Source organism: Rhododendron vialii, chromosome 10a (genome assembly GCF_030253575.1).
Source record: "Rhododendron vialii isolate Sample 1 chromosome 10a, ASM3025357v1".
Classification (NCBI taxonomy): Eukaryota; Viridiplantae; Streptophyta; class Magnoliopsida; order Ericales; family Ericaceae; genus Rhododendron; species Rhododendron vialii.
Genome location: NC_080566.1, coordinates 6,471,576 through 6,542,878, shown reverse-complemented (window position 1 = coordinate 6,542,878; position 71,303 = coordinate 6,471,576). Strand labels below are relative to the sequence as shown.

The 71,303-nt window shown below is 39.8% G+C and overlaps 7 protein-coding genes across 7 annotated transcripts; all 7 read left to right on the top strand.

The window, feature by feature from the left end:
- Positions 1-16,061: 16,061 nt before the first annotated feature.
- On the top strand, positions 16,062-17,420 carry LOC131304537 (putative F-box/kelch-repeat protein At1g12870). Its single transcript, XM_058331789.1, has one exon. It carries the CDS (start codon positions 16,136-16,138, stop codon positions 17,237-17,239), a length of 1,104 nt encoding a protein of 367 aa, XP_058187772.1. The 5' UTR covers positions 16,062-16,135; the 3' UTR covers positions 17,240-17,420.
- A 7,180-nt stretch (positions 17,421-24,600) lies between these two features.
- Positions 24,601-25,059, top strand: LOC131302806 (uncharacterized). The gene has a single exon (XM_058329600.1). The coding sequence runs from the start codon at positions 24,601-24,603 to the stop codon at positions 25,057-25,059; it is 459 nt and encodes a 152-aa protein (XP_058185583.1).
- A 2,929-nt stretch (positions 25,060-27,988) lies between these two features.
- On the top strand, positions 27,989-31,866 carry LOC131302805 (F-box protein At5g49610-like). The gene is made up of 4 exons (XM_058329599.1): positions 27,989-29,038; positions 29,193-29,203; positions 31,126-31,246; positions 31,705-31,866. Exons 1-4 carry the CDS (start codon positions 27,989-27,991, stop codon positions 31,864-31,866), a joined length of 1,344 nt encoding a protein of 447 aa, XP_058185582.1.
- A 5,378-nt stretch (positions 31,867-37,244) lies between these two features.
- Positions 37,245-38,506, top strand: LOC131304535 (F-box protein At1g11270-like). Its single transcript, XM_058331786.1, has one exon. It carries the CDS (start codon positions 37,313-37,315, stop codon positions 38,489-38,491), a length of 1,179 nt encoding a protein of 392 aa, XP_058187769.1. The 5' UTR covers positions 37,245-37,312; the 3' UTR covers positions 38,492-38,506.
- A 5,213-nt stretch (positions 38,507-43,719) lies between these two features.
- On the top strand, positions 43,720-45,939 carry LOC131302804 (cytosolic sulfotransferase 5-like). The gene is made up of 4 exons (XM_058329598.1): positions 43,720-44,664; positions 45,549-45,640; positions 45,722-45,818; positions 45,913-45,939. Exons 1-4 carry the CDS (start codon positions 43,720-43,722, stop codon positions 45,937-45,939), a joined length of 1,161 nt encoding a protein of 386 aa, XP_058185581.1.
- A 14,394-nt stretch (positions 45,940-60,333) lies between these two features.
- On the top strand, positions 60,334-70,627 carry LOC131304533 (cytosolic sulfotransferase 17-like). Its single transcript, XM_058331782.1, has 2 exons — positions 60,334-60,355; positions 69,322-70,627. The coding sequence occupies exon 2, from the start codon at positions 69,387-69,389 to the stop codon at positions 70,326-70,328; it is 942 nt and encodes a 313-aa protein (XP_058187765.1). The 5' UTR covers positions 60,334-60,355; positions 69,322-69,386; the 3' UTR covers positions 70,329-70,627.
- Positions 60,419-61,363, top strand: LOC131302803 (cytosolic sulfotransferase 5-like). The gene has a single exon (XM_058329597.1). The coding sequence runs from the start codon at positions 60,419-60,421 to the stop codon at positions 61,361-61,363; it is 945 nt and encodes a 314-aa protein (XP_058185580.1).
- Positions 70,628-71,303: the final 676 nt, after the last annotated feature.

The window sequence follows — 71,303 nt, the reverse complement described above, 5'->3', positions numbered from 1 at the left end:
TTTTTCAGCAAAAAAAATTTATAAATTTTTGAAAAAGATTACAAAATTTAACGGATCACGGACATATATACCGGCAAAACGACACCCGAGAACCAAACCCAAAGGAAGACAAGGAACCGACCATAACACCAAAGAGAAAACCAAATTAAACATAAACAACCTCTAGAACAACCCAAACAAGCAAAAACCTAAGCCCAAAAAACATAATCCGAAACTCAAGATAGCAAACCTATAGGATAAAGCGGAAACCAAGAAGCAACCCAAACTTATTGGCGGTAGATTTTAGATTATACCTTCCATTTGCACCTTTGCTTGCTAATGAAAAATTCCCGATCTCACATATTAACAAGAAACTCTCCGTTTTGCTGAAATGCTAACCTGAAGTGATATCCTCCATAGAAGTGTCCGATACTGTATCTCTTAGTCCAAGACTCCTTAACGCCAAATTCAACCATTACCCATATGTCAAATCAGCAACGGTAACTTCCATTGTTCGCGTACGTGCCAAAGGCCATCATCACAAGAACAAAGGCCAGAGAACCGTTCAGAAACACATAATTTACAGAGACTAGTTGCAGAATGCGAGCGACAATAATTCCACCACTGGTATTGGAAACGGATGTTCTGTCGAACACCTCATCCCTCCTACGAAGCGCGACAATTGAATGGTTATTAACTTAATAGACTTAGAATCCTGAGGAAGTGCAAAAATCACTGTGAGGCCATAGTACTAGACCTTTGGCATAGAGGCGTGGACTTCTTTCTGTGTGGCCTGTGATCCTCGATCTCCTCCTCCGTTGGTGGCTTGATGGTTGAGTCTTCTCCTAGCCTGCACAGTGAGCGCACGACTAAAGACTAGGTCGGGGGTTGTCCCGGCAAGGCCCTCCGGCGTGAGGATGAGTAATGTGCAGAGAGAGTAGGCAGAAGATTACGAGAGTGAGTATGTAGTAGCATGTACCTCTTTAGGGTTTCCACCGCTAGGTATTTATAGAGCTCCTTCACTTGCTCTCCAAGCACCAGCACGTGCCTTGCGCGGGTCAGGCTGTGTCATCATGATGTCACCAAATAGATCTGGTAACCGTTTTTAGGGCTGAGCTGGCACACCCATGTGCGCCCATGATCATCTTCTGTTATAACCGCTTTTACATGTGATAAGACACGCAAATCAGCGGTTAGCCATGGTTGGCAGCGGCCATGCTCTGCAGGTGGCCGAACATGACTTTGCTGATCGGGCACGTGACCGACGGGAGAAGATGCGCCAAAAGGGAAACACAGAGGAAGGTGGCCGAGGACGAGCTGATCAGCTGACGTGCCTGTGGCAAACGAAATGGTCGACGAACAAAGACGGGGGCCGAGCTCAAGGTTCAAGCTCGGCATGGTGTGGGCTCGGTCGTACCTCAGCGAACTTTCATGTTCGGCCGGCTACAATAGCCCCTCAATCATTGCCGATGCCGAACGCGAGGTAGGGATTGATATCGAGCCTTGGGCCGAACTCATCGAATGCCAAACGCGAGGTAGGGTTTGAAATCGAGCCTCGGCCAAACTTATCGAATGCCGAACGCGTGGTAGGGTTTGAAATCGAGCCTCGGCCAAACTTATCGAATGCTGAACGTGGTTTTGTGTTGTAGGCGAATTTTGACCAAGCTTGACTAATCTTCTCTTTTGAAGTGACATCAGCCGTTAGTGAAGATCTTTTAGTGGAGGAGTGCCAGGCGTCGCTCTGTGGCTGCGTACGGCTGGTGAGAGGACGACTGGCAAACTCCGCAGGTTGTCCTTTATTTGCCACGTGTTGAGCGTTTATTAGCTGCCGGTTCGGCGGTGTCATGATGGGCGGGAGTTTCAAATCTCAAACCCTAGCCCTATATAAAGAATGACGCGAGGAGAGAGAAGGACCCCGTTCTCTTTCTCTCTCTAGGACTCCATTGTTGGAGCTTTCTCCGTCGATTGTTCATCTTCTGTCTTTGATTGTCAACAGTTTCACCACCAAATCTCACCACAAATCTCAGGTATGAACTCGCTTTCTGCTTCTCTTCACTTTTTTTGCAATTCTCTTGGACTTTTTCCCGTCTTTCTGGGTGTTTGAGGTCTTTTTAGTTTTAAGTGAATAGTGCATTACTGGAGATGGGCGAACTGTTCGTCTCCTGCTTCAATGTGTTCATCCGAGCCCCAACCTAGATGCTAGTGATCTGGGTCGACGGCGAGACTGGCCGAGCCCCAATCTTTGAGGTTGATAGGCTTGGCCGACAATGGGTTTGGCCGAGCCTGTTGACCTTAGTAAGTATTTTCCGAACTTGGATCTGTGGAATGTGATAAATGGGTGGGCCAATTGTAGGTAGCCGAGTCGTAATGAGGTCCTTGCCTTGGTAGCCAACGACGAGGGTTCTCATCGTTTTACTCTTGCCTTTGTTAGGTCTGGCTCACTCAATTATCATCATTTCATCCGACTCTGAAAGTTCAGGGGACGATTCCACAGATCTCGCTATCCGAGCATACGTGGAGAGGTACAGGAGCCGACGCCAGGCCTCCTCAATTGCTTCCAATATGTCCGGCTCAAGTGATTCCAACGCTGAACGTGACTACGAATACGATGGCGGGTACAACACTGCGCCCGAGATTACCTTCACCACTAGCACGGAGTCCGAATCCGTACACGAACTAGGTCCCGAGGCCGAGTCGAGGCTTCGTCCCCAGGCCGAAGTTGCTGCTTCTTCCAGTTCTGTTCCGGCCGAAACTTCATCCGAGAACAGGGAGGTCGCCGATCTCTATGAGCGAGGGCAGGTTTGTCCTTACGCCCACTACTTCAGTGGCAATCCTAGTGAGTACATTGATTTCTGCCGAACATACAACATCCCCGATGATGTTGTTGTTAGTCAGGTGGCTAGTAACAGGATAAGGGACAAGAGGGAAGACCACCCCGAACACATAACAGTTCCCTTTATGGCCATTTGTGAGGCTGGACTCCGTTTTCCTCTTCACCCATTTTTGAGGGAGTTGCTGGCTAAGTTCGGCATAGTTCCCCATTTCTTCGCCATAAATAGCTATAGGATAGTGATGTCGGTGATAAAATTGAAGGAGCTCCATAATCTCGAGTTCTCAGTTGCCGACCTCTTTCACACATACATCTTGTCCAGGCACGGCAAGACCGACCGCAGGTACTTGTCGACGCGTAGTGGCAAGGATCCCCTGATAAACGGGCTTCCCGACACTGATAAGTGGGCCAATTTGTACGTTGAAGTAAGTGGAAATTACGAGTTCGGCAATCAGTCGATAAGACTGCATTCCGTGCCTAAGATAAAAGATTTCCGAGGTCATTTCACTTCCTTCTTTTATTTGCCGAGCATGATTTACCCTACTTACCGTGATCCTGATGCTTATTTGGCCAACACTTTGCCTTTGCAGATCACCGATCAATTACCAAGAGACAGCAGTCCTTCGCTGTTGAAAAGAATATTGAAATATTGACGGCTCAGATCTGTCGTGACGCACCGACGCTGTTGGGCTACATCCCTTCTTATAAGGGGAAGTTGAAGAGAAGGGAGAGGGAAGCAGGGCCGAACACGAAGGCAAAGGGCAAGAAGATAGTCGCCGGAGAGCGAGAGGCTGGGGGTGTTACACACGATCTGAGCAAGAAGGCAAAGGAACCGAGGGTGAAGTTCCCCACCTTGAAGAAGTCAGCGGATTTCTGGTTTCAAGACAGTCAGCCAGCTGAATCCCGAGGCGTCAGTATCGCTCCCATCCGAACACTTATACCTGAATTTGTCGACGATATGGGAAGGAGGAACGTTGTGAAGATCAATCTTAGGGATGGTGCTCTTGCTCGGTAGAAGGAAGCTGAGATGACTGAACCTGTTTCCAAGAAGCAGAAGGTTACTCGTGACTTCTTTCCCACCAGGCCGCCGACGCCAGTTCTTAAAGACCAAACTGATTCGTCTACTGCTGGTGGCTCCAAAGCTGTGGAAAAGTCGGCGGGTTCCGCGGGCAAAGTGACCCTGCAGGAGTTCGCACCTTCGTTTGCTACGGTGGAGGGTAGGGTTGTCAGTGTTGATGATAGCGTTAAACTCGAACCAGGGTTGGCCGTCACTATGCTGCACGGTCTTGCTCTTCCGAGGGATATGGAGAGGGTTCCGAGGGAGCTGCAGCCGAGCATCGCCCATGCTAGCGCCTACCTTGTTCAGGTACTTGATCACTCAATTTCTTATATATCACGTTCGGCCTTTATATTCGTTGCCGAGCCTAACCGTTTTGTTTTCTGCAGGCAGGACAGGCTCTGCTGCGGGTTTCTGATCAAGCTGATTTGTTGGCTGCCGAGAGGACGCGTTATCGAGATGATGCTAAAGCCGAGCACGAAAAAATGAAGGGTGCAAAGAATGGTTTGAAGTTCGCCAAGTCCAAGATTGCCGAACTCGAGAGGGAGAGGGATGGAGCGTTGGAGAAAGCCATGAAGTCCGAACGTGAGCTCGGTCAGGTGTTGAGAAGGGAGAAGAGGAAAATCAAGGAGGTGGACGAGAAGGCTTACTAGGCTGGGTTTGACAGAGCCGGTGCCGAGTACGTCAGGGAGGCTCGGTCGATGGTGAACGAGGAGATCAAGAGCAGGGTTCCCATTGCATACCGAGCAGGGTATAAGTCGGGGGTGAGAGCTGCGTGTGGGGTGATGCAGCTGGAGCCGGATATGAATTTGACAAAGTCCATTCCTGCAGCCGAAGTGCCAGAGCTTGTGCTGCCCTACACTGACGAGGAATGTGCACCACTTCCTCCAGAGGAGTTTTCCGAAAGTGAGGAGGATATTGATGACCTTACTGGTGCTGATGCCGAAGTGCGTGTGGCTGGGGCAGTTGAGCAGGACACCGAGCAGGCCAAAAAGAATGACGAGATTGGAGCCGAAGCCGAGAGCGGGAAGGTTGCTGATGTCGTTGCTGATGTTGTCCCCCAAGATTAGGACTTCTCTTTTGTTTTTGAATTTCGAAATTTTTGTTGGACTGGACGGCTCCGAACTTGGGAGTTTTGCCTTGGCAGTTGTAATAGTTGATGAGGGGTCGGCATCGAACAATTTACTACGCCGTACCTCTTCGCTTAGGATTTTCAGTAACATTTTGTTTTTGTATTGAAAGTTGAATGCCGTAGCTCTTTGATTTCTGTGTTTGCCATGTGTCTTCTTTGCCGAACTTGGATTGATATTCTGTATGACCTCTGATTTGAATAGGTTTGCTTGGTTTGAAATTTGTTTGAGGTTATGGTTATCCGTAGACCCTTCTATGGTTTTTGGGTCGGCTGAGTTATGTTGACATGTAGCAAAGTAGAAACTGCTTCATCATTTTGGTGTTTGCCGAGCTTTGAACAATGAACAATGCATAATAATAGAGCCGAGCCTGGGCCACATTGGATGTGTTGATGTGAAGAGTTGCCGAGCCCTGGCTAATGCTAGTAGTTATACTGTAGCCCCCATTTTGGTTTGGGTTCGGCCTAATTGTAGGAATGCTTGTCCAATTGTTTAAGTTACTAGCTGTAGGTATTGCCGAGCTTGAACCAAAGTAGAGTAATAGAATAAAGATTTTGCCGAGCGTGTGTTGGTCTCGGCCAGTTGCTAGTATAGTTGATTCTGCGATTTGGTTGCCGAAGTTTGTGGATGGCACACAACCGTAGTTTGGGGCTCGGTTAATTTGTCGGCCCTTAGTCTGTAAGTAAAGTGTTTAATGTTTGTGGGTGGTTTGCTCACCAAAACGTGAGTGTAACCGGGCTGTAGCCGACCATAGCGTCTTGCTAAGCCAAACCCGAGCCCAAATTCCAGCCATATTGTGTGTTTCTGGGCTCGGTGGACCTGATGTCCGTTTTTCCTTCTTTTGGGCAGCAATAGTGGCCGAAGCGGAGGCATTAGAGCTGTTTGTGGGTGTGACCGAGGTCATCGTTTGTGTTTGGCCAAGTAGCCGCGGTAGAATATAAATTCAATGGAAATTATTTTGAACTGTAAATGACTGCCAGATAAAATTTCTTTTGATTCCACAAATTTTGAAGGACAGGAGAAAATGTAAAACATGGGCCGAAGCCAACAAAGAATAAATGGATAAGCAGTGGCCGAACATGAGGCACACTGTTGGAATTCCGGCTACATGTATGCCTTATTGAGGTTTTGTGCATTCCATGGGTTACTGAGAACTTTTCCATTCATGTCCTCCAGCACATAGGCACATTCACCAGCGATCTTGACAATGCGAAAGGGACCTTCCCAGTTGGGTTTGAATTTTTGCTTCTTGCTAGCTTGCACCACCTTTCGCCAAACCAAGTCGTTTGGCTTGAAGGTCTTGATTCGAACACTTCGGTTGTAGCCTCTTGCAACTTGTTGTTGGTATTTGGCGAGCTTTAGCTGAGTGTCGTCGCGTTTTTCTTCTGCCAAAATCAATTCTTGTTCCACTGCCTCTTCATTAGTCTTTGGATCAAAATTCTCAGTCCTCAGAGTGGGGAACTTGGACTTCAGTTGGATTACTGCCTCCATGCCGAATGCCATTGAAAAGGGGGTTTGGCCGGTTGAGCGCCGGGGTGTAGAACGGTCAGCCCAGAGGACACGTGGTAATTCTTCAGCCCATTTTCCTCTCTTGGAGTTCATTCGTCGCTTGATCCCAGCGCAGACGGTCTTGTTCGTAGCCTCGGCTTGTCCATTCCCTTGGGGGTATGCTGGTGTGGAGTTGAAGAAGCGTATCCCAAATTCCTCACAGAGGCTGGTCAGGTCTTTACCGACAAATTGGCTTCCATTGTCTGATATGATGGCGTATGGAACTCCCAATCTTGTAACAATGTTTCGCCAGACAAATCTGCGAACGTCAGCTTCTGTGATTGTCACAAGGGGTTCGGCCTCTACCCATTTGGAGAAGTAGTCTGTTGCTGTGATCAAGAACTTGAATCCTCCTGGAGCTGTTGGTAGTTTTCCGACAATGTCGAGCCCCCATTGCGCAAAGGGCCACGGGCTGGTAATAGGGGAGAGGTTCTGGGCGGGTTGCTTTGGTATAGGTGAAAACAGCTGGCAAGGTCGGCATTTGCGGACAACTTCTTCGCAGTCTTTCTTCATGTTCTTCCAGAAGTAGCCTTGGCTCATGGCACGTTGACAGAGGGAGCGGCCGCCTGAGTGCCGTCCGCAGCTGCCTGAATGAAGTTCTGTCAGAATTTCGGGCACTTGGGTTGGGTGGACAACGAGGAGATACGGTCCGGAGATGGATTTCCTGTATAATTGGCCACTTTCAGAAAGCCAGTAGTAAGCGGCCTTGTTTCTCACACGGTAAGCCTCCTTTTTGTCTGTGGGCAAGGTGTCGTGCTTTAGAAACACAACGATCTCATCCATCCAGCTGGGACCGAGCTCAACGTTGAGTACCTCTAGAGTGGGCTCAAAAGACGGACGGCCAATGCTGCCGAAGTTGATGGTTCTGAATTCTGAGGCTGTGGATGCCGATGCGAGGCCAGCAAGTGCGTCCGCGTGTGCGTTGTGCTCGCGGTTGATCTGTTCGATGCTGAATTTGTGAAACCGAGAGATGAGCTCAGCTGTCGTGGCTTGGTATTTCGACATTCGAGGGTCCCGAGCTTCATAGTCACTGAGTACTTGGTTGACGATGAGTTGGGAGTCGCAGTAGACAACAAGGTTGGTGACTTCCATTGCGATGGCTGAGCGTATGCCGGCAAGGAGGGCTTCATATTCAGCTTCGTTGTTTGTGGCGGGGAAGTCGATGCTGATAGCACTTTCGTGTATTGTTCCACCGGGGGAGACTAGGACGACCCCGGCCCCTGCTCCGTTGCTGTTTGACGCTCCGTCAACATGTAGACGCCATATGTCGCCTTGAAAAAGGTGCCAAGGTTTTGGAGACAATTGATGCTCGGTAAAGGTTTGTGTTTGGATGGGTGTGTTGAGGAGTTCAGTGTCTTGTGGAGTAAGCTCAGCAATGAAGTCCGTAAGGACTTGTCCTTTGATCGCTGTTCGTGGTTCGAAACGGATATCAAAGTTTGCTAGCTCAACTGCCCACTTGGAGACCCTGTTAGACATATCTGCCTTTCGAAAGAGAGCTTTGAGGGGGTGTTCAGTTAAGACGGTGATAGAGTGTGATTGGAAGTAGGGCAGAAGTTTCCTGGCCGCTGAGACGAGCGCTAGGGCCAACTTTTCAAGTGGGAGGTAACGAGTTTGAGCTGGAAGGAGTGTTTTGCTTGTGAAGTAGATGGGCTTGTCCTCGGCGCCTTCCCCCCGTACAAGTGCAGAACTGGTTGCGTGAGCGGACACGGCGAGATAGAGATAAAGAGTTTCAAACTCTTTAGGTTTTACCAGCAGCGGGGCCGATTTTAAGTATTCTTTTAGTTCGGCAAAGGCTGAGTCACAATCCGGGGTCCATTCAAAGCTGCGTCGGCTTTTGCCCTTCAAGGCGTGGAAGAATGTGTGGCATTTGTCAGAGGATTTGCTGATGAATTGGTTGAGAGCCGCTGCCATCCCAGTGAGCCTTTGAACTCCTTGATTGTCTTGGGTGGGCACAAATTTTGAATGGCTTTGATTCGGTTGGGGTCGGCCTCGATACCTCTTCGAGTGACCAGGTGTCCGAGAAATTTCCCAGCGCTTACCCCGAACGCGCACTTCTCAGGATTCAGCCGTAGCTTGTGTAGCTTGAGGATGTCAAAAACTTCGGCCAAGTCTCGCAGGTGGTTGGATTCCTTCTTGCTTTTGATGACCAGGTCGTCAATGTAAGCCTCCACAGTGTGGCCGATTTGTTCTTCCAACATCTTGAATATTGCTCTGTTGAACGTTGCTCCGGAATTATTGAGTCCAAAGGGCATGACGCGGTAGCAAAAGATGCCATATGGTGTTATAAAAGCAGTTTTATCCATGTCGTCGGGGTCCATGGCAATTTGGTGGTATCCACGGTAGGCGTTCAGAAAGCTGAGCCGAGCATGTCCTGCCGTTGCGTCCACAAGTTGATCAATTTTCGGCAGTGGGAACCAATCCTTTGGACAAGCGTCGTTGAGATTGGTATAATCCACACAAACTCGCCATTTGCCGTTTTACTTTTTAACAACCACAGTGTTGGACAGCCATGTCGGGTATTGTACTTCTTGGATGGCGTTGGCCTCTAGCAGACGCTTGACTTCTTCGACTACGGCGTCGGCGTGTTCGGCTGCAGATCGCCGTGCCTTCTGAATGACAGGTTTAGCGTCCTTCTTGATGTTAAGGGAGTGACTGATGAATTTCGGGTCGACCCTCGGCATTTCGTTGGGGGTCCAAGCAAAGACTTCGATATTTTTCTTGAGGTATTGAAACATTTCTTCGCGGTCAGCCTCGCTGATGGAAGAGCTAATGAGGAAGAATCGGGAGCCATCCTCGTTGATCGGCATCTGGACGAGGTCTTCCTCTGCTTTGTCTTCTGCTTTTTGGCCGACGTCGTCGGTTACTACCATGTCGGGGACTTCAACCCATTGTACTTGTTTGGCTTTGGCGGAGTTGTGGACGGCAGAGACATAGCACTTTTTGGAGGCCACTTGGTCACCCCGCAAATCTTCCTGTCGTCCTGTGGCGCCGATGAAGCGGACGACCTGGTGGTAGGTAGAAGCAATGGCTTGCATTCCGTGGAGCCAGGTTCGGCAAAGGAAGGCGTTGTATGGGCTTGGTGCGTTGACGACGATGAATTCGACGGTCAGAGTTTTTGAGCCAACGACGACTGGGAGGAAGATTCGGCCAAGCGGCCAGACGGGTGCACCGTTGAAGCCGATGAGGGGTACGTCGGTAGGTTGTAGGGCTGACTCAGGTAGGTCCAACTTTTTGAAAAGGTCGTAGTACATGACCTCTGCTGAACTTCCTTGATCGACAAGAATGCGTTTGACGTCATGCACTCCAATTTGGATGGTTACGACGAGAGCGTCGGAGTGTGGTGTTTGCACACGTTCAAGATCGCGCTCGGTAAAAGTAATCGTCCATTTGGGCAACTCTTCTGTTCGTGGACGTTTGGATCCAGGTCCTACTGCGAGTACCTGCTTGGAAGTTGATGCGCAGCTAAGGTCGGCCTGAAGAGTTGATTCAAATTCCTTTGACACTGGGCCGTGGATAACGTGTATTAGTGGGCGCTGTTCATTGGGGTTGGGATTTGTCTACCGGGTGGGCATTTTTGATCGGTCAATGTATTGATCGAGATGGCCTTGAGTCACCAAACGTTCCAACAGTGCCTTGTAGGGGGCACATGCCGTCATGTAGTGGCCGAGCTTATTGTGATACGAGCACTTCTTTCTTGGGTTCTGATCAGCTTGGCCGTTGTCTGTGCCGAGCTTGCCCGTCGGCCACTCGAACCATGGTTGCCTCATTATCTCTTTCAGAAAAGACCAAATGGGTTCCTTGAAGTGGGTGGTTTCGACCACGTAGTCATGCTCTTTTGGCTGGCGTTTTTTCCCTTCTTTGATGTTGTGCACCTGCTTCTTGGGTTGGGGGTGCTGGATGATTGCTGGTGCCGGCAGTTGGGCTGCGGCCGAGGTGAAGGATGCTGTCAAGCTCGGGATGCCCTAGGCCGCACGGTCCGCATAAAACTCTTCAAGAGCACAGAATCTCTCCACGACGCGCATTAATTCTCCCATGCCGTGTGATGGGCGGATGGCGAGTTCGTCTAGGATCTTGCTGCCGGTTTCCAAACCGTTTTTGAAAGTACGCGCAGCCCAATATTCATCGATTCCTGAAATTTCGTTGAACAGCTGCCAATAACGCTCGGCGTATTGTCTTAGGTTTCATTTGGGAGCTTCCTCATCTAGGACAAGGATTCAGGCTCCTTGGCTGTCCTGTTACTGGTGATGAAGCGAGTGTTGAAGGCGCGTTCAAGGTCGGCCAGGTTCCGTATGGATCCAACGGGCAATTTGTTGAACCATTGGAGTCCAAGGGGGCCGAGGCTGGATGGGAACACTTTGTATTTGATTTCGTCTCTGGTAGTGCATAGCTCGATGGTTTGACGGAAGTGGATAAGATGGGTGTAGGCTTCGCATGTGGTAGGGTCAAACTTTGTAAACTTGGGCAGGTGGAAGTTGGGTTCGGCCGTCGTGTTGATTATGTGGGGGGCGAAGGGAGAGACGCCGAGATCCTTTAGTTGCCGCTCAAAACCAGGGCGTGGCGGCCTGCCGTACTCGTCCGTCCTTGTTCTCTTGGACTCTCTATCTGAAGACTTCTCGCGGTTCCGGCGCCGGAGTTTGTCTCGTAGATCTGTTGTTACCCGGCAATGTTCATCAATCATTTCCCCCTGTCCTTTCGGGATTTGGTTTCCTTTGGCTCGTCAATACGCACGCCCTTTCCGTTTCGTTGGCCATGGTTGCTGTTTTCGGGCTTTTCTGCAGGGATTTCCCCGAGTCGTTCAGATACATGGCGTCTGGTCTGCGCGGAATCTCGGCTATGGTGCGAAACCGTTGTGCGAGAGAATTCTGCGCGGCCAGTGGAGTAGGTGCTTGTGAACGACTCGGTATCTCTTGTGTTGGTTCGATCGCGGTGTTCTTTTGAGCGGTGTGTTCTGGATGCGGTGGGTCGCTTGTAAAGGATAATTTCTCTGGCGTCGCCCGGTGCCGGGGTGAAGCCTAGGCGGTCTTTCACGGACCCTCGTTGGCCTTCCTCGTCCTGACGTCTTTGCGGTGGTGGTGGAGGTGGTGTTCGCCTTCTTCCACCCCCTCCTCCACCAGATCTGGATGCGGCGGGGGTGGTGTCTTGCTGCATGTGTTGTTTTATTTGGGCCACCTCCGCCCTTAGTGCGGCCAACTCGTTATCGCGTTCGTCGTCGCGAAGCTGCAGCAATCGGATGTAGGCCGTCGTCACGTCGTCCGTGACTGGTGAGAGGCCGGATCCTGGTGCGAGGGAGATGGACATGTGCCTTTCATGGGGTGTTGTGGGGATGACATTTCCGCTAGCGTCTTTAGTCCCTGAGATAGCTACACCCGTCTGATCTCCGCCCATGGTGAGTGGTTTTGTCGTCGTTTCACGGAGGAGTAGGGGGTTTGGAGGATGTGAGAGCCGTTTGAATCAGAAGCGATTTCACGTCGGGTTCACCAATTGTGTGGCCTGTGATCCTCGATCTCCTCCTCCATTGGTGGCTTGATGGTTGAGTCTTCTCCTAGCCTGCACAGTGAGCGCACGACTAAAGACCAGGCCGGGGGTTGTCCTGGCAAGGCCCTCCGGCGTGAGGATGAGTAATGTGCAGAGAGAGTAGGCAGAAGATTACGAGAGTGAGTATGTAGTAGCATGTACCTCTTTAGGGTTTCCACCGCTAGGTATTTATAGAGCTCCTTCACTTGCTCTCCAAGCACCAGCACGTGCCTTGCGCGGGTCAGGCTGTGTCATCATGACGTCACCAAATAGATCTGGTAACCGTTTTTAGGGCTGAGCTGGCACACCCATGTGCGCCCATGATCATCTTCTGTTATAACCGCTTTTACATGTGATAAGACACGCAAATCAGCGGTTAGCCATGGTCGGCAGCGGCCATGCTCTGCAGGTGGCCGAACACGACTTTGCTGATCGGGCACGTGACCGACGGGAGAAGACGCGCCAAAAGGGAAACGCGGAGGAAGGTGGCCGAGGACGAGCTGATCCGCTGACGTGCCTGTGGCAAACGAAATGGTCGACGAACAAAGAAGGGGGCCGAGCTCAAGGTTCAAGCTCGGCATGGTGTGGGCTCGGTCGTACCTCAGCGAACTTTCATGTTCGGCCGGCTACACTTTCCAAGAATAAGTACTCGATCAGGTTGTATACTTGAACTTTTGTTTGGTGTGTCGGGAACTTGTGGAAAGAAGAATAAAATAAAATAAAAATAATTTCTCTTAAATTGTTTGGTTGACACTGGAAAATTAAAGAGAAGAAACAAGAAAAAGTGGAGAAAAATCATTGATTGCTGTTTTCGGGTTACTTTCGGGGTAAATTTTTTTTGCCCCTAGCATTTTTGAAAACAGAATAGTACTTAGAGGGGTGTTTCTACTGGCCAACAAGTTGTGAACCACAACTTTTTGGTTTTATCCTTATTTAAATATTTTTTGTGTTTGTTACTTTTTCACCAAAATTTTGTATAATATTGGTTTGTCTCGACGAGAGAAATTAAAAAAGTAAAAAATTATGACTTTTAAACAAGTATTTTTGATAATATCCAAGAAAAAGTCCCAAAACCTTGGATATTTCGCAAAATAGTTGTGTAAAAGTAATAATTTTTTACTTTTCTGATTTCTCTCGTCGAGACGAATCAATATTACGTAAGAGTTTTGCGAAAAACTAACAAACACGGCAAAAATGACTGTAATCTACAATTTATTGGTTAGTGCAAATTACTAAAAATCTTTTTCTCGACCTTTTCCTTCTTTTGTTAGCAATAATAAATAGCAATTTTCCCTGCTTACCTCTTTCTTTTCTCAATCACCAAACACCTCATCCAACGATGCGGTCATTTTTTTTGCTGATTTCCCATGGAGACTCTTAAAATTACATTCTGCATACATTGAACGATTCGGATTTTCAAAATTTGATCGGAAAATGAGAGTCCCGCATGTTAACAAAGTGAGGGATCCCTCACTTGATCCGTGGTATGTGTATATTATGGGTGGGAAATTGAACCCAGACCCATTAACAAACTCAGACCCATCAACTAAAAAATAGACCCAACCCAACCCATTTATTAGTTGGGTAAGAATGGGTTCAAACCCAGCTAACCCATTATTAGTTGGGTCATAATTGAGTATTAATTGGGTTAACTTAAATGACCCAATGGGCAATGAAAGTAACCCACCAAATTCCATCTCTTAATTGGTCTCTTTTGCAATTGGAAAGTGGAGGAATACTGCCCCTCTCTCTCTCTCTCTCTCTCTCTCTCTCTCTCTCCCTCCCTCTCCCCCCAACCCAATCTCCAGGAGCTCTCTCTCCCTCCCCCCAACCCAATCTTCAGAAGCTCTCTCTCTCCCCGCCGCCACCCCCCCCCCCCCCCCCAATCTTCACTCTCTCTCTCCCCGCCCCCCCCCCCCCCCCCCCCCCAATCTCCAGGAGCATGGCCTTCTCTCTCTTTAATTCAATTGTTTTGTGCTAAATCACACGCGTCCAAAAATATTTTGAATGGTCCGAATTAAAAATCAATTGTGACCGGTAATAATTATTTTGACCAGTCAAAATTAAAAACACATCTCATCCATTAATTACGCGAATGGACCCGTGAAATTGTGCTCCACCGTGAATAAATTTCTCTCATGGTAGTCCCGCAAAGGATTTGGATTAAAAAATTGACTTATTTTTTTGTCCTTATTCAAATTTTTTTGGGCAAATTTCACTGACTTCCCATGAGGTTTCTGACACGAACAGAAACCTCCCCTGAGGTTTCCGAAATAACACTGCCCTCCCCTCCTTTACCTGAAAATACCAAGGGACCCCCCTCTCCGTTAATTGGACGTTAAAAACGGATGGAAAATGTTATTTTTCTCTCCACCCACTACTAAAACTAAACTAAACTCCCAACCAAACAAAACCGATGTTATTGTACTATATTTTTTACAATACCTATACTACCCTCACCAAACTCTTTACCCCTCTTATTTATAAAATATAAAATACAAAAATCACTACACTTTGTACCCGTTTCATTTTGAGATTTTGTCCTTATTTAAAAGGATTTACATTTGTTAATCTTCTATCAAATTTTTGTAAATTATTAGTTCGTCTTGATAAGAGGAATTGAAAAAGTAAAAAATTAAGATTTTTTCCAAATATTTTGAGAAATTCAATATTTTGGGTAAAAATAATAATTTTGTACTATTTTAATTCCTCTTGTTGAGATAAGCCAATAATCCATAAAAATTTAACGCAAAACTTGCAAATACGAAAAAATTCAAATATGAACAAAAATCAAAAAGCCTAAAAATCCTACAAACAAACCCCGTAAAAATCAAAAAGCCTAAAAATCCCACTAACAAGCCCGTACCCTCCATTGCCAATAGTTTGTTTTTTGGTTTTTACGGGATTTGTTTGTGAAATTTTTAGGCTTTTTAGTTTTTGTTCATATTCGAATTTTTTTCATGCGGACCTGTTTGTGGGATTTTTAGGCTTTTTTATTTTTGTCCATATTTGAATTTTTTTTGTATTTACTAGTTTTGTGTTAATTTTTGTGGATCATTGGTTTGTCTCAACGAGAGGAATCAAAAGAATATAAAATTGTTACTTTTATCCAAAATATTGAATTTCTCAAAATATTTGGTAAAAGTCTTAATTTTTTACTTTTTCAATTCCTCTTATCGAGACGAACGAATAATTCAAAAAAGTTTGATAGAAAATTAGCAAATGTGAAACCTTTTAGATAAGGACAAAATCTCAAAGTGAAACGGGTACAAAGTGTAGTGATTTTTGTATTTTATATTTTATAAATAAGAGGGGTAAAGAGTTTGGTGAGGGTAGTATAGGTATTGTAAAAAATATAGTACAATGACATCGATTTTGTTTGGTTGGGAGTTTAGTTTAGTTTTAGTAGTGGGTGGAGAGAGAAATAATCTTTTCCATCCGTTTTTAACGTTCAATTAACGGAGAGGGGGGTCCCTTGGTATTTTCAGGTAAAAGAGGGGAGGACAGTGTTATTTCAGAAACCTCAGGGGAGGTTTCTGTTCGTGTCAGAAACCTCAGGGGAGGTCAGTGAAATTTGCCCAATTTTTTTTGCATTTTTTTTGTTTTGTGTCATATTTTTGTGACTTATTAATTTGTTTTGATGAGAGGAATCAAAAAAGTAAAAAAATTTGATCGAAACTTATAATTTTCTGAATAAAGACAAAAAAAATCAATAAGATAAAAAAAATTACTTATTCTCGTCTTTTTGAAAAAATTTATGAGTTTCGATCATATTTTTTTTTTACTTTTCTAATTTTTCGATCATAATTTTTAGTATATATGTAATTGGGTTAATGGGCGGGTCGGGTTTGTTTTAAAATAAATGGGTCGGGTTGGGTATGGGTAATTAGACTCATAGTTAATGGGTCTAAATGGGTTATTGACCCATTAAAGACCCAACCCACTAACAACTTACCCAATTTGACCCAAACCCGCCCGTTTGCCACCCCTAGTGTATATATATATATATACACGCATGGGTCCTTTGCCAGGGCCTGCGTATCATCATTCTTCGGCACTGACATACATTACATCCCCATGGCAATGGACGAAGAAATGCCGGAAGATGCGTTGACGGAGATTCTATCTCGACTCCCTGTGAAATCCCTTCTTCGATTCAAATCAATCTCGAAACACTGGTACTCTCTCATCCAAAGCCCTTGCTTCATCTCCCTCCACCACAATCGCTCCCCGAAAAACGAATCCCTCCTAGTCCTACGATCAGTCAAAACCACTTCCGCATTCGCCCCTATTACATTAGCCCTGTCCGTGGTCTCCAACAAAACCCCAGTCCTCGATCTAGACCTACCTTTCGGCGGTCAACCCGCTAGTTGGCTCAACCTCTTCGGCTCTTCCAACGGCATTGTTTGTCTTTTCAATTCCTCCACCAAAATCATGATGTTATGCAACCCCGCAATGAGAGAATTTAAAGTACTCCCGCAACCCCCTTTTCATACAAGGTACACTAGCCATCTACGGTTTGCTTTTGATCCCAAAACCAATGATTATAAAGTGCTTAGAGTTGTCGCAAGCTATGACCCCATGGCATTTACTTTTACGCTTTGTGTTGGAAGAGTTCAAATCTACCACATGAGTACTGACACCTGGAGAGAAATCGTCGCTGTGGTGCCGGAAGAGATACTACAATGTTCTCAGCGTTGGTGTTGGAGTTCCGCATCGTTGAATGGGGTGTTTTATTGGGTGGCTAATTGCCAGGGTGAAATTATTGCTTTCCACATGTCAGATGAATTGTTCGAACGAGTATTTTTACCCGAGGATATTAGGACTAACCCTTGGTCTAGCCTTAGCATTCTGGGGGACTCCCTTGCCCTTGTTACTGTGGAGTTTGGAAGGATGGAATCGTGCCTTGAAATATGGGTAAGGGATGGAAACGGAGTTAAGGATCCTTGGAACAAAAAGTACAGCATTGGACCCATTGTAGGACTTTATGATGCATTAGGATTTCGGCACACTGGCGAGGTTCTTCTTCGGAGAGACAATGATTGGAAGATGGTGTCTTACAACCTTGATTCACATACCTTAAACGAGTATCATGAAGAATACGATGATCTAAAATTAGTCCATCGGTGTCCAGTTCTTTCCTACACAGCGAGCTTAGTTTCAGTCAAGAGACCTGTTTGATGAGACATGATTTTTTAATTTTAAATGTGGTTTTTTATTTACTTTAGGATACGTGTTTACACATGGCTAAAAAGAGGGGGAAGGAATTAACTTGCTCTTGAACAGATTTAGGACATACAAACTTCTAAAAAGGAAGAGGAAGGACATTAAACTGGACATACTATGTACTTGTGACCACTCCAAAACCCTAGCTTCGTCTCCCTCATCCAAAACCCTAGCTTCGTCTCCCTCCACTGCAACCATGCCACATCCATTGCCAAAAACACGAACACCGACTCCCTCCTCGTCAAGCGATGCCGCCACAGCGGTGGCGAGAAACTTTTCCGTTTTGACCCCTATAAAACGCCTCTCTTTTATGAGAATCTTGTCCTGTCCTTGGTCCCTGTCGAAACCCCGGTTGAAGATTTAGATGTTTCATTTGCTGGTCTAAAAGTTAAGCATCTCAACCTCTTGGGTTCTTCTAGCGGGCTGACCGTGTTGTCTCTCGCTTATGGGTCCACAAAAGTGCTATTGATATGCAACTCTGCGATGAGAGAATCCAGGCTAATCCCTCGACCCCCTTACGAAACAAAGAGGGTTGCCCATCTAGGGTTTGGGTTTGATCCGAACTCCGATGACTATAAAGTCATTAGGGTCGCCATGCTGTACGAATATGATATTGGGTCTTTCGATGAGATCAATAAAGCGTTGGGAAGCCAGTCTAAGAATCGTTGATGAAAAAGTCCTGGTGTATAACCTGAGTACGGATTCTTGGAGAGAGGCCCGCAATGCGCCTTTGTCCAAAGATCTTGATCGCAGCTCCCGCGCTTCCTTGAATTATAAGGCATGGGTGCGAGTACTCATGCTTTGACATATGGGTAATGGATGAGTTCGGCGTTACGGATTCTTGGACTAAAATGTATCTTATCAGACCCTTCTTTGAAAGACATGATCACTTTTCCGTTAGCGTTTTGGCAAAACAGGGAGCTTCTTCTTGTGAGAAGTGAACCAATACGTCACAATGGAGAGGAGGTTGAGAGGCTTGGAGCTAGCTAGGCAGATGTTTTCTTATAACCTTGAGATACTCAAGTCATAAAAGAGTATCAAGTTTACGATGTGCTGTTAATGGGAGAACATTGTCCGTTGATACAAGTTCTTACCTACACAGAGTGCTTAACTCCAGTCAAGAGATGAACTGATTAGGACATGTTGCAGAACCTGCTCTTGAAGGTCGGTCTTCTTCGCAGTATTGTCCTGTTCAAGCTATCTGTAGTAGAATGCATTTTATCTCAAATCTTTCAAATTAAAGGTGGGGAGGGAAAGCTTGGATTTTCTCTGGCTTTGATGAATGATGTATTCATTTGTGTTCCTTGTTGTCCATGTCTCTGTCTCTCTTGGACAAATGATCAATTCTGATTTTGATTTTTATTGTTGAGAAGAAAATGAGTTGGAATTTGGATAAACTTGAAAGCATAGTATTTTCTTCAGCTCCGTCGATTTAGTTTTTTTCGTTTTGCTACACTACAAGTGACATCTTTGTGCAAAGTTTCGCCATCAATTCTCTCATCATTGCATCCATTATGTATTACTTTTTGCCGTTTTCACACCCAAGAGCATCTCCAACAGCCTAAGCAAATATGAGTTTTAGACAAAATGGCTAGCCTAACGCCAAAATTCCAAGCCCAGCAGCCTCCATACATAAGTCAGCTTTTTGGTTTTTGCTACAGTAATTCGCTAGGGCTAGTAGCAAGTTACTGTTGCTCTGGGCAGTCCATATCATCAACTCGCTTGATCATCTCGGCTTGCGCCATTTCTCCTTCAACAAAGCAACTTGCAGCTAGGATTCTTGAGAGGAGTCATCATTTTCAACATCAAGACAATGTATACCTCTCCCTCTCTTCCAGAGTATATTCTAACCTAGATTTGGTGATTTTTGGTTTTGATTATGCAATTTGTTCATCAAATAGTATTTGTTTAATTAAGAAAAGGGGAGGAACCCATTTATGCGATTGAATTAGGATTCATCCACCATTTGAATTTAGAGGAAAGAGAGGGTATAGTACCTGATTTGGAGGAATCATCATCCACCATTCTTCAATATTGCAGATTGATTCTTCAACCCTTTTGAGAAGAAGGTATAGTACCTAATTGGTAGATTTACTTCCATGTACCTGATTTGGTATGTACTTGAAATGGTTTGGCATGTTTGAAATTGTGATTCAAATCCAGAATTGGATTTCTGTTGTAGAAATTTGATTTTCGAAGCTTCTGATTGTTTCTTGCTCTGAGATTAAAGATCATAAGTTGTATTGAACTCTCGATCCAACGTAGCGTTTCAGCTAGAAGTGTTATTTACCCAAGGGGTTTAAGTCCATAGCGTTTCAGCTCGTGCATGTTTTATCCTTTTGTCGTTATAGTCTTTTGGATTGATGTCTCTGTAATTTTTTTTTGGCAATACTTGCATTTTTGGGTGTGTGAATGCGGCATGGCGTGTAGGAGGAAAGGAACCACACACATTTTGCCGAAGGAACTACTGGCTGAAAGGTCTCTCTCATAGCTTGCCAAGCTGATCTAGGTGAATACATCCCAGATTTAGAAATAGTCCATCGCACGGAATCTTGAACTGATGAATGAGGGTCCAATGAAGAATCAGTATGTGCAGTAATTTCCCGAGCTATGGGACACCTTGGCCATTGCCATGGTCCATTATGGGGCCAGGGCCACCCTATTTGGAAACCCCCATATTTTTCTCATACTTTTTTTGGTTTTACTTTTAAACCTCTACATGCTGGCCCCACTGATTTGGTATGCAAAATATGATCAACTTCATAAAAAGTTGATGTATTTTTCCAAATTGGCAAGAGTTGTTCATGTTTTGACCCCTTCATATAATCGCAACAGATGAAAGAGTGGAGGATCTCAACGAGAATGAATCCTCTCGACCATCTGGCTGGGTTTTTCATTCGGCGTAGTGTTGGAAGTCATGCACATGGGGATGGAGAAGTCCTTCACAATAAAGAAGATACTCAAATAAATAGACAACGGAGATCTCTAGGGTTCCTAGATTTTTCTCGTTTTTGTTGTTTGGGTTACGAAGTTTCTTGGGCACACGTAGTGTAGTTCTACAGTTCTATTGGTGTTTTTACGCATAAATTGAGAGCAAAATGTCTCTGTTCTTGATAGTGTTTGACCCCAAGTATTTCTTTTTCCTTCTTCTGTTAGTCTGCACAAGTATCAATACTTCCCTATATTTTAATTATAAACACCTGTAGTTTGCAAATACCCTTCAATCCGGCATCCAGCTTCATATTCTGTTTAATTTTCAACGGAAATTGCTGCCGTCAGCATATTGTGACCATAAATCAGGCCACCGCAACCTTCCTTCTCTTATCCCTGCAACTCAGTCCTCTTCTCCTCTATTTCTTCGCTACCTCTACCACAGGTTTCCCCCCCCCCCCCAAAACCTAAAAGTCCCATGACCGAAAGCCACCAAAAACCCCTGTCAACAAATCAATCAATCTCTCTCTGTCTCTCTCAAAATATCAACTCCTATAACAATCACTAAGAAAAAATTTCAAAAACACCCAGAAATTTTTGAAGGGAGGGGGGCTGCTGTCCCCAAGGTAGGGGTGGCAAATTGAACCCAGACCCATTAACAAATCCAGACCCATCAACTAAAAAATAAACCCAACCCAACCCATTTATTAGTTGGGTAAGAATGAGTTCAAACCCAGCTAACCCATTATTAATTGGGTCATAATTGGGCATCAATTGGGTCAATTTAAATAACCTAATGGGCAATGAAAGTAACCCACCAAATTCTGTCTCTTTTGCAATTGGGCAATGAAAGATTTCCCCGGGAGTATGGCCCCCTCCCTCTCTCTCTCTTCTCTCTTTCTCTCCCCCCACCCCACCTCTCTCTCTCTCCTCTCTTTCTCTCCACCCACCCCACCCCACTCCACCCCTTGCAATTGGGCAATGAAAGTATTTCCCGCGGAGTACGGCCCCCTTTTTTTTTTTTTTTCTCTCTCTATCTCTCTCTCCACCCCACCCCACCCCATCCCACCCAGGAGCATGGCCTTCTTTTCTTTTTTTTATTCAATTATTTTGTGCTAAATCGCACGCGTCCAAAAATATTTTGAATGGTCCGAATTAAAAATCAATTGTGACCGGTAACAATTATTTTGACCAGTCAAAATTGAAAACACATCTCATCCATTAATTGCGCGAATGGACCTGTGAAATTGTGCTCCGCCGTGAATAAATTTCTCTCATGATAGTCCCGTAAAGGGTTTGGATTAAAAAATTGACTTATTTTTTTGTCCTTATTCAAATTTTTTTTGCATTTTTTTTGTTTTGTGTCAAACTTTTGTGACTTATTAATTTGTTTTGATGAGAGGAATCGAAAAAGTAAAAAAATTTGATCGAAACTTATAATTTTTTGAATAAAAACAAAAAAAAATCAATAAGACAAAAAAATTACTTATTCTCGTCTTTTTGAAAAAATTTATGAGTTTTGATCATAATTTTTTTTTACTTTTCTAATTTTTCGATCGTAATTTTTAGTATATATGTAATTGGGTTAATGGGCGGGTCGGGTTTGCTTTAAAATAAATGGGTCGGGTTGGGTATGGGTAATTAGACTCATAGTTAATGGGTCTAAATGGGTCAATGACCCATTAAAGACCCAACCCACTAACAACTTACCAAATTTGACCCAAACCCGCCCGTTTGCCACCCCTACCCCAAGGGGACAGTAGCGTGCTGCTGCACCCCAATTTGGGGCCCACCCCGGTCTCGCTCAGATAATCTGAATCGTTCACTTTGTAGAGCTCGTCGAGTAGAACAACTATACAAAAAATCAGCTTAATTGGATATCATTAAGTACTTGATCGGAACCTTTTTATCTTAGAAGAACGGATCCGAAACACTGGATCAAATCCACTGTAACCCATGGACTGAGAGTTATATGGGCTCCGATCAGGTACTTAATGATATCCAATTAAGCTGATTTTTGAATGTTGTGCTATTCGACGAGCTCTACAAAGTGAACGATTCAGATCATCGGAGCGAGACCGGAATGGGCCCCAAAATTGGGATAGCAGCCCCCCGCGTCCGAAATTTTTACCAAAATATGTAATGGACGCCTAAACTTCGTTAAATTTCAATTACACACATGCTATTGATGCGTTATTAAATTAGGCGCTTGCCATCTAAATTCGTCAAATTTTTTTTTTGAAAGGTTAAAAATTTTATTTATTCCTGTAAAAACAAAGATTAACAGGATAAGGAATGATGTCATTAAATTCCTAACCTGCTACCCAATCGAAGGATAGCAAAGCTAAGAATTATCATATACCCATCCGAGATTCAAAACTCAAATTTGGCAAGAAACCAAACGAAGGAACATCCAAAGGAATAAAGCCCACACCTAAAAGGGTCTAAAAACCCAAATATTACAATCAGCACACCCATACATCCATTGGAACAAGCCTACTCCTAAAAGGCCTAGAATGCCCAAATATACAATACATCTCAAAGAAAAATGGGCCAGGCCTAGACCCAACCCCCTAACCCTAATCTGGGCAGAAGGCCAAAGACCCGCACCGACCCCAAAGCCGCCGAGAAACCACCACTTTGATCCTCCTAAACGGCTAGAAATCCAAGAACCAAGGCTCCAAGAACGATGCTAATAACTGTCACCTCATCGTCTCCCAAAGAAGCACCGAGCATATCTGTGCTCAAAACCACCGGCCAATCCAGAAAATCTGTCGCGAGGTCCCACTTGCCGTTAAGCCACAATCGGCAACACCCAATAGCGTTGCACGGTGGAGACCACGCAAGGAAACGGCAACACCAGTCACCACGAAACCGAGTAGAAGTGCTCGAAACCACGTCGTTAGGCCTACCAGCAACGCTCAGGAGCAGAAACGAAGATGAACTGAAACGAAGGAGCCGCGGCAGCAGAAGGATGAGAGGCGTCGGAGAAGAAATCCGTTTTAATCATTTTAACTTCCTCTTAACTTGCTCTCTCCTTTCCGTTTTAATCATTCTATCTTCTTTTTCTTTCTTTCTCAAAGTTCCAAACAGAACCTAAGGCCCCGTTCAGTTGAATAGAATCAATTTTCCTGTAATTTTCTATGTGTTTAGTTACCCAAAAAGTTGTAGGACTGACAACTTCAACTTTTCCACTGAGAAACACTTTCGTGCAAAATAGGGCTTGCATGGAATTCTTATTTCAAGCAAGATTTCTTGTTAAAAGAACACATATAGAATAATAAATTTCATTTTCTTTTACTTTACCTCACTTCACTTTTTTAAAATCCAATTTTTTACACAACTTTCTCGACAACTGAACAAAGCCTTAGGTGCCACACGAAGCTTACATATGGAGGAGCATGCACACAGTTTGCTATTGGTATTGAGCCTGAGCAAGCGTATCTACTCCATCATTCTTGGCACTATCGTACATCCTCCCCATGGCAATCAACCAAGAGACGCCGAAAGGCGTGTTGATCTTTATTCTTTCTCGTCTCCCTGTAAAATCCCTCCTCCGCTTCAAATCAGTCTTCAAATACTTGTATTCTTTGATCCAAAACCCTTACTTCATCTCCCTCCACAACAATCACTCCCAGAAAAACGACTGCTCCCTCGCCATACGATACCTCAAACCCGACTCCGAAATCGCCCTCTCCTTGGTCTCCAACAGAACTCCAATCCACGATCAGTACGAACCTTTTTCCTATCCACAAGTTAGAGGCCTTTACGTCATGAAGGGCTGGCCCTAGGCATAAGTCTATCTGGCGACCGCCTAGGGCCTCCCATTTTGAGCCTAATAATAGGGCCCCAAAATACTGAAATATATTAAATACTATAGATGCTGACTATTTTACAAGTAGAGTGATGTACCACAGCGGTAAGTTGCGGTTAGACCATCAAATCATGAGTTCGATCACCATCCATCTATTTTTAATGCCACAATTTTGCTTCCTGTTCAAAAAAGATACTACTATATATATATATATATATATATATATATATATATATATATATATATATATACACTAAAAAATGGGGGGCCCATTTTCAAATACCGCTAGGGCCTCGAAAATCTCAGAGCCGGGCCTGACATCATTGGCTTGTCCAACAACATCGTTTGTCTCACAAGTTACTCCTCTGAAATTGTGTTATGGAACCCTGCAATGAGAGAATTCAAGATACTCCCTCAACGCCCTTATCATACCTAGCACACTAGCACTCTAGGGTTTGCTTTTGATCCCAAAACCAATGATTACAAAGTTCATAGAATTGCAAGACTCTTTGAATACAACCCTAGGACTTGTGTTTCTGAGTGTGTGGATAAAAGAGTTCAAATCTACCATATGGGTACGGACTCATGGAGAGAGATCGTTGCTATGGTGCCCAAGGATATCCTAATCTGTTCTCATCCTCATCATTCGACATGGTTGGATGGTGTGTTTTATTGGGTCGCTGCTAATCCTCATGGTCGTTATATAATTGTTGCTTTCCACATGTTCAACGAATTGTTCGAACACGTATTTTTCCCCGAGGATATTAAGATTGACTCTCTGCCTTGCCTTTGTGTTTTGAGGGACTCCCTTGCCCTTTTTACTTTGGACCGATACAAGTTGGAAACAGAGTGGTGCCTTGGCATATGGGTAAGGGATGGAAACAGAGTTAAGGATCCTTGGAACAAAAAATACAGTTTTGGACCCAATTTAGGATGTTATTTGGCATTTGGATTGATGAGAAATGGCGGGCTTCTTTTGAGAGGCAACCATTGCTGGATGGTGTCATACAACCTTGATACCCGGATCTGAAGAGAGTACCGTGAACCCGATGGCTCGGGATCAATTTATCAGTTTCCAGTTCTTCCGTATGCAGAGAACTTAGTTTCTGTCAAGAGACGTGTCTATGATTGACCAGTTGAGTTTGCAGGGGTAGTTTGATCTCTCTCTTTTTTTCTTTTCTTTTTTAATCTGAATGACAGGTTTGCTTCTGGTAATGGTATCACTGTTTATAGGAAAACTAAGAATCAAAGATGCTAAGAATTGCTGAATATCAAAGATGCTAACACACACAACGGTTGTGTGAATATCATTTCCGACTAAGAATTGCTGAATTCTGGACATATTTGGTATGTGTTTCCTAGTCTTGCTATATACATTGCTACTTGCATCAAAAGCTTGTGTTAACGGAAATTTATCATTCCAAATTGGCCTTACGGCAGTATTGGGGCATTTGCTATAGGTATGAAAAGAAATTTAAGATTATAGCTTCTGTTAGTTCAGCAAAGCACTTAAACTGATTTGCGGTAGATTTTAAATTATATCTTCTATTTGCAGTTTTGCTTGCGTATGAAAAGGTCCAAGAATACAATTTGAGTACCGATTCTTGGAGGGAAGTCCACATCGCTGTGCCAGAAGATATATATAGCTGGGCCTCGCCACGATTTTTGCACTTGGTTGAATGGGATTTTCTAATAGTGCGCTCACAATTTTAAATCTACTAGTAATTAAAAGGTCATTTGTTGCGGCTCGCATTAGCGACGGGGTGTTTGACGTAATGCCCATCCCAATGTTAGCGTCTAAAGGCTACTTGCAATTTACGGTTGACCTTTGTAACTTTTGTACTCTGTCTGTTGCTTTGTTTTTGTAACGAGCTTTGGGATTTTGGTAAGGGATAAGTACCGGTTGTTTTTGAAATATACGGGTAAGGGGTGACTTCGGCATTAAGGAGCCCTTACTAAAAACTACGGTATAGGACTGTTCTTTGAAGGAGATCACTAGGGTTTAGGATTTCGGTGAAATGGTGAGTTTCCTCTTGCGATTCTGGATAACCTTTAAACTCTGGAGTTTCTGTTAGTATTTTGGGAACACATTGTCCGTGGTTGTAAGTTCCTTCTGTAAACTGAGTGCTTAATTGTCCGTGCTACACGACTTGGCCTTGAAGGAGTTCTTGACAGTGTACAGATGACAAATTCTTTATATGTGGTTTTGCCCCTGTTTTAATTGGTTCCACGATAGTGGATGGTGGGGTTGATCCCCAAGATTCGTCGAGATGCTGGACACCTGATTTAAGTTAAGAAAAGGCTTTATTGAGACATGATTTGTGTGACCTAACCTGCTATTTAAGCACCTACTGAGGGGTTTACTGCATGTACACATGGCTAAAGAAGGTGGGGAAGATCAATGAGTTGTTCCAATTAGCTTAATTAATAAGCAACTTTCATATTTGATCTAGATCGACCATAAATCACTTGTCATTCTTTTGTGGAGTAAGAGCCTCTCCACCCCTTACCCAAAATTTCACTCAAGTTTGAATAAATATATGAGTAAAAGTTTCATTTGGTATTGTGTGTTCCAATTAGTAAACTTAAATCCAAGCATAAATATGCACAAATTTGAGTAAAACTTCATTAATTAATAGCAATATTGTAAATTTAAATTTGTGAAATTTGCCTTTAAAAATTTGAGTAAGCATTTGAGTCTAAGTATGGATTTGGTAAGGAGTGGAGGAGGGTTTTGGATGATTTTTACTCATATTTGAGTTTAAGTCAAGATTTGAATAAGAAGCGGCGATGCTCTAAGAAAAGAGAATGCAGTTTGGTAAGCTTCAAATCATAGGATTTTAACTCTCCTTGGATTCCCTCCCTCCCTCCCTCCTTTTATTCTTCTATTTTAGGATTCTGATGTTGCAAAAATATTACTCCATTCTCCCAGCTAGATTCACATCGTTTTTATAACTCAGGTATTTGGATTAACTTACGCACATCTTAATTAATTTTGGGTGGACTAGTTCCACCATCAAATATTTGGATTAACTTACGCACATCTTAATTAATTTTGGGTGGACTAGTTCCACCATCCAATAGCATGGCTTCGACTAAAGCTTTGTATGTATTATTCCAAAGGAGCATTCAACTCACCGACTAGATAATCTGGTATAGCAAGTGGAGTAGTAGCCCTGTGGTAAGCACCGTGTACTACCGCTGGTCCAATGGTGGCCATGCATTTGACAGAAGTTCAAACCTCATTAACTATAACTACAATACTAATTTTTGCCGAGGAAAAAACAATACAAAAACTTCCAAACTGTCTAAAAATTCAATAAATAAAAAGCAAAAATCTTCCCAACTCTCTCAAAAATTCAGGATATGTGGAGTTGCAAAATTTATTCTGATCATATTTCTCAAACACTTCATAAAATTCATAATCATTTGTGACCGTAATAAAAACACTACAATTTACAATTAAAAAATACAAAAATAAGAGTTGGGGTTCCAAAGACCGCTAAGACTGTGTTTGCTTTGGACATCCAGAACAGAAACCAACCCATCTCTTAGCATCTCCAATCCTTGATATCAAATTGGGGATGTCAATTTTTTTTTAAGGTTGATGTGGCATTTTGGCATCTCTAATTTGACGTCAAAATCTCCTCTCCAACCCTTATGTCTAATTCTATTTATTTGACATCAAATTATTCATCTCCAACCTTTATGTCAAAATATAAATGGTCATTTTTTGAAATTTGGCACGGAGAAAGGTGACTGTCAAAATTGGCATGAGAAGACGTGCTTTTAAATCCACGTGTATTTGACATCAAAGAAGGCTGTTCGTTTAGATTGAATTTAGGGTTAATTTTTGCCGCCTTTCGCATACCATTCCTTAAAAGTTTTCAAACAAGGATCCATTATATAAAGGAATATTGGATTTTGTAGTGGGTTCCCCGCATATCATCCCCATGGGCATGGCAATCAACCAAGAGATGCCGGAAGATGTGTTGATGCTTATCCTATCTCGGCTCCCGGTACAATCACTCCTCCGATTCAGATCAGTCTCCAAATACTGGTATTCTCGTATCCAAAACCCTAGCTTCATTTCCCTCCACAACAATCGCTCCCGAAAAAATGACTCCCTCCTCGTCACACGATACCCCAAAAAGGATTCTAATTCCACCCCGTCCCCAGTCTCCAACGAAACTTCAATCCTTGATCTAGACGTACGTTTCGGCAGACCACGCGTTGGAGATCTCCACCTCCTCGGCTCTTCCAACGGCCTCGTTTGTCTAGCCGATCGCTCCGCCGAAATCATCATCGTGTTGTGCAACCCCGCAATGAGAGAATTCAGGGTACTCCCTCAAATCCCTCTTAATGGCGCAAGTTGTACCAATTTAGGATTTGCTTTTGATCCCAAAACCAATGATTATATAGTGCTTAGGGTTGCCCCACGATTTGAATATGACCTTATGATTTGTTCTTATACGTTGGTCGATGAAAAAGTTCAAATGTACCATATGAGCACGGACTCGTGGAGAGAAATCATTGTTACGGTGCCCAAAGATATGATATGGCATGCCGGGCTTTCGCTTTCGCGTTCCACATTGTTTAATGGGGTGCTTTATTGGGTGGGGTTTGATCTTTGTTGCCGTTATAGAGTTATTGCTTTCCACATGTTTGACGAATTATTCGAACAAGTATTTTTACCCGAGGACATTTGCGTTAACTCTAGGTCTAGCATTAGCGTTCTGAGAGACTCCCTTGCCTTTGTTAGTTCGTTGGAGTTTAACGGGTTGGGAAACTATTCATGCTTCGACATATGGGTAAGGAGTGGAAACGGAGTTGAGGATCTCTGGAACAAAAAGTACAGTATTGGACCGATTTTAGGAATTTATGATCCATTGGCATGTCGGCAAAACGGCGAGCTTCTTCTTCTGAGGGACAATGATTTCCAAATGGCGTCGTACAATCTTGATACACATCAGGTTAAAACGTATCAGGAAGGATACGATAAGTTTCACGTACTTTCATACACAGAGAACTTAGTTTCAGTCAAGAGACGTTTTTATTGAGCCTTGATTCGTGCAAAGCTCTTGATATGTATTCGTTCTTAGTGTCACCAATTGAGTTGCGGAGATCGTATTATCTTTTAAATTTTTTTTATGAGACGAATAGGTATGCTTCTGGTAACTAAGAATTGTTGAATTTTGGACATGTTTGGTATGTGTTTCCTTGTCTTGTTATCTATATTGCTGCTTGCACCAAAATTAAGCTTGGATTTGAATTTTTGTCAACTTATTTCGATTGGGCTATTGTGGAGCTGAAGGTTGTTAACTTCAGCCACGCACTAAATGGATAACTAAAAGGATGGATAACTAAAAGGTGATGTAGCAACTTTTTGTTATCCAATTTTGGTTAGTCCATTGTGGATGCTCTCAGAGGATAAAATTATTGTGGACATTTTAGATTATATCTTCTATTTGCACCTTTGCTAGCCGATGAAAAGTCCAAGTATACAACTTGAGTACTGATTCTTTGAGAGATGTTCTCATTGTTGTGCCCAAAGATACAATACGGGAGCCTCCCCACGATTTTTGCACTCAGTTGAATAGGATTTCCGACTTGTACGTTCATCATTCTGAATCAACAAACTAACGTGCCAATTGTTGCATTTCACTGGGACCTAAACCTAATGGGCGACAAGCTGTTCGACGTAATGCCTATCCCAATGTCACTATCTGACTATTGACTGCATTTTACAATAGACCTTGGTAACTTTTGTACTCTGTCTCTTGCTTGGTTTTTGTAACGAGCTTCGACATACTGGCAAGGGGCGAGTATTGCTTGTTCACAGGGTCAGGGATGGATTTGGCATTAACAGCCGTTCTTAATTTGAAGGAGACCACCACGGGTTAGAAATTAGGATTTCATCAATAAGGCTCAAGCCAAAGTTCTAATGTCAGGCCTTTAGGAATTTAAGTATCAGTGTCAAACAATTTTAGCCTAATGCGTTTTATTTTACATTTGGAAATTATATTTGATACTACTCCATAAGTTAGGGTATTGTTTGATAGAAGTGTGAAATACAGAGCAGTAATCAATCCTTTGAAATGATCAATGCTTGAGAAAAATTATATGAATATTAGCGGTATTTTATATTGAGGTCTTTTTACCCGAATGATGTTTTTTTACCAATGAAGTATTTTTGAGAAGTTAAAATGTACCGTAGACACAAGCATTGCATAAAATTTGAGGGTTTGGGTTTGATCCCAATTGCAATGACCATAAAGTTGTTAGGGTCACCACCACTCTGTACGAATCCGATATTAGGTCTTTTAATGAAATTAGTTGTCCGTTTGAAAAGTACGATGAGTGGTATGAAGCCGGACAAAGAATCATTGATGAAGAAATCTAATATGTCCTGAGTACTGATTCAAATCATCTGGAGGAAATCTATAGGTACAAGCTTATGGATCTATCGTTAGAAAATTCTGTTTCTGCAGATTGGCTCCTTCTCTGAGCATATGGTTATTCCTGGGACACAATTATTTACATCACTGGAGACGGGTCTTTGGTGGACAAAAGAAGTTAATTCCTAAGCACATTCCTCAGCACAGGACGGGAACGTGATGCGTGAAAAACCTCGGCCCCATGTCCTCGCCCACTGCCACCACCATTCCCTAGTATTGTATGTTTCAAGTTTGTGGGGTTAGGTGCCTAACGGAGATGTAATCCTTCTCCTAATTGTTGCGTCCAAACACCGGAGGTGTGGTCCGTCGGAGTTGTAGTCTAGTCTCATGTGTAATCTATCCGATCGAGTGGGACCTTAGAGTAATTAAGTTGAATCTGGGTCTCATACACTGAAAGCTCAATTGATGATATGAAAAAGTAATTAAGTTGAATCTGGATCTCATACACTGAAAGCTCAATTGATGATATGTGATCCCTTTGATGATATGAAGAAGCAGCAATCTCAGTTCCGTTCTTTTCAAGTCTGGCAATCTATTGTTATTCCCACTCTGAATAGATTTTTCTTGATTTTACTTGTCGAATATGAAAAAGGCGATTTGACTACTTTTTCACATTGGTTTGGGTTGGTGCTGTGCAGTGAAGTGTCCAGTACCGTGCTGTGCACTTCCGAGCTGTCGGATCGTGCTGCACACCTCCGAGCTGTCGGATCGTGCATCCGACAACTTGGATCTCAGCTTGGCAACCAACGATCGAGAGCTGTTTATTGCCGAGATGAGATCCGAGCCGTCGAATGCACCATCTGAAGGCTCGGAGACATGCTGCGCACACCATTGCACAGCACCATCTCTCAATTCGTCAAATGGACGGGTTTCTTGATTGGACACATAACCCCTTTTTTCTTTTCGTATGATTTTGCTTACCATACCTACAACAACTCATATGTACGATTACAAACCAGATAAGGTAGTCTTTTCAAACTTTTTTCGGAAATAACCCGCTTAAATGCTTTTTAATATCCTGATTGCCTATAGAACAGATTCTCCCTACCACTTCCGAGGTTTTTATTCCTCGACGATGCATCAAGTGACGCAACACTAGCCTAACCCAGTACTCTAACCTGTAGGATCCAATAATTAGGACAGGGTACGGAATTTTTCATGTTACATAAAGAGACGGATACTCAGCTAACTAGAAATACTTGGTTAATTTGCTACAGCACAAGACGTTGCAGTGGAAACTGATTCCTAAGTTTTATTTTCGGGTTTCTTCTTTCACCGCAGAAGAGACCCGTGACCACTTATACGAAGAAGCCAACCACACTCGGATAACAATCAGTACGCAGACATATGAGAAAAGCCTTAGCAGAGGGCGGGACTAGGGCACAAATCCATAAAATCAAAGCCAGAGTCTTTAATCATATGGTGATTCGATATCACTCTACAAATGATGGTTACATCCATTAAAAAACGAATACGTGGTGATCCGGGTCTCTTCATTAAAAGATTAATAATAAATTTATGAGGTTTGAAGAGTAAGGAGTCACAACTTTAAAATCTACAAAAAAAAAAACAAAAGAGTCACTAATGCAACATAAATGAAGAAAAGCTTTATTTGGTTAAAGAATATTAGAATTGTAACGCCCCGATTTTTCAAGAAATTTCGGAAGCATTAACCCTAAAATATACTGTACTGAATTTTATAAACTATTAGGTCCCTATTTTTCGTTATACAAAATCTACATAAAAAAATACAAAAAAAAGAATCTAACATTTTATTTAAACATCTTTAGAGCGACTCTAGTGTTGATACAGATCTCAAGCATCCTCGATCTTCACCATTGATATTCCTCCTGTGTCAAAAAGCTCCACCATTGAACCCTGCACCCTCTGGCAAATTGATCGCCAAAGCAAACGATTTACTAAGATACAAACGTATCTGTGAGTGATAATTCACCAAGCAGAATAATCTCAATCCTACTAATCCTTTACTCTACAATTAGCATTCAATAATAACAATAATATCACAATTGATAATACATGAGAGATACAGAATTATAGCACATCGTATTTTTCTTTACTATCCATTATCTTACATGAAATCTAAGGATCATCTTTACGAGATCCTTTCCTCCCACATCCACCAACTTTGACCGTCCCATGGAATGACTCTCCCTTTATTTATCCTGCACCAGGGTTCTAAGCGAATACTACTAAATTATATACTCAGTCAGGATTCGCCTACAACCATAATAAGGGAACAGCTCACCATGACAACTTAGCATTAGGGGTCGCACTATTTCATTGTCAGGATCATTTACCGTCTCCCAACTCTACACACGGGGTACTTTATCATACCCCTAATCTACACACTGGTACTATACCGGTATTCAAGGAGCCTTTACCGTTTCCCAAAATACTGTACTCGGAGTCCTTTACCGTCCTCCACACACACATTGGGTACTGTACCGTATTTAGGATCCTTTACCGTATCTCAAATACTGTACCCGGAGTCCTTTACCGTCCTTCACACACACATTGGGTACTGTACCGTATTTAGGATCCTTTACCGTATCCCAAATACTGTACCCGGAGTCCTTTACCGTCCTCCACACACACATCGGGTACTGTACCGTATTTAGGATCCTTTACCGTATCCCAAATACTGTACCTGGAGTCCTTTACCGTCCTCCACACGCACATCGGGTACTGTACCGTATTTAAGATCCTTTAGCGTATCCCAAATACTGTACCCGGAGTCCTTTACCGTCCTCCACACACACATCGGGTACTGTACCGTATTTAAAATCCTTTACCGTATCCCAAATACTGTACCCGGAGTTCTTTACCGTCCTCCACACACTCTGAGTACTTTACCGTACTCGGGGTTCTTTATCGTTCCCCAACTCAACTAAAAGTATTTTACTGTACTAGGGTCATTTACCGGCACCCAACATTCTCAATCAACTTTACCATTTTATCATTTACTTATCCACGTCTATATGTTCACTACTCGAAACCATCAAATGAACCTAAGTGCATTCTAACACGAACAACATGATACAATCAATCAATAACAACTCGATTCATAGCATATTACATTTCAATGAGATAAAAAGTACATATCAAATAATATTGTGCGAGTAAGTAAACACATAATATTTTATGATTGGGCCGATGCCCTTAAGGTTCGTTGAACAAGTAAATTAATTATAGTTTTTTATTAATTAACACATCTATTAATTTATTTGATCTAATATATTGTCTTACTTAGTAACATCATCATATATCTATAACTATAGTAAACTACTCAAACATTTTAGTAAAGGTATTTTGGGTCTTCTATAATTAATAGACAAAAATTTATTCTACAATGTACTTGTTAATTACATTAAATTTCTTTTGAAATAATCTTGTAACTATCTAAAGTAATTAAACAAATTGTTTTATTTTTGCATACAATTAGGACTGATCATTATTTATAGTAATTATCATATTACTAATAGGACTTATACAAAAGTAATGTTATCATGATATCCTTTTTTTTTTTATCATTTCTTATAGGACATTAAAACAAGAAAAAGACAAAATAAACTAGTTGGGCTGAAATTAATAACAAAAAAATTCAGGGGGTTAAGTGTAATTTCTATATAAATGATTCAATATCATAAAGTTCAAGAATAGTGACTTGCAGCAAAACTGAGTTTCGGTTTCGAACGAACCGATTCCGTTCCTTTTCGATTTCGAGCATAAAACTACCATTTAGGACAATAATATACTTAGGAGAAAGTAGAAGAGCGATTAGTCTACCTTAAATCCGGTTGAAAAAGCAGGTACTAGTTTGCGGACGATTTCGGTAAAATGAAAAAGACAGCGGCAGCAGCAGGGGGACTCGAGGCTGACTCGAAATGATTGGAAGGTGGTTTGTGGAGGCTTGGTGATGGAATGATTGATTGAGAACCTGAATAATGTACGGATGAATTTTATGTAGAAATCCGTCTCTCTTTTATGTAGAAATTCGTCTCTCTCTCTCTCTCTCTCTCTCTCTCTCTCTCTCTATATATATATATATATATATATATATATATATATATATATATATATATATATATTCTAGACTCAACAATAGAATTGGGAGTGAAATAATATACTGGTGTTCAATTTTTGGATTTATGTGGATATGTATAATGAGAGAGAATAAGGTAGTGAGAATGTAAGAGGATAAGTGTGGAAATGGTGGAATGGGAAAATGAGAGTGAATGAGAGGGATACTGATAATGATAAGAGGGATAAGAGATAAGTGCCACATTTGGTGGGGTTTTCTTTAATCTAATGTTTGTGGACGCGTATATGTATAAGGTGAGAATGTATGTGGACGCGTGTATGTATAAGGTGAGAATGTATATAGACGCATATATGCATAGGATGAGAGAGAGAGAAATAGGGGAACAAAATCCCTTAAATGTGGGGTGTAGTTTGAAGGATAAAGATGGAGGTGATATAGTGTGAGAGGGAAGTGGAGAGTTAGTTTGAATAGAGTTCTAGTTAGGGTTTAGATAGAAAAGATAAGAGATGGATATGAATTTCTGATTCGCTGTATATCTAAAGTATAAATATATCTATATTATAAAACATAAGGGTGTGGGGACAAGTTGTTAGAACGGCTTAGATTCATTTGATCCAAATGCTGTAGTGCATCTTCCCACTTTCCGGTTAAGTGCCTATGGTTTTCATCTAAATCACACAACTACCATCCCCTTTCAACTAGAATGCGTAGTGCCGTAGGCACGGGTTAGCACTAATATCTTATACAATAGAATAAATAATATCAATTGTACACATAATAATATATTTTAATTATTCGATCTAATTAATTATTGAATTAGAAATTTAACAATATAAATTTGTATTAAAAAAAATTGGGTCGAAAATTCGGATCGTTACACATAAAATCAAAGCCAGAGTCCCGTGACCAGTTATACGAAGAAGCCAACCACACTCGGATAACAATCAGTACGTAGACATATGAGAAAAGCCTTAGCGGAGGGCGGGACTGGGGCACAAATCCATAAAATCAAAGCCATAGTCTTTAAACATATGGTGATTCGATATCACTCTACAAATGATGGTTACATCCATTAAAAAATGAATACGTGGTGATCCGGGTCTCTTCATTAAAAGATTAATAATAAATTTATGAGGTTTGAAGAGTAAGGAGTCACAACTTTAAAATCTACAAAAAAAAAATGAGTCACAAATGCAACATAAATGAAGAAAAGCTTTATTTGGTTAAAGAATATTAGAATAGTGGGTTTCTAAATTAGTAGTAACAAATTGTGCACAAAAAAGCCTTTTCCTTTTCGTTCGACTTAATTCTTTTCATTCCCTTCTCCAAATTAAGGCTATTTTAGAATGAAGTGGAAAAAAGAGATTTTTTTTACAAAAAAATTCCACCCTTTTTCTTCTTTTTTTCCCCCCCGTAAATTCCTCCCTCGTTGTTACTTATTTTCCTCTTTTTTAGGTACCAAATTCGTCCCTAGTTGGTACTTAAAAAAAAAAAAAAAGAGAAGAAAATTTTCAATTCAACTTTTCTCTAAATTCGTCCTCAACTTTCTCTGTCATTTCCTTTTTAATCGTTTTCTTTTCTTCCTCTTTTCTTTCCCTGACAGCCTTTTGAATGGTGAGAAAGGACAAGATAATAAATGTGAATCATTTCTCCCCAAATCTTATCATTTTGGGGTAAAAATGGGAAAGGGCCAATCAAAAATTTTTGTTTTTATACTTTTCTTTCAATTTCTCACAAAAATGCTCAATCCGAAAAAGTAATTTCACAAGAAATCACTACAGACACGGGGACTCTGCCGTCCCATGAAGCAGCAGCCGCTGCCCACCCCAATAAGCACTGCCGTTTTGCCTCTTTAAGGGATCCCACATGTGCTATCCTTTTGTTTGCTACAAGGCACGTTTGGAGCAACAAAGCATTAAATAAAGCAAATAAAAAACTTGTTTCACACTTCGTAACACCTTATCGATATTAGATTGAGCTACTTTTTTTCAAATAACCCACAAAATTACTCCATATTTCAAGAATACTTAGAAGTTTTAATCATCTTTGAGGGATCCAAAATGAGCCTCACAGAAAATCAATAAATCATTAGTCCAAAATTAAGTGGTCCAGAATGGAAACCAATTTTGACTAATATTTGCTTTGTTTAATGTTTAATTTGTTTCTCCAAACAGACCTTAACAAACAACAGAAAACCTTTTTTACGGAGGGCTTCATGAACTGATTTACGGAGCCCTATCGAGTGCGTCCAAAGTATATTTTGGATGGTCCAGAATGGAAACCAATTTTCACTGGTAAGAATTGAAAACGAATCTCATGCAACCTTTGATTGCGCGAATGAACGACTATGATCGCTCCGTGAGGAACCTATTCAAATTGCTTTTCACGGAGCCTCTCTGAATAAGTTAGTTTCTCTCAACGAACTAAAGGAGAGCCCATGTGGGGTACCCCATAGTGAGGCAAAAAAATAGCGTTTATTCGCGTGAATAGTTTTGAGAAAGGGCAAGAGGGTAATTTCACATACCAAACTCACCTAGGCAATTGCTGACTAGGGAGAGGTAAATTATTCTAGCGAATAGTTTTTTTAAAATTCGGACTATTAATTGTCGAAACGAACGACTGAGATCGCTCAGCTCCGTAAAGAGCCGCTTTGCAACCGCTCCGTAAATAAGTTTCTCTCCATATCTATATAACTCCGCACTCATTATGGAAAACCTCTTTGAAAATCCAAATCAAACAAGGATCCATATAGAGCTATATAAATGTTAGATTTTGTTGTAGGTTCCCCGCATACCATCCCCATGGCAATCAACCAGGAGATGCCGGAAGACGTGTTGATGCTTATTCTATCTCGACTCCCAGTGAAATCACTCCTCCGATTCAAATCTATCTCCAAATACTGGTACGCTCTCATCCAAAATCCTAGCTTCATCTCCCTCCGCTACTACGCCCGCGCCCAATCCAAAAACGACTCCCTCCTTGTCAACCGATCCCTTGCACCCCATTCCGAATCCACCCTCTCCTTGGTCTCCGACGAAACTCCAATCCACGATCTGTACGTACCTTTTTCCGGTTCACAAGTTAAAGGTCTTTGCTTCGTCGGGTCTTCCAACGGCATCGTTTGTCTCACCAGTTGCTCCTCCGAAATCATGTTATGGAACCCCGCAACGGGAGAATTCAGGGTACTCCCGGGACGCCCTTATCATCCGTGGCACACTACCAATCTAGGGTTTGCTTTTGATCCCAAAACCAATGATTATAAAGTGCTTAGCGTTGCGAGGTTTATTAATACGAGCGCTGATGATAGAGTTCACATCTACCATATGAGTATGGACTCGTGGAGAGAAATCGACGTCGCTGCGGTGCCCAAAGAAATCCGACGCAGCCATCAGCCTTATCATCCGACATGGTTGGATGGGGCGTTTTATTGGATAGCTCCTGACTCTAGCGGTCGTTATAAAATTATTGCTTTCCACATGTTCGACGAAGTGTTCGAACAAGTATTTTTACCCATGGATGTTATCTGCAGTAAGTTAGCGTCCAGCCTTAACGTTCTGAGGGACTCCCTCGCCCTTGTTACTTTGGAGTTTGACGAGTTGGCAATAGAGGAGCCATGCCTTGGCATATGGTTAAGGGATGGAAACGGAGTTAAAGATCCTTGGAATAAAAAGTACAGTATTGGACCCATTTTAGTACATATTAAGGCATTTCAAATTTTGCAAAATGGCGAGTTTCTTCTTCTTCTTCTAGGGGGCCACAATTGCTGGATGGTGTCGTACAACCTTGATACCCAAATTATAAAAGACTATGGTGAAGTCTACACCGATTCCGGATCAGCTTATGATCAGTTTTGTGAGTTTCAAGCTATTTCGTACACAGAGAACTTAGTTTCAGTCAAGAGACGTGTTTATGATTTGCGCAAAGCAACTACTAGCTCCTGATATTTAGTCCTTTTAATGTCGCACATTCACCAATTTAGTTTGCAGGGGTACGTAGTTTGATCTCTCTTTTTTTCTTTTCTATTTTTTAATCTGAGTAACAGGTTTGCTTTTAGTAATGGTATCACTCTTAGGGAGACTAAGAATTGTTGAATTCTGGATATGTTTGGTATGTGTTTCCTAGTCTTGTTATAACATTGTTACTTACATCAAAAGCTTGTGTTGAAGGGAATTTATCATTCCAAATTGGCCTTACATCAAACAATCTTTTGTTGCAAAATTCGCTATGAGCATAACTCTCAAATACTCCATATATTCATAATCAGTTCTAACTGTAGTAAAAAAAAATTCGATTTTGCTAACCTTCACTCACTAGGCAGAGGATAATGTCTATAATTTCAAATAAGTTCAGATATTAATGCATATCTCACGGATATTAATACACTTTTACAAATATCAATACATTTTTTTTCAAATATAAATGCACATTTTTCTTATTATCCTACATTATTTGGATAGAAGTTGGAATAATCCAAAAAAAAATTACAATTTACAATTAAAAGTACAAAAACAAAAGCTAGAGTTCCAAAGGCCCCTAAGAGCATGTACACTAAGAATAGGTGAAATACCTAGCCAAAGAGTTCTTTTTCTACTTTACCTACCGTATTTTCCTCTCATTCAGCAGCAGACTCTTTTCTACTTTCTCTATTTCCATTAAACAAAATAAAATATTCATTTGGAAGTTAGAACCCATCCCAAACCCCATCCCGGCATCCCCATTTCCACACACACAACCCCCCCTCCCCCTCCTCAATCGCTGCCACCACGACCACCATCAATCCTCAACAACCACATCCTCGACCCACCACCAAACCAAATATATTCCTTTTATAGTTGATCAATCAATGAGAATCGCAACTACAATGGCGATCGAACTCGACAAACCCCCAATCTAAGCTAGACCTAAATCTCAAATCCCACCAACCCAACCCATCGATGACGGCTCCTCCGCCAAGTACGACAGCCCCCTCCTCAAACCCGATCGAGAAGCTAAAGAAGAAGTGCGCCGTGTACGTTCACGACAAGGTGTGCGGCAGCATGGGCCGCAGCGAGGTGCGATGGACAAAGAAGTTATTGCTCGGAATCACGTTTTGCAGTAGGAAATAATAGTGAGGGTTTGGGGGAAGTGAAATGGAAGAGAGATGATGAGAGATAAACAATACTTGTTTATTGTAGACCTTTGCTAAGTGGAGAGGAATTTTCACAAATGTATTTTACTTCTCATTTTACCTCATCTGGCCTGTTTTTGTATTTTTCCTCTCCAATTAAATTAGAGAAAAAGCTTTTATTCTTCTGATGTACATGTCCTAAGAATGTGTTTGCTTTTGGCCCTATAAAACCTAGGGGGAATTCGTGTTCAGTGGAACCAGGGGGAAAAAATTCTCAACCCATGAACAGGTTTTTCGAAAATTGCTCCAAATATGGAACGGAACAAAAACAATTCCTCATACATGGAAAGATAATGTAAAAAGACTAATATAACCCATACACATTTGAAATCCTAAAAATCAGTTTCTCCTTGTTTCCCTTCCCCGTTACGCAGCCAACAAGCTCGAGAAAAATTGGGGCAAAAATCAGTTGCCCAAATCCACAAAATCCGCCTCCATCATCACAGCTTCCAAGTCTCCATCGCCACCATCATCCACCGCCTCCGTCGCCGCTCCAAAACAACCCCTCTCTCCCTCCGCCTCTCTCTCTCCTTCGTCGTCTCTTTTCCGCTCCTGCTCCCCATCCCCGTCACCCAGCCGATTCGGTCTCCGGCCCCAGTAGGACAGGAAAAAGAGCGAATCATTATGTAGTGGTTTGATTGGCTTAGGTTGTCATCTAATTTTTATCTTGCGAAACTTAGACAGGTTTTTGTTGGTAGTTGTAAACTGGTAGTATATTTTTTCGAAATTCACTTGCTTGAAATTGATTAGATGTATCATGTTCGAAAAATTCAGATTCGTTATATTAGAAACAAAGAATGGTAATTCAATTTAGTTGTGCTCAGAATGAGTTGCGCCGAGCCGTCGAATCGTGCATTTGACGCATGGGAGTGCAGGCGTCTTAACTGATATTGAAGATCTCAGTCTATGACAACAGCCAAATTTCCAAGTTTGGTTCTTGATCTCGTTATATTAATATTTCAAGTATTCTACCATATTGTTTTTTTATATAAGCATGATTGTTTTAGTGTTATATCTTATGAATCGAATAGGAAGTATATTAATATAGTACTCCTATATATTTATATTTATTTATATACAATAAATTCTCACGGTCCCAATTGGTTAATTCACAGTTTCGTAATGAAAATCCGTGGACCGAACCACGAGTCAGGGTTTTTTAATTTTTCAATCCGTGTCCGGACCATTAATCCATAGACAAAATCCAAAAGGTACAGATCGAATCGCTCTGGACCGGTTTCAAGGTTTACTGGATTTTTTGAACAGCCCTAGAAAATACTGCCCAAAATACTAACAGCGTGCAAGCTGATCAATGGACAACTATTTTAGTTTCGTTTGCCTCTTAGTTTTGGTAGGCCATTTGTTTTTGTTTAGTTTTTTGAGCTCAGCAAAAGAGTTTTGGTAGGCTAATGGGCAATACGCAAAAACTTATATATACACTAAGAGTTTCTATTAAGTTATCATATTCCCAAATGCATAAGTGACATATATACATCCTAAGGTCACATTGGTAATTGAAGAAAAATAATTCGAGTTGAGTTTGATAGTTTTATTAATTATCCCCGAAATGTCAAGTTACAGTTGCATGTTGTGTGTAGGATTTCAAGTACGTCCAGACATCGATGGAAGGAAGAGTATGCTAATTAAGAACCAAGAAGTTTTAGCCAGCATCATAAGATAATAGCCAACGCACATGATTGGGGTGCCACTCGGAAACCTCTTTCGTCGAAAAGAACAAAACTAATTAAACTCACAATCTAATGAACTCTCCATGGGCCGGACAGAAGTATTGTTCAATTCAGATGGAAATATGGTTCAGTAAAAGAATACTTAAAAGGCTCCCCAATCATAATATATAGAAACACAAACAATCTAATAAAACTGTTTATAACAAAATTCAATCTACAAAAATTACACGACCTGCAAAACTACACTTTAGAGATCAAATCTTGGTTAGGGTGCACCTACATCTGATCGAGAGCGTCTTGGATTTTTTTATTTTATTTATTTTGAACAGCAAAAAAGAGAGCTTCTTGATTTTGATGATATTTTGCTGAATATTTATATAAGTATTCCTAGAATTATGTATTTGCCGAACAAAGTTCTCGCAGATTTAAGTTTAATTGAATTGACATAAACAGAAAGATAAATAAAATACTACATCACCATTAATTTGAATCTAACAAACAAATCCCTCCTTAATTATATGGGTTTTCTTTACTCCTACCTTTTAAGGCAGGCTATAATTTAAGTTTTCTCTCTTGGTTATCCTTTTCGTTAACTAAATTGTAGAATTTAAAATACTACGAATGGTACATAAGTAGACATAATGGCCGATACGAATAAGTTGACTTTCTGGATTCTCAAAATTCGTTGACATATTCACCTCTTTCCTGGGGATAAAATTGTATAGTTCTAATCCCTACCTAAGGATAGAACTAAAAAATATAGAATTATTATTATATACAATTCAAAAGATCGTTAACGATATGATTATACTGTATAAGAAAAATCTCGAATTTCGATCCAAAATTAACGGCTTAGTGTCAGCTTATACCTATGGTTATGCTCTTAGGCATTTTTTTTTCTAATCTATCTTTCGTGCTTGTCTTCCTAGATCTACGAGATCCTTTCATTGACTTCGCTAACTTCAACAAGATCGGTATAACCTAAGAGTTTCTATTAAGTCATCATATTCCCAGCCGGCCAAAAGCATAAGTGGCATACATCCCCTGAGGTCACATTGGCAATTGAAGAAAAATAATTCGAGTTGGGTTTGATAGTTTTACTATCTCTGAAATGTTGAGTTACAGTTGCAAATTGTGTGTAGGATTTCAAGTGCAGACATCGAAGATTCAGAATGCGTATGCTAGAAACCAAGTAGTTTTAGCTAGCGTGCATCATAAGAGAACACTCAATGCACATGATTGGGGTGCCACTCGGAAACCTCTTTCGTCGAAAAGAACAAAACTAAAATCAAGTTCTCATGAACACTCCATAGGACAGAAATATATATTATTCAATTCAGATAAAAATATGGTTTAGTAAAAGAATACTAGTGGTCTTATTAGGTTGTGGGTTTGAAAAAATTTTGGGTTTGGTTTTTGGATAATGAGTGAAAAAAGAAAATAGGATAATAATTTGAGATATGTGTAATGAGTGGAGAGAGATAAAGAAAGAGAAATGAGATTAATAATTGTATATAAGAGTAATGAGTAGAGAGAGAAATGAAAGTATTGATTGAAAATATAGGTAATTAGTGAATTTGGGTTTGGAAAATTTTTTAAACCGAACAAGGGCTTAGAGGCTCTCAAATCATAATTAATATATAGAAACACAAACAATATAACAAAATTGTTTCTAACAAAATCCAATCTACAAAAACTACATGAAAACTACACGAACTGCAAAATTGCACTTCAAGAATCAAGTCTTGGTTAGGGGTGCACCTACTATACATTTGATCCGGAGCTTCTTGGTTTTGATGATATTTTGCTGAATATTTATAACTTTTTCTAAAATTAATTATGTGTCTGCCGAACAAAGTTCTGGCAGATTTAAGTTTAATATACTGTAGTTGATATAATTAAATAGATAAGATAATATACACCACATCACCATTTGAATCCAACATGGTGACATACATCTTGAGGTCACGTTGGCCGCTTCAAAAAGATTGGTATAATCTAAGAATTTCGATTAAATTATCATATTCCCAAATTACTAATGCATAAGTGACATACATCCTGAGGTCACATTGGCAATTGAACTTCTATCCAATCTTGCCAGAAATTAACTTACATCTACTTGTGAGTTGTGACACCTGAACTTCTTTTGACCTACTTACCAAACCACTTCACTAAGAGGCATATGTACGTACCTATAAAATCCCTAGCTAGCTCTGATTTTTCATCAATTGCAGAATAAGCTACCTCTTTGCACCATATATATATATAGGAGAAGTTTTGGTAGCTTCAATTCCTACATTTTGCCCCCTCAAGAATGGAGATTCAACCTGATACATCCCAACCAGAAGTCAAGCAGATTGGAGATCATGACTCGGGTGACTATCTCAATCAATGTCATGGCTTTTGGCTCACCCCCATCTTCGTCCAAGCAACCGAAGAACTACTTAAACAATTCAAACCACTTCCTAATGATGTAATCTTAGCCTCTTTCCCTAAAACCGGCACCACATGGCTCAAATCTCTCCTCTACTCCATTGTTAACCACTCTTCGATAGATCAGTTGACGAGAAACCATCCCCATGAACTTGTGCCACAACTTGAGCTACTAGTTTATGGACCACACGTGGTTTCTCCTCATCCTTTTCCCTCTCTTGACACTTCATCATCCAATAGGATATTCAGCACCCATCTTCCATACCAAATCTTTGGCAAAACAGTTAACTCATCAGATTGTCGCGTCGTTTATGTTGCGAGAAATCCGAAGGACACTCTTGTGTCCAGTTGGCATTTTTACAATTCAATGGAAATGTTTAAAACTTCCCCATGGCCGCTAGAGGTTACTGTGGACAATTTTTGTAAAGGGAAAGTTCCTTTTGGACCTTATTATGACCATGTGTTGGGGTACCATAAAGAGAGCCTGGAAAGACCCAAGAAATTCTTTTTTATTACTTATGAGGAACTGAAGAGTGATCCAAAGACTCACGTCAAGAAATTGGCCGAGTTCTTGGGGTATCCCTTCGATAACAAAGAGCAAGTGGAGGAGGTGGTGAGGAATTGTAGTATTGAGACATTGAGAAATCATGAGGTGAACAAGTCAAGCGATTTGTTCACTGTCTATGAGTTTCCATATAATTCCTTCTTCAGAAAAGGGCAAGTTGGGGATCACAGAAATTACCTTACCAAGGACATGATTGACCGCGTTGATACAATTACTAGGGAGAAATTTCAAGGATCAATCTTCAATCATGAGGAAGATTCAGTCTCTTTCTGAGTCCCTAAAGTCCCCAGCGTTGGTATGAGGAGCATTTGGTACTAAATGACCCTTGGGCGAAAGTTCGAATCTCATTGTGTTTCAGTTTCATCATAATAAACCTAAGAAATTGATTTTAGCACTCTAAAAATTGATAGAGGGGCTCCAAAACGACGTCGTTTTGTGTATCAATACAGTTCAATTTTGGAGCCCCTCCATCAATTTTTGGAGTGCTAAAATCACAATCCTAAACCTATAGGCTACAGTGAGAATGTTTGATAAACTTTGTGATATAAACACTCTCATTTGGTGTCCTATAGGCTGCTTCTTTTTTATGTTTTATTACTTGAGTTTTTCATTTACGTTTTTTTTGTATGTTGTGGGACTCCGACAACACTTATCACCAAATTCATACTTATTAATGTTTGTTTGTATGTTGTGGTAAGTTTATTATTTTGCATTTTATTTTTATTTAAGAATTGTTTTGAGATTTTGGGAGAGAGAAGATTGAGACAAAAAAAGAGAGAAGGGAACTCAGATCCTCTCCGTACCTCTCTCTCCACACATATGCAAACCTTTTTTTGGGAGCTGACACCTCAATAATGAAAGACGTTTCGGATCACGCCAACGATTCAGCTTCCAAATCCTAAAGTCGTACGTATGGCATCGTTATCCTAAAGTCGTACGACGTCGTTTCACTATTTTGGCCTAACGGGAGTTTAACACACCGTTTTTCTATTTTGAAACTCCAGGTTAATGTTGCCCTAAATCCTAATTCCTCCTCCCAACCCACCTCCATTCACAGCCGGACCTCTCTCTCTCTCTCTCTGATAAACTTATTTTCGTTAGATTTTAGATTATAGCTTCTATTTGCACCTTTTTTCTGTTGATAGAAACGTTCCAAGGATGTTGCTGTGCCCAAAGATATATACATGGGCCTTAAATACCACGGTTTCTGCACTTGGTTGAATGGGACTTTCTACAGGTGCTCTCACGATCCTAAACCCTACTAATTTACAGGTCAATTGTTGCATTCTCTCACGATCCTAAACCTACTAATGAACAGGTCAATTGTTGCGTTGCGGATGGGTGATGAGGTGGCGATGCAGTACCAATCCTTATTTTGGTGTCCGAATATTGCTTGCGATTCACGCTTGACCTTTGTAACTTTTGTACTTTTTCGATCTCTTGCTGCGGCGGAGGAGTTCTATTTATTCAAAAACAATTGGATTTTAATCATAAATTTTAACTTTTTAGATTTATCTCGTTATGATTAAGCAATAATTCTTAAAAAAATTGACAAAAGCTAATAAATACGATTTTTTTTAATAAGAATAAAAAAAATTCTGACTTAATTAAAAGGGGAATTTGTAGTTACACCCCTTGTACTATCACCGATTTGCACATACACCACATGTACTCCAAATTTAGGCACTTACATCCCTTGTAATGTTCAGACGTGGACGACGTTAATGGAAGTAATGAATAGACAAAAAAACCCTTCAATTCTCCCAATGAAATCCCACGACCCTTACACTTTAACATAGACCTCTCGAACACCTCCTCCTCCTCTCTCTCTCTCTCTCTCTCTCTCTCTCTCTCTCTCTCCACATTTTTCAAAACGATGAAGCGATGAAGACCTCTCTGTCTCCCGATCTCAAAACTATGAATCGATGAAGGGTTTGCTGCGTTCATCCACGTTGTTTGCTGTGTTCGTCCACGTATTTTGAAGACAAGTGCGAAATCAAACAATCTAGGGTTTCTATAGGTAAGGTTTTTTAAATCACACAGTTTATGTTAAGGTTTTCTTTTCAAAGTGAATGATATAGGTTTATTTCTTAATGTATTTGGCATATATTGCATGTGTATATGTGTGTAGATTGATTAAAGTAGAAAAAATCAGGAAAAAAAAAAGGTTTTTACACTGTATTAGTATGTTAAAGCAATAAAAAGTTTGGGATGGACCCCCAAATGAAAGTATGTTAAAGCAATAAAAAGTTTGGGATGGACCCCCAAATGAACACAAAGTGTCAAGGAGGTTCAGAGTGATGTCATGCTCCAAATGTCTGAAAAATGGACATAATTTGAGGTCTTGCAAGAATGCCATCCATCATAATTCCAAGCTAGTAAAGAAAAAGGGGACACCATCTCAGGTATGTAATGCCATGCTCAATTTACAAGTTTGTATTCATACAAGCTCAGTTTATGCTCAATTTTTAAGTTTTTAACCATTCATATGCTGGTAATTGTAGGCACCAAGTGGAAAGTAAAAGAAGAAGAAAGGGAAAAGTGTTCCACCAAATCAAAATGAAATTGTTCTAGCCACTTAGGTATATAATATTTTTTTATAAATGTAGCTAGGTTTAAGGTCTTCAATGATGTATCTACAATAAAATTAATTAATGTGTTGTATTATGTGTTGTAGGACTCTGTCCACACAATGAAACTTGGTTTTTACACGCAACCTGCACAAGAGTTTAAGCAACCAGAAGTGGGGTTTTATACTCAACCAAACAAAGCTAGTTCGATCATCCACAGTCAACCAAACCAAGGTAATTAATGATGTTCTAGTATAGTTCCTTAATTGGTAGTGTAGTTCATCCATACTCAACTGAATGAACTTTGGTTGTGTATGCAAGGGAAAAGCTGACTTGCATTGGTGGCAAAGGTGGTGGTTCTGGAAATGCAGTTAGGGGAAGGGGAAGGGGAAGGGCAACTGTCAGGGGGTGGATTGCACCAAGGCCTAACTAAATTCGTTCTGTAACGACTCGGATATTTGCCCTATATTTTTTTTAAATACAAATTTGAAATGTTAATTACTAATTCAATAATAAGTTAGATTAATTAATTAAAATACATTATTATGTGTATAATTGATATTACTTTGAAAATCGTATACGAAATATATTATCTTTAGAGATATACATTCATCCCTTACCCTCCCTATCTAAACCCTAACTAGAATCATATTGGAACTAAACCTCCACTTTCCTCCCACAATCCACCACCTCTCCATCACCCATCTCATCCCCTCTTTTTGTGCAAAAACCAAACCCACTTTCCAATCCCCATTTATTCGGCTGAGAGAGAGAGGGGAGAGAAACACAACTACTCCCCCATCCTTTTTATTTCTGAGAGAGAGAGAGGAGAGAGGGAGAGAGAGATTCCAAACCTTTAACCTTTTGTTTTGATTCTTCATTTCCTTGTTTTATTATTATTATTATTTTTCTGTATGTAATCCCTAACCAAGAAAGAAACAAATCTTTCCAACCTCACTACCATTTTGCCGAGAAGAAAGGAGGAAAAAGAAGAACAAAGAAAGGAGGGGAGATCCACCATTGCTGCCGCAGCCACGCTCTGTTATACTATTTTTTTTTTAAATTCAGTCTTAGCTTGAAACTCCAATGATCAAGGTAGATATCTCATTACCCTTTAACTCTAAATATATTATGGAATGTTATGTGTTATATTATATCTTTACATAAGCCCAATAGACGAAACGTAGATTTTAGGAACGAACGTTGAGACCCATACCCATACGCATACTCGATCTCCAGGCCGCCAAATCAAAACTCGCGCCCGCCACATGGGACCTCACGACCGCTGCATGTTAGTGTAAGAAAATATAGTGCGGAAAACAATAAACAATTTTACTAATTTCTGGAAATATACAATCGAACAGAAAATTACTACATGAAACGGAATTATAAGGTATAAAACATAAACATAAACTGTAACCAAGGTATAGAGATACTACAAACCAAGACCCGTTTTATTCAACGGTGTCCTTAAGACAAATTCGCCGCCTCACCGGTGCTGGAGGTTATGTCGATGTTTGTCTCCCAGGGTTGACTTGGTTTCCACTCAGCTGCCGGAGCACCGCCATAAACTGCCCGTCGAACCAAACCCGTGTCTGTACTCTTTCTCTAGAAGAAGAAGGATTTCAAGAAGAAGGAGAAACTCTTGGATTTCTTGGTATGTTCAAATAAAGGAACCGAACTCCTTTATATAATCGATGAGGAGCCTTCTCATTGAATACGAGAATTCAATAAGGGGAACCTACCCATTCAATAGGGCCAATTCAAGATTCATATTGAATATAGGGAATTGAATACGAGGAATTCAATTTCTGGAGAAAAACTGCTACAATCATTAATCCTCCAGCAATTGATTCCATAATCAAATCGTGGGTTTTATTCTGGGCATTCAACCCAGTATTAATCAGCTGCGCACAATTGATTCTATAACTGGACCATCCAAACGTGAATAGTTCAGACCCAATAAAGCACAATCAATTCCAAACCAATCTAGATTAGACTATAGACCACAGACCTCGAACCACAGGTCGTGGGCCCACGAATCCTGAGCTCTAGCCCTGGCCTTAGTCTAATTTAGGTGTTTGGTAATGGCGCACATGCACGTCATTTGGCTTTTCCAATTCCCATAATGAGACAATTTCTCATTCATATCTAAATGAAATTTGTTCACCGTAATTGGGCCCACCTCACGCGGTGTGAATCCCACCAAATTCTCTTTGGTAAATTCCATTTTCCAACAGTTAGTTCGCAATCGTAGACTCTGCTCCTGTACTTGGCCATTTTTGTTTTTTCCTAGAAATTTACTTAGAGTTGGATTAGATCTCGTTTGGCTATGTTGGAAATGTGGATTCTATTTTGATGGGGTTTGACGAACTGTTAGTGTAAAAAATTATAATAGCATTTTGAATCTTAGTGCTTGCCATAGAATAAAACTAGTTAAACTTAGGAATTTCTGGACTCAGTACAAAATGAAAAGAAAAATAATATAACACAAGACTTATATATTAGGTTATTATCTAAAGACTCTACTGAGTTTATACTTGGCTAATAACACTAATATATATACTTAAAGGATACCTACAGGGCTAGGCTTTAATAGTTCAAAACCCCTAAAATCAGAGTATCACCTTTAATTTTGTAAAGTATTAACGGGAGTGGCAAAATCAACAGCCTTTATTTTTTTGTAAAATTATAAAATAAACCCTATCTCTAGTTGTTTAGGTACGCTCCGAATTCAAAACTTAACAAAATTTCTAGGGAACCATTTGGTTTACGAAATAACCTTTCAATCCTCAAATAATAGAAATGATAAAAATGAATCTATGTGCAAAATTCTAATGAAATCCAAAAGTCACAAGAACAAATCTGAATACTTTATGTGAAATTCAATTTGTCTTTTGAACTAATGATAATGTTATGTTTCATTGACTCTTTATGAACTGTTGTCATTATTGATACACTTGCAATTACTCTGGTATTGAAACATATCGAATTCGCTGTGAGGTTAGTTTGGACTTAAGCTCACTGGAGGTGGCCTACGATGGTTCAGTTATCTTGTGTATGTGGCGATATTATGATATGTTTACTCGCCAATTGAAATGATTGCTTTGTTGATTGAATCGAGAACGTAGAAAGGACATTGTGGACATTGGAGGAGTTGTGAACTTAGAGAACTTATGTAGACGTTGTTCTGGTAAATGGAAAAAGGAAACAGATGAAAGGTTGTGGGCTTAGCAAGACCTCGGGGGTGGCCTGACAGGACCTCGTGTGATCGGGGGCAGCCTGGTAGGACCTTGAGGGCAGCCTGAAAGACCCGGTGTGGCTAGGGTGGCCAAGTAGGACCTCAGGGGTAGGCTGGCAGGACCTCAGGTATTGAGGGTAGCCTGACAGGACCTCAGGTATTGAGGGTAGCCTAGCAGGACCTTGAGGGCAGCCTGATAGACCTAGAATTGTGAGGGTGGCCAAACAGGACCTCAGGGGTAGCCTGGTAGGACCTAAGGTATTGAAGGTAGCCTAGCAGGACCTTGAGGACAGCCTGATGGACCTAGAATTGTGAGAGTAGCCTAGTAGGACCTGTAAAGTATATCCAGTGAAATTCTGAGTTTGGAACGTGGTGAATACTGTGGTGTTGGAATGATTATAGAAGTTGAGATTCTGAAATTTACTTAAGATGATGATTATATAATGAAATAAGTTTTGTACTCTTCGGTTCTTACCTCCTTTTATTATAAATGTAATTGCTTGTAGAGTAAGGGTTAATGGGTAAGATTTATCTACTGAGTTTCAAAACTCATTATAGTGCCATTGGGCTGGCGTTTCATGTCAGGTAATCAAGAGACCGAAGGGCAGAATCTGCTGCAAGACGATCCGTACTAGAGTGAGGACCTCCCAGCTGAGGAAGGGGAGTTTGTCGAGCCTTGGATGCCTTACCCTTAGAAGCTCTGTTAATTTGGAGTAATATTATTTGAATTTCCAAAAGTGTTATCACATTTGTCAAACTCTATTTTATTTTTGTTGAGTTGTAAGACAATTAAGTAGTTTTGAATTTAGAATTTGATATTTCCGCTGCTAAACTCTGTTTAATAAAATTTTATATCTTAAATCAGTTTTATGAATTTTTAAATCAATTAAAAATAATTTAATTAACGTGTCCGAAAATCGAGGTGTTACAGATTTAATTAGTGCATATGCATGCTCTGTTTTGGAATTTAATTAGTATGTACTTATGCATGCTCTTTTTTGGGCAAAACCAATAGTTTCTTTGTTGGTAAATCTGTTTGGATACTCTATTTTGTGGGAATTCTATTCAGGTTGACTTATGTTTGTGAACTCTATTTGAAGTCAGTTTGTAACTCTGTGTGACATTTAATTGTTTAGGAAAATAACTCAGTTTGAACTACCTGGTACTAAATATCTGCATTTGAAGTAAGTTTTTTTTTGTTGTTTTTGCTGGTCATTTATGTTGTGGATTTGGACAGTGTAAGTGTAAGTCCATTTTTTTTTTTGTGCTGCTGGGTGTTTGTGTTGCAACATTACAGATGTTTTGGGGCTGATTAGGCGTGGATATAGTGCTAGATGTTGCTGTTTTTTTGTTGATAATAATAGACTAGAGAGAGAGTGGGTTAGGGGAAGGGAGGGGTTTGGATGCTTTATTTTTTGGGAATAAGAGTTTGACAGGGTTTATAAATGGCTATTAGGGTTAGTTTGGACATTTTTTCCCTCATTTTCGAGGGAAATCTCATGCTAGTAGTTTTTCCATACATTTTAACAGATTTTTTAACAGTTGCATTTTAGTCTAAAGTACAAAGAGTGTAAATGCCTAAATTTGCGATGATGATCAAGACCCTACCTCTGATATTGCATGCGGTTGTGTTTGGTTGAGAGTTTAGTTTAGTTTAGTTTTGGTAGTGGGTGAAGAAAGAAATAGAGTAATGATTGAAAATATGGGTAATGATTGGAGAGAGATAGAGAGAAATGAGAAAGTAATAATTGAAAAAAATAGAATAATGATTAAAGAAAGAAATAAGGTAATGATTGAAAACAAAACTAAAACTAAAACTAAACAGTTAACAGAACAAAGCCGGGTCAAAATGTCTTATAAAGAACTCATTTTTTACAACGAATCCTGAAACCGTGGGTAAAATAATTGGGGACAAAACAGTAAAAGCACACAATAAACTGCCAACCCACATCTGGGAAACTCCCCCTCTTTCTGTTAACTGATCCCATTTCTTCATTACCTGTACTCAATTTAAGATATATATAAAAAAAATAAAAATAAAAAGATTGTGGCCCTATATTTCACTCCTCCAAGGTTCCCTCATTCGGATAAAAAAAAAGTTTCCTCATTTATTGGCCAAGATTCTTTTCCCTTTCGTTATCATTTCCCTTAAAAGCTTTGTTTTAGTAAAACTCACGTTTATACACTACTAAAGGTCGGGGCATTCGCAATACGCGTGTAAGTCGAACATTGAGAGAAATTAGCTAGAAGCTATTGTGCATATTTTGTCAACATTCGACTTGCATACGGTATTCGGCTCGGTTAGGTTCACGAACCTATACTTAAATTTAATTATAATTCAATAGGGATCTATTTGTAAATGTAAAAAATTTTAAGGTTGTATATATAATTCAATACTTATTTTTCTTCCAAATTCTATATGATCAATAAGAGAGTTTGGGTTCGCTTGAGTTTAATGAGTTGAGCTGAACTAAACCTGAGTCTTGACGAGCTTAATTCGAGCTGGGATTCGGCTCGGCTCGATTCATTTGAGTTTAACGAGCCAAACTCGAATCAAGATATTCAAGTTCGAATCGAACCCGAGCCGAACTCGAGTCAGACTATTACCTTAATGAACCCAACCGAGCCGAACCCAAGCCTTGAAAAATTTTAACAAGCCGAACTCGAGCCGAACTCATACCTTAACTAACCCGAGCCGAACTTAACAGGGTTCAGCTCAATTCGGTTTGTTTACAGCCCTAATTGACATCGACGTTCCCACCTCACCGGCTATTACAAGTAGCAATTATTCTACCGCCACACCCAACTACACATCCAATCACACACCCACATTCACAATAGAGATGGAGCCCACACATATTACACATCCAATGTGTGTGAAACTCACTCTTATTATGAGTGTTTATTTGGGTATGGTGTTAGAATTATTGTTACCAGTAGATTTCTGTTACCTAATGTTTTTCTTTATTTCTGAAAGTCTAGGATCACCACTCCTAGTCCTCCACTATTTTCTACTGATATGCGATTGAGCTGATTTTTTACAAGATTTTACAAAAAAAAATATTGTTAAATTTATGTAAATTTTTCTGTATTTTTGTGGGACCCCGATTATGCCCCACATGTGGCGGTGGAAGAAAACAGTGGTGAACCTAGCACTTATGCATTTTTCATTTAAAGTTATGTGGCATCTCATCAATTCACTCATGTTTGAGAAGCATTTAGATCCAACCATCATTTGCAATGCTCTTCTCTTATGGGGTGGAACCGACACATACATGAGACCATTCTATACAAGCATTGTGGCTGTTTGATTGATGCATGGGATTGTAGAAAAAAAAGATTTTGCATTGAGGGTTTTTTCCAGTCCCATTCATCGGAAGGACACGACGTTAGTCTCATAAAAGAATGTAACACAAAAAATTTGAGTCAATAAGCAGGCGTGACTCTAGGATTTAGTTTAACGGTGACAATAACGTTAAGATAATTTTCGTATACAATTCTCTATATAAAATAGACATTTATTTTGGTTGAAAATTCAGTTGGACCTAATTCAGTTTGTTTTTTTTTTTTTTGTTTTAACCGAAACGATAACCGGTGATATTATGAATCCAAGAAACAGAATATCAAGAAGAAACTCCACCCCTAAACAAGGGATCAAGAAACTAATTAGGGAACTCAGTTCGAAGACTACTCCCAATTCCAACTAAACTCACAGCTCCAAACAGATGAAGTACTACAAAAAAAAAAAAAAAAACAACCATTAACACCCACACAAGGGTGATAGAAGCCCCACAAACGGAGAGAAATCTAACACAGGGGATACCAAAAAAGAGAACAAAATAAAAAGTGAGGAGAAAAATTGGTAACGAAACCGGACGGAGTCGACCGTACCGGAACAAACTTCATCTACCAACCTAGATCTCCCACCTTGGCGGGAGAGGACGCCTCCGGCGATCACAATCTGCAAGACTCTACCTCCAAAAGCCGTCGGACTACACGACGGAAGAGACGGAGGAGGGGTGGCGATTGGTGGTTTGACGAGGAGGAGGATGGAGGTGAAAGAGGAAGGAGAGAAATCCTTCGAGATCTAGGATCAAGAGATACGGATAAATTATGCAGGCAAAACCAACTTATATAAAAGTCGAATTTTACCTTGCTTGGATTGACATTTTGGGAGTAACTTTTAACTCTCGGCACAGTTTTCAATAAATTTTTCTCTCTATCTCTCTCCACTCATTACCACTCCAACTCTCAAAAATAACTTTCTAAAATCTAAACCAAACAAAGTGGGGTTTTTTGTTTCTTTTAATCCTGTAGATTCGCTTGACCCCATCAATACAGGGTGGAGCAGGCCTTGAAATTCGCACCTGTAGTGACCTCTTTCAAAGAACAGCCCTATGTACCGTACTTTCTAGTCCTAAGGGGTGGTTTTGCAAATTTTTTGTTTTTTTGGACAAAAGATGAGAAGAATTTTATTAATCTGATAAGCAGAACCTAAACATCAGAGAGATGCAAACTCCATGGGAGTAAAATGGACTTCCACAGACCGGACATGCCATTGAAAAGGATTTTTTGAGCATAACAATGTGCAACCTGGCCTGTTACAATTACGTTTAACAAAACCAAAATTACATGAACTGAATGAGTTCTTCAAGACTAAGCAATCATGAATAACTCTCAGTATTTGAGAAGGTGCTCCACTTTATATATTAGAATGGATCTTGCCAGAAGGTACATCTAATTGTGAGACCTAAACTACATGTGACCCTACCAAACCACATTATTCTTGTCACCACCTCTACACTAACAAGTTTCGCAAAATGCATACATACCCATAAAATCTCTCTTAATGGGGTTATATGGTTTAATGTAACACTAGTGTCGTCTCCATTTGATTCACGATACCCTTTTTTTTTTTCTACTATCCCTTGCATCAAACGGCCACGATGCTAGTATAGAATTGTTCCTTCTATGTGTCGTTCCCACTCCATTGGATCTAAATTCTTCCCAAACATGGGTGAATTGATGAGGTGCCACATAACTTTAAGGCTCCGTTTGTTTGGGCGAAAAATATTTTTTAATAAAATATTTTATTTATTTTCCGGTGTTTGGCTATGTAAAAAATGAGAAAAACATATTTTACATGTAAAGCATTTTTCATTAATTGGATGAAAATGTCTTACCCGTAAATCTTTCGTAAGTTATTTTTCAAAATGAACCCGCTATCTTCTACTGCAATTTTCACTGCTCAGTTTTCTCGATTGTCAATTTTGACCCATGTTCAATTCCAATATTCGCAAATCTCTTCACCGTTTAAGCCCCTCTCTCTCTATACACTATTTTATCGATTTCTGAAAATATTTTTCAAGCACCAACCAAACATCAAAAAATAAAATGTTGAACTTTATTTTCTAAAAAAACATTTTACATGAAAAATATTTACTTTGTAAAATATATTACATCAAAACAAACAGAGCCTAAATGAAAATAAAAAGTGAAAAACATTAGGTAACTTAACTGAATCTACTGGCAGTAGCCAGTGGAGGGGGAACGTCGGTGTCAATTGTCAAATGTCAAGGAGAGGAATATGTTCGGAAGATGTTCCACGTTCATTTTATAAAGGGGAAATCACGTGTAAATTACTAAATTCTAGAAAATTAGGGATATAGTTTTCGGTGTCTGAGAAGCATGATTACATTTTTCTATAGTATTTGATATTTTTTATTTTTGCGTGTTGCAATTCCTTGCATAGCACAGAGCAATAAAATAAATTATCGAATCCTTATTAGGGGTGGCAAATTGAACCCAAACCCATTAAGTAACCCAAATCCATCTATTAAAAAATAAACCCAACACAACTCATTTATTAGTTGGGTTAGACTGGGTTCAAACCCATCTAACCCATTTATTATTGGGTTTCAATTGGGTCAACTTAAATGCCCAATGGGTCATGAACATTACCCAACAAAAAACAAAAAGGAGATTTACGGCAAAACTGTTTTTTCCAGTATAGGACAACATAATTACGGAGTATTACGGGAAAATTTTCTCGAAATAGAGAACCAATTAAATTCAAAATGACAATTAACTCTTTTTTCCTGTATAGGCCAACATAATTAAATAAACACAAACGTTCCCCAAGCCAAGTATTGAGTATTTAGACTTGGGTTTCTTTACTTTTGAAATTTTTTTGTTTTGAGTATTTCACTAGCGCAGTGCTTGATTTGGAGATGAGTTGTACGAGACTCAACTAAGGTAAAATCTTGCTTCTGTCCCTACATGAATTCGAACCCTAGATCTTCTCTTCTATCAAATCTCTTTTTACTTGATTGCCTTTAGTTTCAGTTTTTATTTACGCACTTTTCCGCAAAACCACAATCAATTGTCTTTCCAAATTAATATAGGCCAAGTAATCGCAACTTAGCCTTCGTAATCCCTGAGGACGATCCTCAGAATACTCATCGCTATTCATTTGAAGAGTAGTAATTGTCTCATTTTATTACATACATATATATATATACATATATATATATATATTTTTTTTTTTTTTTTTGGTACGGAAATAACACGATCACTCATTTCTCTTTCTTTGCTTTGTCGTTGTTGGCAAAATATTCCTCTTGTGTCCCTGTTCGGCTAAATAAGCCAATTGGTTTTTTTTTTTTTGTCCTAATTCAAAAAAAAATTCGTATTTGTTAGTTTTTCGTCAATTTTTTGGGGATTATTACGCTGTCATGACAAGAGGAATCTAAAAAGTAAAAAATTACGATCAAAATCTATCTTTTTAATAAAGACAAAAATAAGCCAATTTTTTTGTCCTTACGGTCTTGTTACTTGTCCATGTCAATGGAGAACTCTTAGGGGTGTTCCGGATGCGCAGCAAAAAGAATTTTTAGAAAAATGAAGGTTTTTCAAGTTTAAATATAATGAAAATGAAAAATAATTTTTAATTTTTTTTACACCGTTTAAAAGATCTCGATGAGATCTATCAAACAAAATTCATATTGATAGAAAAATTATTTGCGTAAACACATAATTTTTGAGCTTGAAAAACCTTCCTTCTTCTAAACTTCCTTTTACTATTCATATGGAACACCCTAATTGAAAATCGCAGAACTCTCTCTCTCTCTCTCTCTCTCTCTCTCTCTCTCTGTTTTGTTACAGTGAATCGTTTTGACCTTATATCCAATCTTGCCAGAAAGCTACATCTAATTGTGACACCTGAACCGGATCAAAAAAAAAAAATTGTGACACCTGAACTACTTGTGACTTTACCAAATAAAAGCATCCGCAATGGTACTAATCAAAATTAATAATCAAAATGTGCCACGTCAGCATTTGATTATCTATTTAGTCCATAACCAAACTTAACAACATCTACCTCCACATTGGTTATTTTTGTATCCCTAACCAAAAAAAAACCCCACAATACACAATGCATATTTGTCCAATCGCAAACGAGTTTTAATCACGCACCCGACCACACCAAATTATTCGTCTCGATGTGACGATCCCAATATGGGGTGTTTTTGAGTTTTGAGTTTAATTATTGAGTTTGGTTATTGAGTTTTGGTTATTGGTAAAAGTTGTTAAGTTTGGTTATGGAATGGATGGAATTTGGTTATTTACTAAAAGACTTGTAACTTTGGTTATTACAATGTGGGGTATTTTTTGAGCATTGCTATTAAATTTGCTTATTCACATCCTTTTGCTAATTACAATGCGGATGCTCTAACGTTATTCTTGTCACAACCTTGTGTTAGGGTGTTTGGTGTGTCTGCCACGTGTGGCATCTCTTTTTTGGTCTATCAACGGGCAATCTTTTTGGTTTGGGTTGTCAATGTGAGGTGATTGAGTGGAAATTTCGAAACGTGAAATGGAACGGACCCGCTCTAATGCTATGGTAAAACGTGCTAACCAAAACATGAATCAAGACGATACAAGGGAAAACTGAAAATTGAAAAACCCTTTTTTTTTTTTTCCCTCAATCTCTGTTGTCACAATCCTCAATTGTAATCTAGTATTCCCTCCGTTTCAATTTCTGAGTCCCTTTTCGGGAATTCAACAATTTTAAAAAGGCTAATTATTGCATTGATAGAATTTTTAATTTCCAATTTTGCCCCTAATTATTGCATTGACAGCTTCTTTGAAAGGCTAATTATTGGGCAAATTTCACTGACCTCCCCTGAGGTTTCTGACACGAACAGAAACCTCCCCTGAGGTTTCTGAAATGACACTGCCCTCCCCTCCTTTACCCGACAATACCAAGGGACCCCCCTGCCGTTACCTTTCCGTTAGAAAATGGATGGAAAAGATGATGTTGTACTATACTTTTTACAATACCTATACTACTCTCATCAGACTCTTTACCCCTCTCATTTATAAAATATAAAATACAAACATTTCTACACTTTGTGCTCATTTCACTTTGAGATTTTGTCCTTATTTAAAAGGATTCATATTTGTTAATTTTCTGTCAAACTCTTGTGAATTATTGGTTCGTCTTGATAAGAGGAATTAAAAAAAGTAAAAAATTAAGACTTTTACCAAATATTTTGAGAAATTCAATATTTTGGGTAAAAGTAATAAATTTATACTCTTTTGATTCCTCTCGTTGAGACAAACCAATAATCTATAAAAATTTAACGCAAAACTAGCAAATACGAAAAAAATTCAAATATGAACAAAAATCAAAAAGCCTAAAAATCCCACAAACAAGCCTGCATGAAAAAATTGAATATGAACAAAAACTAAAAAGCCTAAAAATCCCACAAACAAACCCACAATTTTTTTTTTCGTGCGGGCTTGTTTGTGGGGTTTTTTAGGCTTTTTGGTTTTTGTTCATATTTGAATTTTGTTTCGTATTTGCTAGTTTTGCGTTAAATTTTTGTGGATTATTGGTTTGTCTCAACGAGAGGAATCAAAAGAGTATAAATTTATTACTTTTACCCAAAATATTGAATTTCTCAAAATATTTGGTAAAAGTATTAATTTTTTACGTTTTTCAATTCCTCTTATCAAGATGAACCAATAATTCACAAGAGTTTGACAGAAAATTAACAAATATGAATCCTTTTAAATAAGGACAAAATCTCAAAGTGAAATGAGCACAAAGTGTAGAAATGTTTGTATTTTATATTTTATAAATGAGAGGGGTAAAGAGTCTGACGAGAGTAGTATAGGTATTGTAAAAAGTATAGTACAACATCACCTTTTCCATCCATTTTCTAACAGAAAGGTAACGGCAGGGGGGTCCCTTGGTATTGTCGGGTAAAGGAGGGGAGGGCAGTGTCATTTCAGAAACCTCAGGGGAGGTCAGTGAAATTTGCCCCTAATTATTGCATTGAAATCATTATTTAAGTTTGGAGAGGAAAGGGCAAAATGGGAAGTTCAAACTTTTTGGGTGTTGACTTTTGAAAGTGGACACTCATTTTGGAACGTCCAAAAAAAAAAAATGTGGACTCTCAAATTGAAACGGATGAAATAATATGCAATCTTGCTTAAAAAGCTAGATCTAATTTTGAAACTCAAACTACTTGTGACCTCACCAAACCACGTTATTCTTGCCACAACCTCTTCACTAACAAGTTTCGCAAGGGGCATACGTACTGATGCAGGCCGAAACCCGCGAAGGATGGGATAGTCTCGGGAAGCCACTCATCGGAGGCAACGGAATCACTCGACGTTGCTAATCGCGGAAGACACTCACGCGACCAAGTCACACACTTGATTGTCAGAGGAATCACTCACTCTCAAGCAAGAAATACTTGCATAATATTTTCATAAACTCAAACTCCCCTTTTCATTTCATTTAGATTACTTATATATAGGCATAACAATAGATGACTCTTCAAGACTCATGAAGACTAATAATAAATACTAACAAGACTTTGACTCCAAACTACTAGAAAGACTCTTAGAGAAAATAAAAGACAACTAGATTCATAGAAAATGATAGAAAGACTCATAAAAGAAATACCAAACAACTAGACTATTTGGCTAGAAGCTAGAAAGACACTTCAACATGAATTTTACGTCATTTTCAATACCCATTAACACGCTCCTGCATCACGTACGTACCCATAAAATCCCTCAGAATTTTCATCAATTGGAGAATAAGCTACCCATTTGCACCATAGAAGTAGCAAACGCAAATAAAGAAGCTTTGGTAGAGCTTCGATTCCTACATTTTGCCCCCTCAATAATGGAGATTCAACCTGATACATCCCAACCAGAAGTCAAGCAGATTGGAGATCATGACTCAGGTGACTATCTCAATCAATTTCATGGCTTTTGGTTGACCCCCATCAACCTCCAAGCAACCGAAGAACTGCTTGAACAATTCAAACCAATTTCTAACGATGTCATCTTAGCCTCTTTCCCTAAGACCGGCACCACATGGCTCAAATCTCTCCTCTATGCCATTGTCAACCGCTCCTCAATCGATCAATTGACGAGAAACCACCCCCACGTACTTGTGCCACAACTTGAGCTACAAGTTTACGGACCACGCGCGATTTCTCCTCCTCCTTTTCCCGCTCCTGACACTTCGCCATTTAACAGGATATTCAGCACCCATCTTCCATACCAAATCATCGGCGAAACAATCGACTCTTCAGATTGTCGTGTCGTTTACATTGGGAGAAATCCGAAGGACACTCTTGTGTCCGTTTGGCATTTTGTCAATTCAATGGAAAAGTTCAAAACAACCCAATGGCCGTTAGAGAAAGCTGTGGACAGCTTTTGTAAAGGGTACGTTTCTTTTGGACCTTATTATGACCACGTGTTGGGGTACCAAAAACAGAGCGTGGAGAGACCTAAGAAATTCTTTTTTACTACTTATGCGGAACTTAAGAGTGATCCAAAGACTCACGTCAAGAAATTGGCCGAGTTCTTGGGGTGTCCCTTTGACAACCAAGAGCAAGTGGAGGAGGTGGTGAGGAGTTGTAGTATCGAGACTTTGAGAAATCATGACGTGAACAAGTCAAGCGATATCTTCTATTACTTTCCATATAATTCCTACTTCCGAAAAGGGCAAGTTGGGGATCACAAAAATTACCTAACCAATGACATGATTGACCGCATCGATACAATTACTAACGAGAAATTTCAAGGGTGGATCTTCAAGCACGAGGCAGATTCATTTTGATTCTCTTTCCCCAACACCCTCCCTGCATTTGTTTGAGATGCATTTGGTAATAAATCACCTTTAGGCTACGGTTTGAATCCACATTTGGTGTTTCAGTTTCATGTAAATAAACATATAGGCTTCCTGTTAGATTGTTTGATAAACTTTGTTATATCAAACACTCTCAATCGATGTACTATATGCGTCTCCTTGTTTATGTTACAGTGTTGTTCCCTCTTGTCTCGTTTAAAAGGTTATTTGGCTGGACTAGGAGCTGTGTTATTCCGGCAGCTAGATTCCTGGTCTGCTTGTGTTAGCTTCAATTTCTTCTTCTTTTTCTATTGCCTCCGGAAAGTTACCTTGTTTTCTTGGCAGACCATAACACAAAAACTCCTCATTTTCATCTCTGTGTTAGGGTGATTGGCGTGTCTGTTACGTGTAGCATCTTTTTTGTTCTATCAACTAGCAACCTTTTTTTATTTGGGTTGTCAATGTGAGGTGTTGAGTGGAAATATTGAAATGTGAGATGGAATGGACCCCCCTCTAATACCATGGAAAAACCGATTATCCAGAATATGAATGAAGAGGATAGAAGGAAAAGTTGAAAATTGCAGAACTTTTTTTTTTCCCTGGCTCTGTTTCGTCACAATCCTTGTAACCTTATATGCAATCTTGCTTAGATAGCTAGATCTTGTTAACATAATACTAGAAAATATTATATTGCCATATTTTTTAAGCTTTATTATTTTGTTTCTAGTTTAAGCAGATTATTATTTATGTTTTCTAGTTAGTCTAGATTTTCTTATTATGCGTATTTCCTTGTTATGCGTCTTGTAACCTATATAAAGGCGTGTTAGGTTATGGTTTGAAGAAAAGCAATAATACATCATTTCTCTTTTCTTCACATGGTATCAAAACTATAAGATCTAGGCCCTGTGAAATTTTCGCTCTCGGTGGGCGGCCTAAACTTCGTCGCCATCCGCCGAGCACTCATAGTAATATGTAACTGGCTCGTGCACTTGGATTTCACCTCAAATCTCTACTGTCATGACTTCTCTCGCTCATGGCTGTTTTTGGCTCTTCTTGCCGTTTCTCTTTTCTGGCTTCTTTTGGTTTCTCTTGTCTTGGCATAGCTACTCCTAGTTTCTCTTGGCTTTTTCAAACTCAAGTTGGTAGGAAATATTATGTTACCATATTTTCTAAACTTTATTATTCTGTTTCTAGTTTAGCCAGATTATCATTTATGTTTCCTAGTTAGTCTAGATTTTCTTATTATGCGCATGTTATGCATCTTGTAGCCTATATAAAGGCGTGCTAAGTTATGATTTGAAGACAACCAATAATACATCATTTCTCTTTTCTGCACATCTAATTGTGACACTTGAACTACTTGTGACCTCACCAAACCACGTTATTCTTGCCACCTCCTCTTTAAACTTGGGCCTTACCGCGATTTCTGCACTTGGTTGAATAGGATTTCCTACAGGTGCTCTCACGATCCTAAATCTACTACTGTAGTAATTAACAGGTCAATTGTTGAGTTTCGGATGGGCGATAAGGTGGCGATCGACGTAGTACCGATCCGTATTTTAGTGTCTGAACAATTCACGATTGACCTTTTGTAACTTTTGTACTCTCTTGCTTGGTTTTTGTAATGGAGAGAAACTTATTCACGGCTCAGTTGTGAACAAGTTTTTTTACGGCAGCAACCAATCGCGATCGTCCAAAAGTATTTTAGATGGTCCGGATTTTAATGTTTAACTCTTTTCCGAAAAAGTTTCAGTAACATCTGGACAGTCGCAATTGGCTCCGTAAATAACTATTCACGGCTATGCCAGTATGCCGTAAACAACTATTCACAACTCCGTAAATAACTGGTCCTTTTTGGACATATGGGTGAGTTCAGCATATGGGTCGTTTTTGGCTATAAGGAGATCACTGCAGGTACGAATTGCAAGGGTGCCTCCACCATGTATTGATGGGGTCAAGTGAAGCGAATCCACTAAGTTCAAAAAATACAATAAAATTTGACTCTTACACATATAAGTTCTAATTTATCTCCATATGTAAAGTAAATTGAATTCACTTAAATATGTGTGTAAGTAGGGGAAAATCTTTACTTACGGAGGCCAATCTCGACCATCCAAAAGTGTTTTGGATGATCCAGATTGAAGATAAACTATTAATGGTAATAAATGTTTATTACCAGTCAAAAATTAAAAACATCTCTCAACCGTTGATTGCCAAAACGGACGGCTGAGATCGCACGTTTTCCCTGAAGAGGTTGTTCACGGAACCTTTATGAATAAGACAATCTCGTGTAAGTAGATAATATAGCTCAACAAAATGAACTAAAATTAATTAGGTCCAACAAAGTTTTCAACAATAATAAATAATGCCTATTTTATATAGACAATTGTATATGAAAATTCTCTTTACGTTTTTGTCACCTTTAAACTAAAATTTTAGAGTCGCGCCTGCTTATTGACTCACATTTTTGTTTTACATGCTTTTATGTAATACTAGTGTTGTGCCCGTTCGATGCACGCGGATGGAAAAAACTTTAATGCGAAATTTCTACTATCCTGTGTTTCAAACGACCACAACGATATTATATAATAGTTTTATATATGTGTTGGTCCCACCCCATGTGAAGAGCGTTGTAAATGACGGTTGGATCTAAATTCATCTCAAGTGAAGGAGAGGAATAGAGTAGGAAGCGGGGTGCAGGTTGTGTGGAAGCTGTTCCACGTGCATTTTGTAAATGGGCTAAAACAACTGTAACCCCTAAAAAATTAGGGATATAGTTTTGGGTGCATAATTACATTTGCATAAAGTATAGATTAATATTATTATTTTTTGCGTGTTGTGATTTCGTGCATAGCACAGATTTGATGCTAGTTCTAAACTAAACAAAAGATATCATTCCGAGTCAAAATCTTACTTCAAAGCAATAAAATAAACTAGCGGCTGGGTCACATCCTCTGTGTGTGCAAGTGAAAATATTTGGGGGTGGGAATGTGGGTGCGGTGGGTGATTGAGTTTTAGTGATTTTACTATTTCAACCTAAGGTTAATCATATTGGATATAAACTTGGGTTTTGATTAAAACAAAAGTGAAAATCACTTTTGTTACACGGCTTCAAAAATAGGTCACACTAAAAGCCCTTATCCCTTTATATATTAGTGTAGATTATAAAAATCTTCTCAATCTCGTTACTTGTCTACGTCAATGGAGAAACGTGTAAGAACATCTTTAATTCTTACACATTTTACTACTCATACTTAAAATTTGATCAAAAAACCTAAAAACTCAACTCCAATGTCATACCCATTTTGAGTTCTATCCATTTTCTCACCTAAAATTGGAGAGACTCAAACCCTTACCCATTTTTTTCAAACTCTATTTTCACTTTCCTCAATTATAAGTGTGTCATTCAAAAATAAATTTGGGTAAAAATATGGGTTTAATTAGCATGGGAGATGCCTTACCCAAATCAAGCTTCTAACCCAAACCTCTACCCAAATTTGGGTGAAAAAATGGGTAAGGATCGGAGATTTAAGCCAGAAAACAACAATGAAGAAAGATAGAAGGGAACATTGAAAATTGCACAACGCTATTTTTTACTTTCTCTCTGTTTTGTGACAATGAATCCATGTGACTTTATATGCAATTAGAGAGATCCGGGCATACGTAATGCGTGTGCAAGTCGAATTTTGGAAAACTTAGCTAGAAGCTATTGCGCATATTTTGTCAACATTCGACTTGGACACGCATTGTGTGTGCCCCAAACTTTAGTAGGTGTGTATACAACGTGAGTTTTACCCCAAAAAAAAGGCTTTTAAGTAAAATGGTGCAACAGTTAAAACGAAAGGGAAAAGAATCTCGGCCAATAAATGAGGGAACCTTGAGGAGTGAAATGTAGGGCCACAATCTTCTTCTTTTTTATCTTAATAATAAAATGAGTACGGGTTATGAAGAAATGGGAGCAGTAAAACAGAACGGGGGAGTTTCCCAGATGTGGGTTGGCAGTGAATTGTGTGCTTTTACTATTTTGTCCCCAATTATTTTACCCACGGTTTGAGAATTCATTGTAAAAAGGAGTTCCTTGGCCATCCATAGTGATATAATCAAAAAAGGATAACCAAAAGTTGACACATCAGCTTTTGATTATTCACTCAAGAGGTTGCTAAGCTTAACAATGTTGAACTTCACTATGGTCACTTCTAGTCCATAATCAAAATATGGGGTCCACTACAATTTCATTCTCTCTCTCTCCTGTTTTCCGTCATTCACTTCCCTCAATTTATATTTTTTATGAGTTAAAATATATCGATTCCCTTTCTTAATTTTGAAAAAAAAAATCGGTGACTTCCTTGCCTTCTATTATGATTTTTTCCTTCTTTTTTTTTTTCCGGAGGTGGATAGTAGAAACAGGAAAGAAGAGTGAAACACCTTAATCCGGCGACGATGAATTGAATTGTAGATGATCGAGAGATATGAGTTTTACTTTTGGAGGAAAAGAAAGAGAAATAGTTTGTTGGCGAAGTGAAAAAGATGTAGAGTAGCGAAAAAGCTTGGCTACACAAAATTTTTATTCTTCAATTTTATTTTTTTAACCAAAAAAAAAAGAGTGGGCGAAAAAGGGAAGAAGAAAATACTAGTTGAAACACGTGTGTATACAAATTTTGGAACTAGTTAACTTATGTGGTGTAGGATCTATAAATTTTGATTATTGAAAAAGGTTGTTAGTTTTGGTTATCCAAAGCACAAAATTTGATTATTTCTAAGGATGTTGTTAAGTTTGATTATACCATTGTGAGTAATCTTTTGCACCAACATTGTTAACTTTAAAAACAATTGGCATTTGATTATACCACTGTGGATGGCTAGAGCATTCGCAACGGGAATAATCAAAATCAATAACCAAAATGTGTCACGTCAGCATTTAATTATCTATTTAGCTCATAATCAAACTTAACAACTTTTACCTCCACATTGGTTATTTTTGCATTCCTATAAAAAGAATCCCATAGTACGCAATGCATCTATGTCCAATTTCAAATGAGTTTCAGTCACACACCCGACCACACCAAATTATTCGTCTCGATGAGACGATTCTAATGTGGAGTATTTTTTAGTTATTGGGTTTTGAATTTGGTTATTGGATTTGGTTATTGAGTTTTGGTTATTGGTAAAAGTTGTTAAGTTTGGTTATGGAATAAGTGGAATTTGATTATTTGCTAAAAAACTTGTAACTTTACTTATTATAATGTGAGGTATTTTTTTAGCATTGTTGTTAAGTTTGCTTATCCATACCAATTTGATTATTATAAGGCCATCCACAGTGGTATAATCAAAAATGGATAACCAAAAGTTGACACATCAGCTTTTGATTATTCACTTAAGAGATTGCTAAGCTTAACAATGTTGAGGTTCACAATGGTCACTTTTAGTCCATAACCAAAATAAGGGGTCCACTACAATTTCACACAATCTCTCTCTCCCCTTTTGTTTTCCGCCATTCACTTCCCTCCATTACGTTTTTTTTTGGGCAAAAATATATCGAATATATGGTGTTCTTCCTAGTGTTATCTATCAAAACAACACCGATTTTTTTTTTCTTTCTATTCCTATAGCCTATATCACAAATCCACTACTCTCTTAATCTTTCAAAAAAAAAAAATCAGATGTGTTCTTAAATTTGGAAAAGAATGCAAGGTTCTTCCTCTTTTTTTTTTTTTTGACAAAGTTCTTTATTTACTCAACCATGGGGGGAGGAACAAAAAAATGAATAACCACTTTTTAGTTGAAAAAATCAATTTTTTTTTTGCTAAAAAGTGATTATTTATCAAAATACTTAGGTAAAAGTATAAAAAAAAAACACGTTTCCCGATTCCTCTCGTTGAGACGAATCAATAACCTATAAAAGTTTGGCGCAAAACTAAAAAATGCGTAAAAAATTCAAATAAAGATAATTTTCAGATTTAAGTTAAGTTTAAGTTAAATTCATAAGAATGCAGCCTAAAATAGAAACGTAAAAGAAGAGTAAAATACCTTAATCCAGCAACGATGAGTTAAATTATAGATGATCGAGAAATATGAGTTTCACTTTTGGAGGAAAAGAAAGAGAAACAGTTTGTGGTTGAAGTGAAGAAGATATAAAGCAAGTGAAGAAGAGAAGAATAAAATAGTAGTTGAAATACATGTGTATATAAATTTTGGAATTAGTTAACTTATGTAGTGTGAGGTTCACAAATTTTGATTATTGAAAAAGGTTGCTAGTTTTGGTTATCCAAAACCTAAAATTTGATTATTTCTAAGGATGTTGCTAAGTTTGATTATACCATTGTGAGCCATTTTTTGCACAAATATTGTTAACTTTAACAACAATTGTCTTTTGGTTATACCATTGTAGATGGCCTAATAAGGATGCTCTAAGACATTTTTTGGGTATTAGAGAAGGTCCATATGGCTTCTCATAAATAAAGAGAGACCGAAGTGTTGCTCCACTTCATATTTTAGAATAGAATAGATCATGCCATAAAGCTACTTCTAATTGTGACACCTGAACTACTTGTGAACCACGTTATTCTTTCCACCACCTGTTTACTAACAAGTTTCGCAAGAAGTACTATATATACATACCCCATAAAATCCCTCTTAATGGTGTTATATGCTTTTAGGTAATATGAGCGTCGTTTCCATTCGATGTACAGTAATGGAAAAAACCTCAATGTGAAACCCTTTTTTTTTTCTACTATTTTGTGCATCGTACGGCCACAACGCTAATATAAAATTGTTTCATATATGTGTTGATCCCACTCCATGTGAGAAGAGCATTGCAAATGACTGTTGGATCTAAATTTTCCCTAACATGGGTGAATTGATGAGATGCCACATCACTTTAAATGAAAACTAGCGTCGTTCCGTTCGATGCACGGGAAAAACAACAAATTTTGTGCCAGCTCGATATTTTGTAGCGGAACCATACAAATATTTTGTTTCGTGCATCAAACGGGAATGAAACTTGTTGATAGAAAAGGAACCCGGGGTGCGTGTTGTCCCTCTGGAACAACATGCGTGTATGGACAGTAGAGATCTATTCAATTGAGATGTAATCTGAGTCATCCATTGCCGAGTATGGATGACCCAGATTGACCAACACGCATATTGTCCCCTTAACAAGCACCCAGAAAAGATAGTTTAAGGAAAAAAACATCAATGTAAATTTTTTTGGTTATGGTCATTGAACAAATATTAAATCAAAATTAAATTAAAAAAATTAAATCAAATTAATTAGTAACAAAAAAAAAATCAAACATTGTACTTATTTCAATGCATTGGATAAAAAAAATTGATTTTTTTCGACCCCGTGTATTGAATAGACATAACGCTAATGATAAAAACTATAGTTTAATATTTTTCAGTCTCACTTTCAATGAATTTGAAAAATGAATTTTGAGTATCACGTGACGAGACCCTTACTAGGCATAGAATGATGTCAAGGAGCTAGAGGAATATTTAGGAAGTGGGGTGCAGGTTGTGTGGAAGATGTTCCACGTACGTGCATTAATTATATAAATGGAAAATAACTGTAAATTAATTCCAGTCTGAGAAGCATGATTACATTTTTATTATGTAGTCTCTCTCTCTCTCTCTCTCTCTCTCTCTCTCCCAATAACTGTAAATTAATTCCAGTCTGAGAAGCATGATTACATTTTTATTATGTAGTCTCTCTCTCTCTCTCTCTCCAACGAATCCGTTTGACCTTAATTATATCCAATCATGCCAGACAGCTACGTACATCTAACTGTGACACCTTACTTCTGACCTTAACAAAACAGGTTGTTCTTGCCACAACTTAACCTCTTCACTAACAAGTTTAGCAAGAGGCATATGTACGTGTACCTATAAAATCCCTAGCTCTGATTTTTCGTCAATTGCAGAATAAGCTACCCCCTTAATTTGCACCATAGCAGTAGCAAAACGCAAATAAAGAAGTTTCGGTAGCTTGAATTCCCACATTTTGCCCCTTCAAGACATGGAGATTCAACCTGGTACCTCCGTACCAGAAGTCAAACAGATTGCAGATGACTCAGGCAACCATCTCATTAACTTTCATGGCTTTTGGTTCACCCCCTTCTTCCTCCAAGCAACCGAAGAACTACTTAAACACTTCAAACCACTTCCTAATGATGTCATCTTAGCCTCTTTCCCTAAAACTGGCACCACATGGCTCAAATCTCTCCTCTACTCCATTATCAACCGCTCTTCAATTGATCAATTGACAAGAAGCAATCCCCATAAACTTGTGCCACAACTTGAGCTACAAGTTTATGGACCACAAACGGTTTCTCCTCCTCCTTTTCCCTCTCTTGACACTTCATCATCCAATAGGATATTCGGCACCCATCTCCCATACCAAATCATCGGCGAAACAGTTAACTCATCAGATTGTCGCGTCGTTTATGTTGCGAGAAATCCGAAGGACACTCTTGTGTCCATGTGGCATTTTGTCAATACACTGGAAATGTTTAAAACTTTCCCATGGCCACTAGAGGATTTTGTGGACAACTTTTGTAAAGGGCACATTGCTTTTGGACCTTATTATGACCATGTGTTGGGGTACCATAAAGAGAGCATGGAAAGACCTAAGAAATTCTTTTTTATTACTTATGAGGAACTGAAGAGAGATCCAAAGACTCACGTTAAGAAATTGGCCGAGTTCTTGGGGTATCCCTTCGATAACGAAGAGCAAGTGGAGGAGGTGGTGAGGAGTTGTAGTATTGAGACATTGAGAAATCATGAGGTGAACAAGTCAACCGATTCATTCAGTTTCTTTGAATTTCCACATAATTCCTACTTCAGAAAAGGGCAAGTTGGGGATCACAAAAATTACCTTTCCAAGGACATGATCAACCGCATTGACACAATTACTAGGGAGAAATTTCAAGGATCAATCTTAAATCACGAGGAAGAATGAGTCCCCAAAGTTCCCTGCATGCATTGGTTACCCTTGGGCTACAGTTTGAATCTCATTTGGTGCTTCAGTTTCATCATAATAAACCTAACCTATAGGCTACTGTTAGATTGTTTGATAAACTTAGTGATATCAAACACTATCATTTGGTGTACTATAGGCTGCTGCTTCTTTTTTATGTTCTATTCTTTGAGTTTTTCATTTTGTATGTAAGTATGTTTGTTTGTATGTTGTTGGACTCCGAAAACACTTGTCACCAAATTCATATGTATCAATGTTATCGTTGTATGTTGATGAAATTTCATGTAAGTGGGACTTTTCTTTGAATTCCAATCATGACCGCAATAACGACAACAAATGTACATGTTTTTCCCACAAAAAAGCCCTTTTTCCCCTTCACTTTGGCGGCTACACAATTGCACGATGTGGGGGTGGATTTCTTTGTGATCCTTCCTGTATAGCTGACTCCGTGTGTTGGATCCTGAGAAATGACTCCGGCCTTGATGTACCTGCAAACCCGGAGGGGGTTGTTCCTCCGGGAAGAAGCTCCGACGAACTTGTCAGAAAGTGAAGAGAGAAGAAGAAGTTTAGTGAGAAAGATATGTAAGTAGAGAAGAGAGAGTGCCGTGCTAGGAGTTCAGAGACACTTTCTTAGTGGTGTTGCTCTTCTATTTATAGGCGAAGGGGTAGAGTGCTGAGCAAGTTGGCCCTACTTTCCACGTGTCATGCAATGCTCAGATGGCGTCCTGCAGCAGGTCCATTTAATAAACACCACTTCCCAAGTCTTACAGAGCCACATGGGTCGATGTCAGAAAGGTCACATCGTTCAGAGATGTCACTTCGAATATCAGAATGGACAACTTACTTACCAAAAGATATTTCTGGAAGATTCTATAATCGCCAGTACTCGGTGGAGCCCACTTCTGACACACGATGAAGTTCCGAGCATCTGACGCTCTTTCCGAAGAACAACATGGC

What these genes read in the sequence shown, in the direction of transcription:
- LOC131302803 (XM_058329597.1), top strand. Translation starts at nt 60,419, where the DNA reads ATGGAGATTCAACCTGATACATCCCAACCAGAAGTCAAGCAGATTGGA.
- LOC131302806 (XM_058329600.1), top strand. Translation starts at nt 24,601, where the DNA reads ATGGGTACGGACTCATGGAGAGAGATCGTTGCTATGGTGCCCAAGGAT.
- LOC131304537 (XM_058331789.1), top strand. Translation starts at nt 16,136, where the DNA reads ATGGCAATGGACGAAGAAATGCCGGAAGATGCGTTGACGGAGATTCTA.
- LOC131302805 (XM_058329599.1), top strand. Translation starts at nt 27,989, where the DNA reads ATGGCAATCAACCAAGAGATGCCGGAAGATGTGTTGATGCTTATCCTA. An exon ending in GCAACCAACGATCGAGAGCT is followed by an intron (nt 31,247 to 31,704) that starts GTTTATTGCCGA and finishes AATTTGCTACAG; the next exon opens with CACAAGACGTTGCAGTGGAA.
- LOC131302804 (XM_058329598.1), top strand. Translation starts at nt 43,720, where the DNA reads ATGGAGATTCAACCTGATACATCCCAACCAGAAGTCAAGCAGATTGGA. An exon ending in TCAATCATGAGGAAGATTCA is followed by an intron (nt 44,665 to 45,548) that starts GTCTCTTTCTGA and finishes TTCTGTTGATAG; the next exon opens with AAACGTTCCAAGGATGTTGC. An exon ending in TTGAATGGGACTTTCTACAG is followed by an intron (nt 45,641 to 45,721) that starts GTGCTCTCACGA and finishes ACTAATGAACAG; the next exon opens with GTCAATTGTTGCGTTGCGGA.
- LOC131304535 (XM_058331786.1), top strand. Translation starts at nt 37,313, where the DNA reads ATGTTAGATTTTGTTGTAGGTTCCCCGCATACCATCCCCATGGCAATC.
- LOC131304533 (XM_058331782.1), top strand. Translation starts at nt 69,387, where the DNA reads ATGGAGATTCAACCTGGTACCTCCGTACCAGAAGTCAAACAGATTGCA.